Source organism: Vanacampus margaritifer, chromosome 12, assembly GCF_051991255.1.
Source record: "Vanacampus margaritifer isolate UIUO_Vmar chromosome 12, RoL_Vmar_1.0, whole genome shotgun sequence".
Taxonomy (NCBI): Eukaryota; Metazoa; Chordata; class Actinopteri; order Syngnathiformes; family Syngnathidae; genus Vanacampus; species Vanacampus margaritifer.
Genome location: NC_135443.1, coordinates 11,263,512 through 11,335,600, shown reverse-complemented (window position 1 = coordinate 11,335,600; position 72,089 = coordinate 11,263,512). Strand labels below are relative to the sequence as shown.

General features: G+C 37.5%; 1 protein-coding gene across 4 annotated transcripts; it reads left to right on the top strand.

Annotated features, from left to right (window-relative positions):
• The first annotated feature begins 16,142 nt into the window (after positions 1-16,142).
• rab11fip2 (RAB11 family interacting protein 2 (class I)) lies at positions 16,143-33,875 on the top strand. 4 transcript variants are annotated; one of them, XR_013296249.1, is made up of 8 exons: positions 16,143-16,305; positions 16,883-17,429; positions 20,278-20,678; positions 22,782-23,130; positions 23,759-23,831; positions 26,313-26,453; positions 31,904-32,058; positions 33,756-33,875. XR_013296249.1 is itself a non-coding variant. In XM_077582414.1 (7 exons), exons 2-7 carry the CDS (start codon positions 17,077-17,079, stop codon positions 33,783-33,785), a joined length of 1,347 nt encoding a protein of 448 aa, XP_077438540.1. In that variant the 5' UTR covers positions 16,143-16,305; positions 16,883-17,076; the 3' UTR covers positions 33,786-33,836. The 4 variants fall into 4 exon arrangements, 3 of the variants coding, with proteins under 3 accessions (XP_077438540.1, XP_077438539.1, XP_077438538.1); XM_077582414.1 differs by lacking the exon at positions 31,904-32,058 and having other exon boundaries at positions 33,756-33,836; XM_077582413.1 differs by lacking the exon at positions 33,756-33,875 and having other exon boundaries at positions 31,904-32,414.
• The last annotated feature ends 38,214 nt before the right edge of the window (positions 33,876-72,089 follow it).

The following is a 72,089-nucleotide window of genomic DNA, read 5'->3' as shown; positions in this document are numbered from 1 at the left end:
TGAGAAAAGCTTGGCCAAAATGCTGAAAAAAAAATCATGCCAATTTTTTGTTATCATTGCATTTATTAAAGTTAATTAAAATGATAATATTATTATCAAATATTTAGGCCTATTTAGCACTGGCATTTTAACAAAGCGCAATATAAATTGAAATGCGCAACGCAGGGTGAGCAACTGAGCATTTTAATATACAGTAGTTCGCACCGGCATTTTGGAGCGCTTCAAAATCGGCACATTCACATGTTCACCAACATTTAAAAATAAATAATTTTATTTCTTCGCAACCGGCTTTGGGAACGGACTGCAAAGTCACACACGGCTTCCTGTACAGGTCTGTAGTCACCCGGAGATAGTGGTAAGTGTTTACAACTGTTGATAGCAATAGTGCTAACATTAGCTAAAGAATTTAGCACGGCCACCAGAATGCAAGTGAAAAAGTGGAAGCGCTCAAGGGTTTCTTATCAAAGGTTAAAAAGGAGAAAGAGTGGCTCACCTGTAGTGCCTTTTTTGACATAGTTTACCAAGCGATGCACCTCTCCTTCTACGGTGTGCACAATGAAGCTGCCGGTGCCAGCGAGCAGCGAGGCGCACGCTCACCCCCGCGTTTGGTGTTTAATTCAAACAGACGCTTCCTTGCTTGCGCCACCACAACATCCTCTTTCGGCCATATTCTTTCAGCTTTAATTTTATTTTAGCTGAGAATTTTCAGTTGCCGAATATTCGGTGCATCACTAATGTGTATATATATATATATATATATATATATATTAGGGCCGGTAATGTGAATTGTTTTTTTGATGCATCATATGCATCAAATGAATGAATGAAATCAAAATGAACTTCTGTCATGTTCAAGACTTCACGCCAGTTTGCGGTTCAGAGTCGCGTCAGACGGCTTTTGTGGAGCTCGTCCGCTATTGGTCCAATGACACCCTTCCCTCCCTCGACTTCCATTGCTCTGTGACTCAGCTGGTTTCACTTAGAGAACATGGAGAGAGGAGGGTCACGGGGTCATACCATGACCTCATCAAATTAGCCCAAACGAGTGAGGTGTTTAGCACGAGTTAAAACAAGTAATCTGAATGGCATTAAATGCAAATGCGGCGACCATATGCTCACTTCAAACATGGACAGATCCCGTCTAGCAGAACACCCCCTACCTTGCATGCGCACAGCTTAACCATTCATTCACATGACTCAGAGTTGGGGAGGATGTTACGATGACAATGACTTTCTGTCATGCTGACCAGGTGTAAAACATTTCAACCAAGGTGTTTGATATCTGTTTGCAGATAATCTACAACAACTGTAATCGCTTTGCCTTTGAGCGCAGTTGCTCGACCTTACAGCGTCATGTGCATCCATATCACTTGCCATTTTGACCTTAAACTACAAACACGGGAACAAAACAAAAGATGCTTGGGAAGGTCCAACAGTTCAGCGAGAAGAAAAGGAATCACAAGGGTAATACCTTCTGCTCAAGCGCATAAATGCTCCGCCATGTGCCCTTGTTAGTGGGAGCGAGGGCTTGGTCAGGTTGTGAAGATTATGGGCCAAGACTGATTTTGCACCCTCGGGCGGCGGCTGAGCTGGGAACATGTGGCAGCTCATGTGTGCTAATAAGCACCTGTGGAGAAGAGTGGGGGGCGGTGGTAGCGGGGGCTGAAAACCCCCGGCGGGCTCTGCAACCATGCCACCTGCACAGACCTCCACTGTGCCTCTGACTCACTCACTGCTGGGAAACCTCAAGAACGTATCGCCAGATAGTCAAGTGAACATCATTTTCATTTTAGGAATCTGGCTGGAATTTCCTGTTATATTTGCAAATGATTAAAGTCCCAATTGATTTTAGGTTGAACTCTTGTTCTTCTTCTTTTTTTATTTCTTGACAATAATATGTTATATGTGACCTCACTAGTCTAAACATGAAATTATAATTAATATTACATTTGTGGAATATGAGTTATGAAGTAAAATACAGCTGTTTTTATCCATCTCAGTGGGCAGCCATTTTGCCACTTGCTGTCGACTGAAGATGACATCACAGTTGCTCAGGACTCAGGCAACAAGCAATCAGAGCTCACCTGTGTTCGGAAGCTGCGCTGTGATTGGTTGTTACCTGAGACCTGAGAAACATTGATATCATCTTAAGTTGACAGCAAGTGGCAAAATGGCCGCCCCCTGAGATGGATAAAAATGACTGGATTTTGCTGCTGAACTCATATTCCACTAACGCAATATTAACCAGAATACTAATACTAAAAATATTATTGTCAAATTTTTGTTGGGGGGGGGGGGAATCTACCCCAAAATGTTCTTTACAATAACCTATTTTGTATACACACCCACTAGTCTAAACACAGCATTTAAGTAGCAGAATCCACCATTTTTTATCCATCTCAGAGGGCGGCCATTTTGCCACTTGCTGCCAACTGAAAATTACGTCACAGAATCACACAAATCAAAGTTGTTTAGGTAACGGCCATTCATTACTCACCTGTGTTCTGAGTCTGGTCACATGACATTCGCAAGCTGAGCCATGATTGGTTGTTGAGCCATGAGCCACTGTGATGTCATTTTTAGTCGACATCAAGTAGCAAAATGGCCGTCGCCTGAGATGGGTGAAAAGGGGTAGACTTTGCTGCTTAACTCATCTTCCACAAACACAATATTGATCAGAATACCATGTTTAGACTACTGGCGCTGCATATAACAAATTATTGTAAAAAAAATAATAAAAATGTTGGGATTTACTTCTTTAACAAAAAACAAACATAACACTAATGAACAACTTCTGTGATTGCTTGTACACTCGCCTCATTTACACAACTCTCAGTGACACAAAATAACACTTCTGAAATATGTCATGAGTAGCACATTCAGGCCTGTATAAAAGTTCACCTTGTTTGAGTCAGCGTGCGCATGTGTGTGTGTGTGTGTAGTGGAGCAAGTTTTAGCCTTCATCTCATTCAAAACGCTGCACAGCTGCTGATGAGGAATGTGAGAGCAAAAAGAAGACATTGTGGGAGAAAGCGCTCCTGTCAATCAAAAGAATTCTTAATAAATTTGTTTAAGCTGTGAAAGCATTCTGACGGAAAGAAACAATGTTCCTCATGTGTGCTCCGTGACCACCAATTCTCCTCGACAAAACGTCCAATCAGACATGATGTGTTTTGTTCAAAATCAAGGTGGAAACGGTGTTACATTTATTTTTCTTCATCACAAATTCACATGAATAGATTTTTTTCCCCCCTTTTTTTTCATGACCAGTGATGGGAGGGAGGTTTTGGTTAGCAATAAATACAAATGTGGTCCTCATGTGCTCAGCCTGCAAGAGGCTGATGTAACTGAGAGAGCACATGCTGAAAGGGAAACAAATAATTAACTTCAACAGTTATGTTAATGAGTAGTGTCTGTATTCGCACTTGCTGTTTGCACACAGCATCAAATCACATTTCTAAAAAATACATAGGCCGGCCTATATATTTATAATTTATGCAAAAATGTAATCTTTACAAATCTGCTTTGAGTGATTTATATGCATCATCTGCAAGGAGTACTAATCGCCCTTTACTGATTTACTGTATTTCATAATTCTTACATCTGGAACATAAATACATAGGAACGCCTCTGCTTTCTTCATCACCGCAAATGCCCTTTTTGTGATTTAAGAGGAAGATGCCAAGAACTGTGGAGGGCTATTTGTGCGTGTGTGTATGTGTGTTCACAACATCAATTGACCCATTTTATTCAACTTAAAACTGCTACAAACAATATTCAGCTCATCAGGCAATTTCAGGAGCCCCACATATGCAAATGAACAATGTTTATATTCAGTATTAGCACTTGTAGCTTAGCTTTATCTTGGCTGACTCAATCTGACACTCCAAATACATTATTTCTCTCCTAAAAGTTAGCTGAAACATTAATAAGATTTTCAATTTAAATTTTAATTGAACTTCTACAACAGAGAGCCTAAACTAATTTCTTTAACAATTATTGACAATGTTTGATTTTGTATTTTTTATTTTTTTTGCCAGTGTCAGCAAGCGTTTTATCGCACATATTAAACGATTCTTTGCATTTGTCACTCTGCTTTTAACTTTCTCAGAAACATCATGAATACACTCGTCATTAATTAAACAAATTCACCTCATCTGCAAATTCCATTTGCAGTTCGTCCTTAATTGATAGTACAAGTTTGACTGTTCATTTTTCTTGCGTTCAAATCCACTTTTCTTATCTGGCAGTTTGTAGTCACTCCCCATGTCTCGCCTTGCACTGGCTTTGTCGAACAAATGATGTTTGCTGCCTGATGTAAAACTGTAGCACCTGGCAGCTACTAATGCAATTAACAGCTCGAAAAGTGTTTACCTTTTGTAGGAAACTGTGAGGAAAATATAACACGTTAAAGATGCATAGTACTGCTACTGCTTGCCCAAAAATTTCTAAGATTGATTATATAGATTACAAACATTATTGTTACATTTGTGACATATTTTGACCTAAACTGTGTTACGCTGATTATCCTACATTTTAAATAATTAAACTTAATTTTAATATTCCGAGAGAAAAAACTAGCAAATTTGCCACTTTATAAATTGCCAAATTTGGCACTTTATGAAGTGGCAAATTTGCAAGAAAAAAACTCTGAAATTTGCGAGTTTATAAACTGGCACATTTGTGACTTTATAAAGTGGAAAATTTGCCACTTTATAAAGTGGCAGATTTGCGAGAAAAAAACTCAGAAACTTACGAAAAATACACGTAGCGTAGCTATAGTCTAATGTTAGGATTCGTTGGTGGTTATATAAATAAAGATGACTTGACTTAACGGGACACTGTTTAGAAAATTAAAAGGCAGGATGGAATTTGATTCATTCTTAATTTAAACTTTACTCGTCATACACGGCAGCTAGAACGACAACACTTCCTGATCTTCTATCAGCTGACTAAACAATAACCAATCAGAAGCTAGCATACTTTAGGTGAGGAGAGCAGCAGATTTGACACATCAATTTAGCTACATTTACAAAAAAAATAAAAAATGTATGAATGTGTAAATGATAATTCTAGAAACATAAATGTACAAGTAAATATTTATTTTAACAAATTAACTTAAAAGCTTGATCCTCAGGGTTTGGACCTTCGGAAAGCGAGGCGTCTTTGTCGCTGGCAGTACCCAATGCTTAACATGATATGGTTAAAGCCACTACTATCTCCTTATTTGAAAACCTGGACGAAAAATATCGGCACGAACATCCGAGTAGTACGCTACGTGTAAGTTTCTGAGGGTTTTTTTTCGCAAATCTGCCACTTTATAAAGTGGCAATTTGCTCATTTTTTTTCTCAGAATATTGCCAACGCCCTCTAAAAAATATATATTTATACGTGTCCCTAATACACCGTTGTACTAAATGACCCCAAACAGTAACAATTTGTTTTCCAAATATGCCATGATTTAGCATTTTAGACTTTCAAGTAAGTTGTTCATTAGTTCACAAGATGAGACGTATCGCTCTGAGTCGGCGCCACCCACTGTTTTTGCAAAGGTCTTTGAATGAAAATAAGACCCGCACATCTCGAATCCCTTCAAGAAGCATGACGCCTTGATAGTGAGTACACGTTTGGAGTCGAGCCCTCCTTTTCCTAAAGAGCTTCAAAGGTAAGGGATCCCTGATCAGTGCTTGAAGTGAAGGAAGCATAGCAGGAGCATGAGATCAACCCCTGGATTATTGGGCCATTGTCCCAAAAGCAGCACTCTCCACTTATTGGAGCGGGTATAATACCGCAAGGAACACTATTCGGATTAAGTGGTGCCCCTTTCACATGTGCAACAAGTGACAAAGGAGGAGATTGGGCAACTAACCTGCTGTTTAGATAAAGGTACTCTATCAGCTCTAATAATTGCTAACCGCCTCTTCTGTCGCTCCATTGTCCGCTGACAAGTGCAGCTTAGCCGGTTTCTAATTGCTGACAGATTTGATTTTTCAGCAACAGCAAGCGTTCTGTTTGTGGCCTTTACATCAAGTCGTTATTTCATCCCTCTATCCAACTGCCACCTATTTTGTTTCCCAGATTTTCCCTAAATCTTCCTTTTCCTTGTCCTTTCCCACTCCCTCAAACATCTTCTAATCTACTCTTCTACAAGAATTCATTGAAATCCAAACAAGTTTTCATTTGCTGTTTGTGAGGAGGCCATGACATTTAATTCTATTTTGCTTTACATCAAATAATCACAAGCAGGTTAATTATTATAGTTACGCTTAATTGCGGATTGTGGTCAAATCTGATTCCTAAATTGGATTCCAGTCAAGAACACTTACTTGATGGTTGACATACTAATGAAAATCAAGTCTCTTTCAAGACTTAATCACACATTAAATGATTGTAATTATGCATGTTTTTGATATGACACTTTTTCATTTCTTTGTTCTTATTAGGGATGGGTAAGTACCGATACCAGATATTGCATTATTTCAAGGCATCGGGTACTCGCGGTGGCGGCTGATACCAACATCTGTTGGACGAAGTTGCACAACCAAATATTTCGGTTGGACTTTTTCTGGTTACTGGATTGTTTGTTTAATTGTATTTATCTGATTATTTATTTTAATAAAATTTATCATATTTTTTAAATCTTTTTTTCTGATTTATATTTATCAGACTTTTTTTTTTTCAATAGAAAATTGCCATTAATTTCATGCAATTTTAAGGGGAAAAAAATGCTTTATTGGGATATGGATATGTTTTTTTCTTCAACATTCTCTGTAATTGATTAAATTGAAATTTGATGTATCAAAAGTACTAGTAGTATCGGTACTAGTATCAGTATTGGTGACTACTCAAGAGCTGAATACTCATACTGACATTCTGAAAATAAGCCGTATTGAATATCCCTAGTTCTTACTGTTTTAAACTAAACGCTTATTAATTTGGTAAGTGTCAAAAAGATATTGAAGATAACAAGTGCAACCAAAAGTCACATAAATAGAAAGAGTCCTTCCTTGTTTTGCTTCACATTTTTATCAATGGTGGGTTGCCTACCTCGGTCAAGCAGGCTGCATTTATTAGGAGGGGAGCTAGAGGGCTCACTCCAAAAAGGAGCACGGCGGGGAGAGGCTTCGTCATCACCATCACCACATTAAAAAGCCAATTACGCCGCTAACAAAAGTACACTTTATTTTCACTTTAATGCAATTAGTCATTAACTGTGATTCTAAGTTCTACATTTATACAGGCTCCCTTTCTCTGCCAATTATTCATAGTTTCATGTTCATAAAGCATTCGCAGTTTCAAAGCAAACATATTTTCAGTGCTGGTGTCTGTGTTAATCATCCAACCCACACATTTCATGGATTAGTCATTCACATTGCATGAAATATGAGACGGGGTGCAGCTCTGCCAGGCGTATTTGTGCCCATTATCCACAATATTTCTACTGCAGACTTGGCAACTTTACAAGTGTGTGTGTGTATGAGTATATATATGTATATATATATATTTATATATATATATATATATATATATATATATATATATATATATATATATGGAGAGAGAAAGGAAACAATGAATTCTAATCCCATCAACAAGCAGCTGCGATAATTATGCATTTCATAAATGATTAGCAAAATACAGAAATATTTAATCCGTCTTTGCATTGATGTATTTTAAAAAAAGCTCTCGGGAACGCCGGGTCGTGTGATGAGCATCGAATTGGCATAGCATATTTCTGGCAAAAGTCACATTTGAGTATGAGTTTTTGCATACATCAGAAAAAAAGGTTATTAAAATTAACATAATTGAAAATTTCGTACTAAGTATTAATTGTGGAGTGTAAGTGTGAGGGATGCCACCAATCGTGTGAGTGGAACCCTGCAGCTGAAATACGCCAAGTTATGGGGCATATTAAATGTATCGTTTTACTATAAAGGCAGCTTTCGATCATGAAATCAATGTTTTTATGGTGTGTGTGTGTGTGTGTGCGTGTGTGTGTGCGTTATGAGCAGTGTTGCCACAGTTACACTGAAAAGCTGCAGTTACTTTATTGATTACTTTATTTTTTAAAAATAACTAAGTTAGACGACAAGTTGCTTTATTAGTTACTTTCTGCAGATGCCAACAATCTTACTTCACATAAAAATGACAACTGATTTTGCCAAAACTTTATTGGAAGTGCATATTTTACAGTATTGTGGATGAAGTTTTTTAATTAATGTTTTTTTTTTTTTTTTGCAAACATAAATAATGTTTTTTATATACCGTATATATATTTTTGGAAGTCTTTCTAGATTTCACTTAACCTAAATGGCATACTAGTTTTTAATTAAAAAATAAATTAATTAATTAATTTAAAAAACTAAAATAAAAAAGTCTTTCCAGACTTCACTCTGATCTGGCAATGTTTCTATCATTAACTGTTATTTTAATTTATAATGTATATTTTTTTATAATTTAATACATTTATTGTTAACAGGACACACTGGGGCAAATGTCCTCAGTCTGCATTAAATGTAAAGGTCGTGCCCTAGCAGTTCCGTAGGAGCTTTGCTAAGTTCTTTTTTTCACTTCCAACTCTGTACCTTGCCACCTTCTGATCCTCCCTTTTGTTTTCCCCAGCTCAGCTCCATGTTTTATATTATCCCTTTCCCACTTCCTCTTCCTTGGTTTTGCCTTCCTGGGTCAAGCTCAAATGAGCCCTTATTTTTCCACCATTGTAACTTTTTTTTTTTTTTTGCCACAGTGTCGTACCATGACGCTTTTGTGATTAAGAAGTAAGACATTTACATGAATAGAAAACTATCTGTTAGAAGATATTCTAAAAGAAGTTGTTTAATATCATCAGGAAGCAGCAACTGTACATCACAAAAGGTCATGAGCCTCAAATTGCCAATCAAACATGTCAGCTCTGCTTAATGTCATCTGGCTAACCTTTTGTGGTTGATATGACGCAAGAATGAAACTGTATTAGAGCATCTCGCCATCACTGGCCTAGACCTTTGTTGTCTCACTGAAATGATCTCGTGTCACCTATATGTCACCACCAAACAGATACTTACATCAATTAATTTATACATACATTTAAACTGTCCATAAAACCAATCAACCTGATTCTCAAAACACAAATTTAACTTTTTTTTGTTGCAACTTTTTTGTCACTCTAATTTATTAAATAACCTCTCTATGAATTGCAATACAAATGACCTATCAATCTTTTGAAACTGTACTGAAACTGCGTTTAACACGCTGTTGCTAAAATCAAAACATCTGGCAGACGCGCTAACTCATTTGAAGTTATCGTTTGCATGCAGAGGACAGCGTGTCTGTGATGTGCTTTGGCGTGGTAAGAAGAGCAAGAAGGATGTTGAAAGACCAACAAAGTATCTGACCTGACTGAGGAACCACTCTGGGGAACAATGACTACAGATACTTCAAGTTGATCCTGAGACATTTAAGGTGACTCATAGTAACACACACTAGTCATAATTCTTTACAAGCCTCTCAAATACAAGCGGAGATATTCCCTTGAGTCAACTGAGTGAGGATGTTATGTATACACCCTTATACTTAGAAGATTACAACAGGTATTATTTAATCATAATGCAGCCATTATCGTTTCAGACCACGTCACAAGCGGATGAAAAAGGCTTGTTGAAGTCAAAGCAGAGCAGCCAGCAGTTTGATATAATACTTCAAAATACACCAAAATAGTGTATTTAAACAATTTGGCTCAGTCTTTTTATTTAACCATTTATAACTAAAACATTTTCTAATTAGTAGATTAACACCTTAGATGTTCACGATAGTCTCTGGCCAATAATTTCCAGACTGGATTCGGGTTCGAATTTCTCGCCCTCTGTCCCCGGATGTGACATCATGTGCGCCTTGTGTACGTGAAGAAGGGTGCGTGTGTGTAGTTGCTTTGTCCATCAACAGGTGGCAGTAGTGAGTCTAAATTGAAGTTTCTGCGTTCAGTAGCTTTAATGCCCAATCAAGGAAACAGACGAACAGTTCATTTTTTTTTTTTCATGGTGTGTCAGGAAATATGTGACAGAGCTTTTTAAAGTTGAACCCTTTCGGATCCATCGATGATTGCAGTGGACATGGCATATTTGTGTGTCTAAACCAATAAAATCGCATAATTTAGATGATGTCAACACTTCTGGCTCATGATTGGATCAATCACAAGTTGATTTGCATGATGTTCATGTTAAAAATGTTACATATGAGCTTGGTAAGTTTACAACAAGTTACAGCCATACTGTCATGTCGTCCACTATAACAAATAAAAACATGAGAAATTGTCCATGTTATTATTATGGATGAAAAGAATTAAAATATTTTTATTTTTTTTAAATGCCCAGCAGAAAAAAAATGTGGGTCTGAAGGGGTAAATATCTAAATAAATAATTGACTTTTTTTCCAGTCATATCAATTTCTAAAAAATCCTCAGTACAAATAAATAAATATATATATATATATATATATATATATATATATATATGGAGAGAGAAAGAAAATTTTATTATTTTATTTTATTAACAAAAATTAATAAGCTTTATTCCGCTTTTCAACATATAAACTCTTTTCTTTTTTCCTATTCTTGTTTTCTTTTTTACTTCAATTTCTATTTTCGACTTGTAATGTGTTTTCTTTGTGTTTATATGTTTTGTGTTTATACCAAACCAATATACTTGACATTTATTTTATTTGTGTTGCTATTAATGCTATTAATCTCATTCTTATTGATGATCGTGTTATTGATATTGTTGGATATCTCTTTATAAAGAACTCACTCGTAGACCTATTTTTCATAAAGTGGGCCATAAAATGATACCAATTAACAATCTGGCAACATGTTAAAACAACAACAACAACAAAAAACATTTTCATGTTTATCAATATTTTCATCATGTTGAACAAAATATTGTTTGCATTTAAAGCAACTGACAAAACATATTTTAAAAAGTAAGAAAGAAATCCTGTTTTATGTGTCATTGCATCCACCCTGCGCTCTGAAATGAATAACTTGAGATGATATTTGAATAACTCGAGATTATATTTAATATCCTTGATGTTGGTTATGAGTTAAAAGCTTATATGAGTGAGAAGAAAATGTTAATTTGATATTTAATATAGGCAAATTGCTATAAAAGAGAACGAAATGAGTAGCTGTGTGGGATGCTTATAGCCTTGTAGAAATTGGTAATAAGCTGATTCCATTCTGCTTCTAGCAGCAAAAGCTTGTAAATATACTGATTCAGCCCACTCTGTTTTTTACTCTGTAGCACGAAGGTGTGTGTGTCTCTGCAAATTCAGATACACCATGATTTTATCGTATGCAAGAGTTATCCCGTTTATTATCTATGTACATGCTGATGTACTTAACATACCAATGGTTATAATAAGAAAGGCATTTGAATCACGATTTACATTCATTGCTGATGTTGTTCACTGAAACATTTAGCAGGGTGCTAAAAAAAATACTCAAATTTTCATTTTATTCCGGGTTGACAAGTTTCTATTTGTTCACAAACATGCTCTTTTTATTAGAGTGCCCCCCCCCCCCCCCCCAGCAGTTCTGATAAATGATATCACTGTTTCCGGGCTGACCTCGGGACGTACACATGTGGATAGATGGCAGGAGGGACACCTGTTTCCCTGCTCCACTAAACATGACCTGTGAATGTGCTGCTGACCCTAAACTGTGCATGAAGTGCATCTGCAGCAAGAAGAGAGTTTGTTCAGCATGCAAACATTTATTTCTATAATCTGTCTAATGCTTCACCTCTACTACAGTAGTAAGAAAACGTGCTTCCATTGACTTTTTGGGGGGGTTCAGGCAAGTATTTTGCAGAGTGTGAAAATGCACCTAAATATTTGTTTGCCTTGTTATCAGAATTATGTGATGTAACATACTGGATATCATAAAAAAATGGCAGTTAATCAGCATTTTTGCAAGAAGTTGGGTGATTTAAAAAACAACCATAATAACGAATAATAATAATAATAATAATATGAACTCATTCACTGCCATTGACGGCTATAGACGTCAAAAATTCATTTGAACTATTTCTATTAGTTTAACATTTTTTTTCCACTTTTGCTAACAAGAGTATGAAAACCTAGGAAAAAAATATTGTAAATTTAGAACAGATATAAAATTTGTGATAAGTAAAGTCATATGATTAATTACAATTAAAAAATGTAATCGCCTGACGGGACTAATTAAAAATAAAAATAAAGGGCGTTTAATGGTAATTAATCGCATTATAATTTGAAAAAAATCTGTTGTAAATGTACAATAAAAAAATCTATATTTTCATAAAAAAATGAAATGAAATGGAAAAAAATGTTAAACTAATAGAAATAGTTCACATGAATTTTTGACATTTATAGTCGTCAATGGCAGTGAATGAGTTAATACTACTACTACTACTACTAATAATAATAATAATAATAACAATAATATAATGTGTTCAATTAATTTATTTCAAAAATGATTTAAAAATTAATTTGAACTATTTCTATTAGTTTAACATTTTTTTCCACTTTTGCTAACAAGAGTATGAAAACCTAGGAAAAAAATATTGTAAATTTAGAACAGATATAAAATTTGTGATAAGTAAATTCATGTGATTAATTACAATTAAAAAATATAATCGCCTGACGGGACTAATTAAAAATAAAAATAAAGGGCCTTTAATGGTAATTAATCGCATTATAATTTGAAAAAAATCTGTTGTAAATGTACAATAAAAAAATCTATATTTTCATAAAAAAATTAAATGAAATGAAAAAAATGTTAAACTAATATAAATAGTTCACATGAATTTTTAACATCTATAGTCGTCAATGGCAGTGAATGAGTTAATACTACTACTACTACTAATAATAATAATAATAACAATAATAATAATGTGTTCAATTAATTTATTTCAAAAATGATTCATGGAGATTAATGCCCGCTGTTGTCATAATTATGCATAAAATACAATGGCGTGACCTTGCAGCTGCACGAGCATCAGGATACGTCAGCATTTCCACATGAGCCGTCAACGAAAATAGATTTCAAAGGACTCTTTTGCTGCAGCTCATTAAATAGCCATCTACTTCATTGTTTGGTTTGACTGTCCCGAGTTGTCCGTCTTTACAAGTTGCTTTTTCTTCACTGTAATACTGCAGTGATTGGTAAATCTTATATACAAAGCACATTGCGCATAAAGCATTGAAGTGAAAGTAATTTCAGCATTTTTACAGGATAAGATCAAACTATACAGTTGAAATTGGACTTGTTCCCATACTCTTTTTGGGGTTAAAAGGTGGAAGGGAAGACTATTAGGGAGTCACCAGGCTCCGGCTTAGTGGCCTGTGTTAGCTCTTCTCTTTGCACTGGAGTCGCACATCTGCATCCATATATCAATGAATTTCCACAAAAACATTCCTGAAAGCAAAAGCGGGGGTGATTTGTGTGCCTCTCTCCTTTTTTTCATTGAAATGTATTCAGGACCTAAACTGATCGCTGAACTAAAAGCTAAAGGCCTTTTAAATCAGTCGGCCCTGCAGAACTTGTACATCACCTTCACATTTGGAGCATAAATTTAGTAGCTCCCCAAAGCAGATGGACAATATGGTGGCTAGATATTACTTTAAAAATGTAATACAACAAATATGCTATACTGTTAAATAATGTGGTCTAAACCACAACCACATGCACAATAGAGGATGGCGGCCCTTAGGGCCCACATCTAATATGGTTGAGCATGTGGACGTGGACCCAAACTTTGCAAGCTTATACACTTACATGTTGGACAGTTTACGGCCTTGTGAGTGAGTTCATACCACGCTTGCCTAATTTATAGACTGATGTTTTATTTTCAAATGCAGCAATCTATTCTCTAGCAGTGGATGGTAATAAAAGGATACAGGTGATGTTGGAATTTCACGTTTTATCTCACAAAGGAGTGGTGCACTGATATTTTTGTTATATGGTATAGTATGAAAGTGTTTGACTTATTGTCAAGTCATGGCAGTGCATGTGGACCGTAAGCATGCATCTGGACATTGTTTCATATAATTCAACACAACACTTCCAAACACAACAGCTCATAAAATATTCCTAAAAAAAATTGTGTAGGTGATGATGAAACCGGTTGAATTATACTTGGGAGTCAAAAAGTAGCTCCTCAATGTGCTTTCTCATTGATTACTTTTTTTAATTTAATTTTAATTTTAATTTTTTATTTTTCCTGGAGAGCTCAGTATTGTTCATTCGGTAATTTTACCGATTTGACATGTCATCATCAGTGCTCTTTTTTTTTTTTTTTAATATATATATTTTTTATTAATTTTTATTTTGTATGTAGGTGAGTATGTGTATGTTCTCGTTGATTACTGAAAGAAAGGCATGTCACCACCTTGAAAGCAACATTTAGAAACTCGACGGGTGGCTAATCCTTTTTTTCCCTTTCAATAGAAAGTTGTGGTTTATTACATTTACATGACAAAAATGCCCTTTTTTTGTTGTTGTCAATTTTCTATGAAGAACTAATCAATTTAGCAAGAACCAGGAAGAAAGCACAATTTCTTTAGTGGGCCACATAATAAATAAAAAAACAAAAAAACAATCTATAGTACAATGTTTGATGGACGGCCTAACCAGCGCCTCAGCCTGGTTGTGTGTACAACGGTAGTGGAAGCAGCACCACGATAAAACTAACAGTCTGGTGTGTTTGGTTAAGATGCACTTGTCAAGTGGGCTGACAATCACATCTGTGCTCATTCAAGGGAACCTCTTATCTTTGCCTCCATGTCCCACTCAGGAGACATAAGCACTTACGATGTTTGTATGATTTAGCTCTCAAATAAAGTACAAGCAGTATGTCACACACTCATCTGTGCTCATGAACTCGGTCGGGATTATAGAGACAGAGGTGGTAAAATTACTCACAATCTTTTAATTTTTTGTTATTCTGATTAATATTGTGTTTGTGGAATATGAAGAAATAAGCAGCAAAATACACACGTTTTAATCCATCACAGGGGGCAGCCATTTTGCCACTTGCTGTCGACTAAAAATGACATCACAGGGCTCAGCTTGTGAACATCATGTGACCAAACCCATTGAAAATAGGTGAGCCATGATTAGTCGTTACTTGAGTGGGTGGGTAACACATTTTGGCGCAACCTCCCGGCCCTAGGCTCCACCTATTTTGTGGAGGAAACACAACTAGATCGGGCGTTTGCTTCTGTCGAGTGGACTTTGACATATGGTTTATACCAAGAAGATATATGTCAGGCTGGTAAAATAGTATTGGTGGTGTAGTATATTGGCACTTTGACATCAGTGCATATAGGCACACAAACAACAAAACAATTTGTGCACTGAAACAATGTAGGCTATAATTTTCATTCTAATGTGTAATGATTAAAATGTGATAATTTCCCCCTCTTTTCCGTGAAAATATTTAAATTATATGTTAGTTTAACACATTTGAATCATTTGTAACTTATGCTAACTAGTGCATGTTTGAATTTAGTACATTCAAAACATTTTTGTTTCTGTGTGAAAACATTCAACATAGTTTTCCTCTTTTATTAGCTTACATGGTGCCCATGCTGAGTAGAATAAATTAATATCACATCAACGTCTCAAGTAGATTTGATTGGCTCGTTTAAGAATTACAGTCCAACAAGTTTTATATCAAAACGTGTTCACAAAAAATGTTAAATGTGGTAATGACAACAGCTGGGGGTAAAAACACATGCATGCTGCTGCTCTCCCTGTTTTTATTTTATTTTTAAATTAAGACTCTAAGATGTAAATCAATCAAACCCGATCTTGATTATATAATATACACATTGATCAAACCGCAAAATAGTAAATAATAGGTTACTCTTTTGCTCAATGAATTTCAATTCAATCGATCATTTATTTCATTCAGTTGTAAAAGAAAAAAAGACAATATAAAACAATATTCTTCGATGTTGAATGAAAAGCAGAAAGACGACAAGTCTTCGGCTTCATTGTTATCGCATGCCAGGCGAATGTTTCTCGTGGGCGTGGGCTCGCTCTACTGTCACTGTACTGTACTTCCTCAATGTCTGACGGTGTAAGGAGGAAGTGACGTCAGACGAGGAAGTGGAGCTTGCTCGACAGCAGTTGTTAGCAAAGAAGAGCAGCAACTGCAGCCCCAACTAATATTATATTGCTGTCATCTGCGGTGAAACAACACAGCATCTGTGTATTAATGGAGCAAGATTATTTTGGGATGAAAGGCGGCTGCATATGACGATGGCGAGGTAAGAAAACTTTATAGAGCTCTGTGGAAGTGTTAGCGTGGCAGCTAGCCGCTTATAGCTAATGTTTTGTCCCCTGTTTTGATTAAAACAATGGCAAAATCCGTGAGAATCGTTGTTGGTTAGTGTGTGTTGATAGCGTTAATACATCAACTTCTTTGAATTGTTGGGCAAACATGGTGTTGTTCACTGTCAGTTTATATAGGTAGGGAAAGAAAATCGCACCGATTCACTACATGTACCGTACCAAGTTTTGGGAAACCGACCCTCTGCAAATACAATTTGTCAAGAAAAGGACTTGTCACAAAAGCTATATATATATATATATATATATATATATATATATATATATATATATATATATATATATATATATATATATATTATTGATATACCTAATTACTGTGCATATGTGTTTGTGTATGTTTATAATTGCACATTTATAAAGTATATTTATAAGAACAAGTGTGTCATAATCCCACATTAGTTCTTGTGATACTATTATTAAAAAAACAAACAAACATTTCTATTTCTGTTTATTTTGTGTGCTAATGGTGGATTTCTCCCCCCCTCTCTCCAGATGACTCAGCAGTCAGTGGCTTGGATATCTGGATTTGTGACTTTCTGAAATGTAGCTTACTCTCTTTATCATGTTTTATATAACTTTAGGAAGTTAAAAAATAACATGAATAACAAATTGTTTAATATGTTTTCGCACATGACACACTTATTTGTATAACAATATAAGAGCACCATTGAAAACCAGTACAGACAATGTCACTGGGTGAACAGTCTCAAAAGTGGTTTCCAACTCATGTCCAAGCCACTGTTCTTCAAGCTACTGGTTTACAGGCCAAGGGCAAAAATGGCACCAATGATGCATACACTATCATCCAGCTGGGCAAGGAAAAGTACTCGACATCAGTGGCAGAGAAGACACTCAACCCCGTCTGGAGAGAAGAAGCTTCCTTTGAACTACCTGGGTTACTTCTGGACGGCAACCCAGATGTCTATGAGCTGTGCTTCATTGTTATGCATCGGTCCTTGGTTGGGCTGGACAAGTTTCTGGGTCAGAGTTCCATCAACCTCAACGAAGTGTTTGACAACAAGCAGCGACAAAAAACTGAGTGAGTATAAGTAGTAGTGTGGCATGGGATTCCACTGTAAATCCTTATATCACTAATACCTTATTCCATATGTATGAATGTTTGCTCTCCTTCCTAATGTGCAAAAACATTACGCTTCAATTACTTTCCATCCATATTTTAAGTTCTTTATTATTCATTTAAAATGCTGCTTTTAATAATCACTGTATTTCACTGCACAGTCTTTCTTGGTACTGCTTCAGTATACAGTGTTAGGCTTGTACAAGTGTTAGGCTTGTACAAATTGAACAAACAGAAACCTGTTTTTGCACCACCTCAAAGGGATGTTTTTTCTCCCCTTTTCTTTAGTATGTGAAAAGCAATGTTTCCTTTTAGTACTGTACACGAGGAAGTGGAACATATTTGCAAAAGTTGCATCGACTAAATTTGCTTTTGACAGGAAGTGTTGTCATGTCATAAATTAAAATCATGGTGGTACACTTGATTATGATGGGCAGGAGATTAGTTAGTGCATGGAGAGTAATTATTAAAAAGTAGTCAAGAAAAAGGGAAAAGCAAAATTAAGTTAGTTTGCATCACAGTTGACACACCATGTCTAAAACACCAAATTATTACTTCTATTATTTTTCTGGCAAAATGGCACAAAGTTTTATTGCGCAGAAGCAAAACAAGTGGAATTGACTCCACCTTTAAGAGGCAGCTAGTTGTAGCAGGCCAACTATTGTGTAAGGCTTAGCAATGGCTCAACTTCTAAATATTATTGTTAACATGGTTACTAACATGGATTCTGCTAATTGGCCTATGAAGCCCCTGGCTAAAAGTTATGTGAGACACCCATCAACCGTATACATCCATATTCTTTGCCACTTATCCTCATTTGGGTCACGGGTTAGTTAGAGCCTATTCCATCTGACTGGCCAGGCGTACACCTTGAACTCGTCGTCAGCCAACAGCCGGGCACATTTGGAAAACCAAGCATTCCCGCTCACATTCACACCTAAAGACAATTTAGAGTATTCAATCAATGAATCTAACATTTTATTTTAGGATGTGGGAGGAAGCGTAGGGGAAAAAACATGCAAGTATGGGGAGAATATGCTAACTCCACACAATGGCTACCTTTACATGTAGTCAATAATAGCCTATTAAAATCTGAATATGCTCATGCCCCCCCCCCCCTTGAATAAGACCCCGAGAAACTTATTTTCTAACCCGAATGTTTGATCATAGACATGTATTGGAATAGCTCCATTGAAAGAAACCTAGTTTGTTTTCTGCACATTTTTGAAGTAAATGTTGATTATTCTGTTTCCTGACCTTACATTTGCATTGCCATTAATGGACTGTTGAAAGACTGACTAATGAACAACAGGGCACATACTGTTAAAAATAAAATAGCACAGTTTTCCAAAAGCCTAATTACAACTGTGTAATAATTGCAGAGTAAACTAAAAGATTAGGTTGATTTGACCCTTACGACACACATGCCGTTGCTTAACCCTGCATTAACAAATCAGGAACAGATCTAAACTAAATTGGATCTGGTGTTAATTAGCTCACCAACATGGAAATACATTAGCACTTCCTCTCTGCCCATCAGTTTAGAGAATTGCAATATGTTATAATCAGTGTGAAAGTGGTACTTTTTTTTTTTTTTTTTTGCCTGAGCTGATTCACTTCAAGGTTGTGGACCTTTTCAGCGTCAGAGTGTTGGTAATGAATATGGCCCATGTTGCCTGCTGGCCCATTCCCACACGGCAGGCAAGTCAGACAATGAGCCCATGACCCTAGATACTATGACCACATTTCACCGTCTGTATGCTGCATTTGCTCCGGCCCATTTGTGATGTTTTTAAACTGACATATTGGGGAGGAATGACTGTCTCGATATCTGAGCAGGCAGCCCATAATTATCGCACACCTGTGTTTGTTGATTATGAGGAGTTTCCCAGCGGTCCAGGGGCCAAGCAGGAGGATTGTGCTTCCAAGCACAGGGAGATTTACCTTGGCCTTGAGACACACTTGAGCTACAGTGGCGGCCTCATAGCAGGGGCATGCTGTGGCTGCTGATCTGACTGAGCATGGCGTGCAGCCTGGGAAATGGACCCTTCATGACTCGGCTACCGGGCCATGAGCTTGGCGGTTTAGAATAGCACTCAGCAGCTGCACTTCTTTAATGCCAATACCAATATTACTCGCATTGACAGATTCTACCCTCGTTAAAAGCAAATACTGTATTTAAAAATAATAATTTTATATTCAGTTTTTCGATTTTTTTTTAAAAAATTTTTTGCTTTTGTTTTCCGCTGCTGTCGCATTGTTCATTGATGACAAATGGTGAATTTATTTGCTTGTTTTATAAATAGTGGTTTCCTGAATTGTCTTTTGTACAGTCCTCATAACACAGAGGATATGACTGATTAGCATGCATGAAATGGCCAGTTACCCTGCGATTCTGTGTCCCAATTGCTTATCTTTGCAGTTGTGAACAAAGGCCAGATTTGTGCAAATGCCACTTTTATTTTGAATGCACAAATCCCATTACTTCCAGTTGAACACACAGGGAGGTTAAATGAATAGGGGCCCAAAAGGAAGCCTGAAATGCTCCTATTCAAGAACATCCCATTTCTTATATTCTGTTTTACCAAGAATGCTTGTCTTAAATGACAAATTCTCCATAAATCAAAGGATTTGGGCCTCTGAATTGCTGTCAAGATTTTGGATTAGTATGCTCAAATTAACCTTGTATCATATTCTTGAGTTCTGCTTAAGTGGATAATCAACATAGATAAATCCTGTTCCTTTTTTTCTTACATATATAAAAAATGTCCCCATTGATTATGCTAAGCTTTCTCCATTTTCATTTTAGCTGGTATACCTTGCAGTCCAAGCCATCAAAGAAGAATAAAAAGGAGCGAGGACGCATCCAAGTCAGCATCCAATTCATGCGGAATAATATGACAGCCAGCATGTTTGACCTCTCCATGAAGGAAAAGCCCCGCTCGCCTTTTTCGAAACTTAAGGTGAAAATGAAAGGTCGCAAACATGACGGTGACACGTCTTCAGCCATCCTACCTCGCTCCGCAGCACTCGACTCGGACCCTAATTATCATCCAACTGCCCCAGAACCCCGAGCCCAGCCCGAAACCAAAGCTAAGAGATCACTACTCTCTGGGGCCCAGAAACTCTCTGCAGCCCACTCCATGTCAGATCTCATTGGGACCCACTTTCGACCCAAATTGGACTCCATGAATTCCATAGAAGAAAGTGGTGAGTAGTCTAAATGTTTTGTGACATTTTTTTTTTAGTTTTGCTGTCGAAAAAACCTATAAGGTTTTAAAAGATTTTTTTTTAAACAAATATAAAACTGAAAAGGTGGACATGTGAAAATATACACACCCCCACTTTCCCAGCTGTAATGATTTTGGGGTACAAGTCTGTCAATTTTGCACATCGAGAGACTGAATTTTTTTGCCTATTCTTCCTTTCAGCTCCAGCTCAGGTAGATGAGAGAGAAAGCTTTTGTGAACAGAACTTTTCAGATCTTTCCACAGATTCTCAATTCTCAATTCAGGTCTCGACTTTGACTTGGCCATTCCTGAATAAGTTTTTGTTGGAACCTTTGTATTGTAGATTTTGATTTGTTTAGGTAGGATTGTTGTCCAGTAGTTGAAAAGTAAACCTCCATCCCACCCATAGGTCTTTTGCAGACCCCAGAAGGTTTTCATCCAAAATTGCACTGTATTTGGCTCCATCCATCAACTCCTCTTCCCTGTCCCTGCTGAAGAAAGACAGCCCCAGATTATGATGCTGCCACTACCACGTTTCAGTGGGGATGGTGTTTTCAGGGTGACATTCAGTTTCAGGTTGCAGTGTTAAGTGTTACTTTTAATTTATGCGAATCGTAACGTATTTCATTTTTAGCCCAAAAAGTTCAATTTTAGTCTCATCTGACCAGAGCACCTTCTCTCACATGTTTGTTGGGTATTCCAGGTAACATGTAGCAAACTGGACTTTTCATTGTTTACTTTGAGAACTTGTCACTCTTCAATGAAGGCCAGATTTGTTTAGTGTGTGCCAGATTTGTTTAGTGTGTGACAGACAGTGTGATTAATAGTTGTCTTATGGACCAATTCCCCCACCTTAGCTGCGGATCTTTGAAGTTCTTCCAGAGTGATCATGGGCCTCTTGGCTGCATCTTTGATCAGTGCCCTCCTTGTTTGGTCTGCAAGTTTAGAGGGACGGCCAGGTCTTGGTAGGTTTGCAGTAGTCTCTGATACTCCATTTCAATATGATTGATTGAACAGTGCTCCACAAAGTGCTTAAAGCTTGTGAAATCCACTTTTAACAGACTTCTGAGACCATCACAGAACATGTGCATTTATACTTGGACGAGTTAAAGTACAGATTATACCTCTATCTATCATCATCAGTAATTTAAGTCATTGGATCATTCAGAAATCTTCAATGAACTTCTGAATTCAGTTGGCTGCACTGAGAAAAGGTGGTAAATAATTTCACATGCCCAATTAAAAAAAAAAAGAAGTTTAAAACCGTATAAGTTCCGTTTATGTCCTGCTGTAATGTTCCTGACATTTGTTTTTATTTGAAAATTGGAGAATTTCTCTAGGTTGGCAGTTGTCTTCAATTTCTCAACAATTTTCCTCCTACGGCCATTTTCCGGGAGGTTGTCTTCAGTCCTGCGGATCTTAAATTTCTCAATATGTGCAACTGTAGTCACTGGAAATATCAAGCTGTTTGGACATGGTCTTAAAGCCTTTGCCTTTAACGTGCTTGTCTAAAATTTTCTCTCTACTTGCTTGAGACAACTTGCTCCTTTTCTTCCAGTGTTTTTTTTTTTTTGGGTGGTGCACACCATATCACCAAACAGTGCAGGGACTACCGGTACTTGTCAACCTCTAAATAGGTCGACTGACTGATTACAAGTTCAAACACACCCATGATGCTAATTAGAGGACACTCCTTGGTTAAAAATGTCCCAACAGTCAAATTATTTTCAATCTTTTCTTTGGGTGCTATCATTTCCCCCCCAGGCCTGTTTCATGAGTTTGTTTCTTTAAAATAATTCAGTTTAACCACAATTCAAAAGCAATCTCTGATTTTCTTTTGGTTAATTTTCATTACTTTTATGTCAACAAAAACCAAGACGAGCGTATGGAGTTTCTTTTCGACAAAGCCGTGGACACTGACCAGGAAATAAGTTTACTAATTACGAACCTACATAAGTTATTTTTGTTACCAATGTGGGTTTTTCATTAACAGAGGGGTACCAACAATTGTGTCCATTTATGTAATCTCTAAAGGCCTATAAACAATGATGAATCATGCAATGGCTTTGTTTCTTGGATCCAGGTACAGCTGGTCCTCACAGGCGTTCCCAGAGTGAGGTACCAGGCCTCCAAGACAACGAGGCACACAGTGACCCTTTTACTGATATCAGTGACACCCTGCCACAGAAGTATGCCACGCTCCCACGCAACCGTAACCCATTCGAGGGAGAGCAAGGGCAGCTGTGGGACAAGCCCAAGGAGAAAAAGGAGAAGATCAGCCTTTTGGAACGCATGACTGGAAAGAAAGATGGCCGCAAGACCAGCAATGGGGGTCGTTTGGGCAGTGCGGGCAGTTCTGGAGACCTGCGCTCCCCAAACCCTTTTAGTGGCGATTCACAAGTACACACTAACCCTTTCAACTACAAAGCAAGGTACATAAATCATGATAATATATGACGTACTGGCACAACGGTGCGTTATCGTTACTATGTTTTTCATGAAATGGAGATCTCGCTTTCCCATGACCATGAGACGGAACTCAGGTTGACAGCGTCCAATCTACAGGATGTTTACAGTATTCTCATTATCCTTAGAAAGCTTCTCTCATGCACTCCCTTCTTTGTCTCAGTCTGCTGTCAAGTGTTTTTGTACCCATTGAACCTGTTATGTCTTTTCCTGGCTTCCACAGAGAGTTGAGGAACACTGAGACTACATTGTGCTTTATCAGAATGGAAGGTGTCATTAGAGGCTCTTTAGAGAGCTTTGGCATGATAACAGAGCCCTCTTGAGTAATCATAATGAGATTCTTTAAAGTGATAGACAGACCAATTAACCACTTATCTTTACAGGGCCATCATTATAAATGGTCAGCCGTAATATAGTGCACTAATGCATCGAAGCGATTTAATGTGCATAATTAAATGTATTTCAAACATCACTGCTATACAGTAGTTTGTTTAGTACCTTTTGCCCGATTTGTTTTTCACAGGAAGTAAAAGTCAGAGCTTCCTAGCAGTTGTATGCATAATTTACCGATCTGTCTGTTTGTTTGATTTACAGTGACAAAATGCCACATGGAAATGAAGACCTGGGCCTGGGCCAAGGGAGCAGGGGCGTCTACGCCTTGAAAAACGTGAGCTCAACTTAGCATGTCAAACCATGATTCCTCATGCATTTTTTTGTCGCATGTTGTCACTTTTAAGTGAACTGATAATGCAAGAATGGACTTGTAAAATTTTGACACTTCGTAATGGAGAACAAGTCTCAAGTCTCATTTGACGCAGCAGCTGGTGACATTGATCCTTGTGTCCTCTAAAAATTCAGATGTGCTATTCAGCTAATTAGCAGCTGCACACTCATATCATCAAGTCTTCTCTGAATATGAAGTACTTTACTGTGAAATATTCATGACGTTAGTTCAATTCGTTGGCTTGTATTTGAATGTTCGAGTTGGGGAAAGTATGCGCAACGTACTTCAACATGAAATATTTATGTTCTTAATATTTACACAATACTTCTACGTAATTATCTTATTTAATGTGTCTGTTTTCAGAATCTTTAAAATGTGCGATCTACTACACAGCAAATTTGGTATCTACAACAGAGCAATATAGCTCAAGGATGCCTAAATGAGAATGGGGGGGATGCTGATAATGGCTTTCGTCACCTTTCTGTGCGGGTGTTGAGGTCTGTCATTATCCACACATGTGCCCCTTGCACATGCTGCACTGGCTTGCAGAAATGCCAGCTCCCATTTCCTCCTCTTCAAGGCCCTAATTAACCACATGCACGGGTAGGGGGGGGGATAACACACACATTTCAAAGGATGAAGCTTTTTAAATTCTCAAAGCTGAGCTCATTAGAAACGGTAATGACACAACTGGAGAATGGCAAATGGTACGCCTTATCTTCTCCTCAACTACTGATGGTAGAGAAATGGTCATCATTACTTTGCCAGTTCATGGTCAAATTTTGACCTTTAGCCCCAGCTACTGAAGCTCATTTTATTGTGAGAGAAAAATAATGTAGGCTCAAATAAACTACATGTAAATCCAAATGTATTCTCTTATTCTGTCGCAAATAGCCCAAGGGTTGTATCTTTTAATTAGATGCATTTCTCATCTCCAGTAGTCAAAATCTTTGAGAATTTCATTTTGGCCTGTGTGCCTCTCCTCCTAAGTAGCCTTTGTGCTCATGAAGTGATAAGACACCTGGCAAACAGTCTAACTCAGAACTGTTCTGCATTGTCTTTACTCTGCAGTGAGGCATGGGAGTGCAGGATGATAACGCTGGTATTTTAAACAGAGTCGAGCCTTTGCTGTGCTATCGATTTGGGGGAGGATGCCCGACATTACAGTGATAAAGTGCTCCCTCATTAAAAACGATTACAGCTCCTGTTCTCATAGAAGATCTGCCTAAAGAGGACCGCGGTGGGGTGGCAAAGACTTTCTGACTCTTTACATCCGCCAAGAAAAAGTGAAGCAGGAGATGTCACAATAGTTCCAGGACTGGTGTCAAAGAAGGTATATTTCAAATCCAGAGCAGTTATCAAACCATCTTGACGTCGTGAAAACAAGTCCCCTTGGTGACACCCTTGAACTCGGAAAATAGAGAGAAAAAAAAACGATCAGATCCAGTTCGAGTGTGTAGGGAGGTCGCTCCAGCACATTGATGTTCTTCTCCGCCAGGAACATTTCGGTGATCAGGACATTGGACCTCATTCACAAACAGTGTGTGCACACAGCTTTGTACTTAAAGGTTCATTGTGGAGTTTTTTGTTTTCAGTTTCCATCCCAATTGTGTCATACGCTAGCTAACACAGCTTGACCTCACCCTCCACCGCTCCCCGGCCCCAAGAAACTTGTGGAGTGCTTGCCCCGTGTCATGAGGCCAACGGTGATGTTATTGAACTTGTGCGCAGAGTATGAAAATTGCTACGCATTTATTAGTGAATGAGGCGCTTGTGAGCAGGCATGTTGTCTTTGTGAAACAGCCGCGAGTTTTCCTGCCACAACGCTTACCTCTTCTCATGCACTGAATGAAGCAGACACTGTAGAATCTCTTATGCGGGTCATCTGGCTAACATTGAAAGGCAAAAATTTGTCTGAAAATCGTGTGCAGTTTGGGTAGTTTGAAATGTACAATTTTGTGATACTGGTTTTGGAAATTTTCTGACACTAATTGTACACTCAACTTGCATTGGGCCCACTTGGGTCACTGACCCACCAGATCCAACAGATGTGATGGAAAAAGCTTTGTCTGTGAGCCTATCCTAATACATAGAACCGTATTTCTAAAACATGCTAACTTGTCAATTAAACAAATACGTTAGGATTGTTTGTTCTTGACACACTTTTTCATGCCATTGCAGTTCAGTTTTGTTTATTTTACTGCTTTATTTGAATGTCAACTCTTGGCAGGACAATAACATTTTTCCTAGTGTGTTTTAAAGGTTTGTAGGGCATGACCTCCACCGTTTATTAGTTGACGTGTCACTTCTAAATCTTAAACAGCTCTCAACTAGCCTTTATTAGCAAAAGATAAACATGATGCATATGTAATTCTTTCTGGGTTGTAATACAAGTTTGTATTGTGGTCTGTTTTCCATGTCCAGGAAGCAACACAGGAGAGTACGGCAGCCTATAGGAACGTGTCTTTTGAGGAAGTGGTTCAGCAACTCATCAAGCAGAAAGAAGTGGTGAAAAAGAAAGACGCCCACATCAGGGAGCTGGAGGACTACATCGATGACTTGCTGGTACGTGTCATGGAGGAAACACCAAGCATACTTCGGACACCCTATGAGCCCAAGAAGAAGGCAGGTAAACTCAATAAAAAGTAAAAAGCAGAGGCATCGACAACAGACGACAATAGATACGAGTGGGGCAGTAGTTTGCGCATCAATATCGGTAAATGAAGTGGAAGGAAAAGTTCATGATTTTTCAATATGAGTTTTTAGACAAACTTCTCCTTCAAGTCCATGAGTGCATATTTCAATTCATAAACAGTTAAAAGTGACCATTGCTGAGCATTTTAGGTACTTCAACAAAATTACATAATCTCATCATTGCATTTAAATCAAATGCAGGGATTTCGTACAGCTCTGTCTTTGCGTTTGCACTTGCAAGGCAACAGCACTGTTGTATACTCAGCTTCTATCATGTGCTTACTGTTGCAAGCTTGTCAGTTTAAAAACAGCCAAATTTATGTTTACGAGAAGCTGCGGGAGCAAACAAATGCTGTTTATTAAAAGGTGATTGTGATCAAACCATTTGTAACACTTATGTTTACACTTAAGCACACGTCTTAAGCCTGCCACATTTAGTCAGGCTGTTAATTCCAGAGCTGTCCTCATCTTGGCTCTCCTGGTTTGCTAATTAATGTTTTAAAATGAACAGTCTACATTCTTAATCTTAGTCCCGAAATTGTCCTTACTTTTGTTTTAATTGTGAAGACTATCATTTAAGGGTATTGGTGAAGGTTTCTTATCTGAGAATGATATTTTTACTTGAAGTGCAATAATCCTAATTTAAGCATTTTGCTTTATGTTATACTGGAATTGAATTACACTTTAAATATACCTTATTCTATCTCACCTTTAAATGATGTCAGGCTATGTTTTGTTTTTTTTGGTAATTTATTTACTAGCCTACTTCTCTTTCAATCCAAAGTGCTGGGGCGTATGTATTGATTGATGCTGACACAGCTCTGTTACATTTTAATACTAATGTATTTGTTTGGTACTTTATGTCGGATTGCTACTGTATCCCATTACCCTACCCATGACTTCTGTGGTCTTACACTGGTACACAAAAGGCTTGTATAATGGATTTGTCAAGTTATGTATAATGCTAATCCATTGAAGTATTTTTTTGTATGTATGTATTGTACCATGGTATATCACAGCACTTTTCTTTGTGTATCCTCTGAACAGTCCAAACACTATCATTATCATAATGTCTTCCCTACAAAGTCGGGTAAACACAACATTTTTTGACAGATACCTTAAACACATTTGACTCTGTTGTCATCACGTTCCAATTTTCAGTTTGCTACACTGCTGTTTCTAATAGGAACAATATGGTGACATCACCACATTTTTTTTGTGCTGAATATTAAAAAAAAAAAAAGAAAAAGAAAAGGTTCATACATACATCTTTAGGTTTACATTTGTATATTATTTTAAGAGAAAGCAGCTGCATATTGCACTGTATTAAAGCATGTGTTGTTTTGGCAGTATGGCAGTTTTACACCCAAAGTTACATTCGACAACTTCAATCACCTTCTCTTGTGGAGTAAATCATTCCTGCTGCATGTGTTCCAATGTTGCGCTTTATGATACCAATTCACAGCTGAGATTTTCAAAAATGTTTTGTTGTGGCAAGCAACATTATTACCAGCTGCCGTTAAAGTCGTTATTTTACCTGAATGTACTGTATATGGTTTTGTACAAAAAGCCAAACTCTTATTAGTGAATGTAGTTCATTTTAAATACAACATTGCATTATATGTAGATCAACAATGTCATTTAACCTTACTTGCCTTTCAATTATTTTGCAGTTTCAAATAGGCATTTCTGACGGTATGATAAATGTGAGGAAAAAAATCTGGCAGTATCACGGAATTAAAATTACAACTCTAAAATGTTTTCTTTAAAAAGGGGCTAACTAGTACCTGCTGGCACAATTATTTTTAAATAAGGACAATGCACATTGACATGGCAAAGAGGCATCCACAATTATGCTGGAGTTGGTGCAGGTGCTCTCTGTCGTCACTCTAAGTCATTCCTCTCCCTTCAGCTCTCTGTAACTGCTTACCCCTCCCCTCTCTGCTCAGCCAAGAAGGCTTTCTCGTCATTAACTTAAAAGAGGTGACTCGTTAAGTGATCTCTGCAAGCGACCAGTCATATTTGCAGCCAAAGACAAAAATGTTCATGTTCAGTTTTGACGGTCATCTAAACCTTGACTTTTTGAAACCACAGCTAGTTCAAAAGAAAACTTCCTATTTCATTTCGATACATGTATTTTGACTTCCACAACTCAATTATTGTACAAATATGTGTGAATTTAAAAAAAATAATTTTATTTTATTTTTTTACACAATTTGTGTGATGGTGGACTGGAAAGCTGTGTGATTTAGCGAATAGCCCATTTTAGCATGAATACTGTACTGTAAGTGTAGATAAGAACCAGTTTTCCATTTAGGAAAATCCCCTCACTGATTGCCTTCTAGTATGTGCTCTAGTGTGACCTCTAGTTACACACTCGTTACCTACTGCTTTAAGTGTGTATGCATAGTTAGCAAGTTGAAATGGACCTTACCTACGGGTTGTAATATTTCTATTGTACTTAATCTTTGTATTGTCACATTGCTTTTTTTTAGTTGACTTACTATTCATTTTGTTGTCATTTAAAATATTTGAAAATGCATCCAGTGTGGATTTACAAGTGCAGTTAAAAAAAAAATATATACCACCTGTTTTTCATTCAAACTAAACTTGACAGTGGCAAATCGTGAGATAGAATTCATTCTCAGGAATTTAAATTATTTTGCAACTCAAGCATTTTCATAACTAAAGATGATCCTACAAGCCAAATAAATCAATAGATTGCTATCAGCGTGATAGACAACAACATGTAATTTATGCTTATTCCCACCAGGTGCCTGCAGAGTAAAGGCACGCAGCAGCTATCTGTGCTACTCAAATGATGAAATATGAATACTAAGGATGAGATACATTAAACATTGAACACATTTGGACCCTGAAGGGGATTTAGTTCACATGAAAGAAAGTGATTGTGTTGAAATGAATTAATTTGGCCTGTCATATTTTTTTTTTGCCTTTTAGCTTGATTGCTACATTTGCTTTATGCTGTAATATAATTTGGTTCTTTGGTAGATGTCAGACTGTAACACGTAAATCTTAAATGAAGAGCATTTTCAAATCATTTTCGAGCTCAACACTCAAAGAGGGTGACTGTCATTATTATACTTGTTCTTAGCAGCCTCTTTGCATAATGTTTTTCATCAAGTCAATGCAGCCTTTTGAATATGCAAAACACTAAATATGCTTGGAGGAAATGTTTCCTATAAACCCCCCAACTCTTCTACACAGCAATCACAATAAGACACATGGCCATAACATGTCTGATTGATGTGTGGAATTGTTGTTGGGTGATAGCCTACTCCATAAAACATTGCAAAAGTTTTAATGATGCTGATGCACAACTAGTGCTGAGAATGATTTTCTTGTAGTCTTCTTGTCCTGCTTTGTCTCACAGTTTGACACAGTTTTAAAAAGAATGTATGACTTTGTTTGATCATACAACTCAGAATGTGATGATTTAACTTAGCCAACATGCCAATGAGGTTTAGCTTCTGAATGTGTCCCTGGTCTTCCAAATTATTCATCCACATGCCTTCTAGTATAGCTGATAAAGTATGAAGCCGTGTGTTTTGGTAATCATCTCACTAGAAAAAAAAATTTCCCCCCCATATTCCAGAAAACAACCATCCTGCTTGGACAGTGTGTAAAGTGTACCTTCCGTAAAGGTTGGTTGATACCGTAAACTGACATATATTACATTAATATTTGACTTCAGTGGCCAGTTTGAGGTTTTTAAACCAGCATGTTTGGAAACAAGATTGTATTAACAGTTTTGGTGTAGGGGGATTTAGAAACACAATTGTGGTTAAGGTTTAGACAGACTGTATGTCAAGTGCCAATTGTAAAATTACTCCTTCAAAAGAATGCTTGCTAATACTTAATGATTAAACAATTGCAGAAATCATTTTAAGCAACACTATTACTATTGCTGGAATTGAGTTCCAAAAGTACGCTGGATGTTTTGAAAGGCACAACAAGATTGCATTGTCCTTTTCAATAAAGTCACTCTGAAGAATGCTGAATCGCTGCTCTTGTGTTATTTTTGCAAGCTATAAAACAAACATGAAATGTGTACTGTGCGTGTATATGTGGGTCATTGACGGATACGTTAGTCCGTGATGCCCATTTTATGAATTATCATGTGGAGAGACCAAAATGAAACGAACAAATTTTTATTTTGAAATGCATTTCAAGACATGAGTTTGTATCATCTACATTTTACAAGGCAGTCAAGAAACCCATGGGAGCAGCTATCAGGTTTGTACTCTCACAACTATGTAATAAAATGTAAGCTTTAAGCAAATGTTATGTAGTGGTCTTATTTGGACATTTGGTATGACCTGAACAAAAAAAAATTTTTTTTACAACAAATATTTATTTTCATTATAATTTTACTTGTGTGGCTGACTAGCTTGTTTTGTTTCGATGGCTTCATGTTAGCCTCATAACTAATTTAAATTGAAAATATGCGACCAATGTTGAAAGCTTCCTATGATAGATAAATGTCCTAAATTATAGAGGTCCTAAATTGAAGATAATTGTAAATAATTATAATAAAGAGTAAATATTACATGTGTTTTTATGTCTGTCAATGACCCATGTACAGTAGTTTATGTCAATAATGTGGAATGCTAAACAAAGTACATTTCTGACATTAAATACTTGTCCTTTCATTGTTATGGAGAGTCATTATCTTCTGGCAATTAAACTTTTAATTATGCTGAGTTTTTTAAAAAACTTTCCCCTCCCTACCTCCCTAAAACAACTTTTCATTTTGTTAAGAAATTCCCACGCCTGCGTGGCTGAGGCCTCTCATTTGTTTAACAGGATTGTATGAAAACGTTAGTGACAAAAACTTGTGTTGTTTACTGCCTGACGCTCTTGTCGGTGCCTTAGCTTCCCCATCACAGGTTAAAAGCGCACCTTCATGGCAAATTCACCCTCTCACAATCCCTTTGGGCGACTTAGAATAAGGATTATCAGAGCTGATTAACTGACTAACATGTGTCATGATAAATTTTTTATACAGAGTGATAATTTATCATCTGCCTTGGAAGATACTAAACACAAATACGTTTGTAATTGGGCTTTATTTAGGTGTCACCTGTTCTATTCATAAACTAATTGGTAAACTCATCATTGTTGTCTTTAGGCATACATCACCAGATCAGATGACAATCGTGGCAGCTTGTGCGGCGCTGGCACGCGTCACCTGAGTGCCTCCTAAATTAAAGCCCATTAGCTCCATGTGCTTTATATCATATTGCTGTAATTTGAGGAAATATGCCACAAATGTGTAATGTAAGGTTCTGTGGATGCAGGAGAGCCCGGACGTGCCACCCACGGGTCACCTGCACGCCTTTTAAATATGGATGGGCGTCATAGGGGAGGATCGGTGTCACCCTGCACGCGTCTGTGGATGGGATGGCTTCAGGCACTCGTGGAGTTTTGCGGAGAAATTCAGCAGATGGATGAGGTGTTTGAAGAGAAAAGCAGACCTATGTGGGCAGCTGCCCTGAACTTGTTGTATGGGCCGAGGGACAGGTGTCAAGGTTAACCTCCTTCAACTCCCCAGAGTGTCGACTCCACCCTGTCCTCCAAGGCAGGACGCTTTTGTTGCATATAGTTAGCTCATCTAAAAAGCTCAGCTGGTGCTTGAGATAAATCAGGTGTCAAACGTGCCGTCGATCCTCATGTCGGCTATTGTTTTGAGGGCATTGTCTCTTTGATAGCTGCCACGCGTCTCGTATCGGGTGAACAAAGACAGATGACAACTAGAGGAAAGACACAATGTGTCAACACAAAATTGTATACTGGCCCCAACTCTTTTAGATCACAAAGCGTCCCTCAATCAAGAGTCGAATAAAAAAAACTCTGAACTACTAGAATAATTCTCAGTTTTCAATAAACCTGTCAGAAAATCATTTACAGTAGTTATAAAGTGTTCCCTCATTTTTCGCGGGTGTTACGTTCCAAAAATGACCCGCAATAATGGAAATCTGCGTTAATTAAATTTTTTTTCCCATTAATTACATATATTTTTGTTTTTTCGTTTTGGTATGATTTTTCGTTTATTATGAATGCTTTTTCATTCATCATATATGTTCTTTTTTCATTTACAGTCATTTTTTTCCCATTAAAGGCATTTTTTAATTGACTTATTATACAACACAGTATATATTTTTCGTTTATTCTAAATGTTTTTTCGTTCGTACTATATTTTTTGCATGCATTATATATGTTTTAAGGTTAACACCTCACCACACACTTTATACATGGCACTTTTCTTGATAGGCATTTTCTCACATACTGTCTCTCTTATTTAAATAATAATAATAATAATTAGTGTTCAAAACGCCTGGATTTTGCTTCATAACTCATATTCCACTAATGTAATATTACGTAATCAGAATGTCATGTTAAGACAAGTGAGAACATGACATATTATTGGCAAAGGTTCACCTCCCTTTTAATATAATTCATTAATTGTTCAATATTTATTAGGGGAGGTCCCACCATCTGACGTGAATATCAGAATAACGTACCCATTAGTGTTCGATAACTAATCATGTAGTCCACTGCATTAAAAATAAAAACGATACTGGTATATTGTAGTGATGAGGGTATATGGAATGAGTGAAAACTTCCAAAACAGCCTCAGTCTTTAAATAAATTATGCATTTTATTTATAGTATGTTGACAATTTTATCATTGACAATTTTGTTGTATCAGTCTGAGTAAAACTTCCAGACTGACCTCATAACTGTCTGGACAGCATGCAAGCACGCATGTTCATCTTAGAACCTTCTTAAAAAGAACTTAAAAAAACATATCTGCCATTATTTTGTGATGTCACAGATTGGCGATACAGTGCTCAAAGTTGGTTGAAAGCAGTGAGAAGGATTACAGAAACCTAAGTGTGTGTGAGAGTTAAAGCTGTTTCATTTTTAACTGTACTGTAGATAAAAGTCGTTTTTTTTCTGCTAAGTTCGAACTTTGATTTGTGGTCATCAGCAGGCTAACGGCATCAGACAGTTTGCTCGCTGCTTACGTGAAGTGCAGTTTACTTTGCAGTGGATAGATCCCATTAAAACTTTACTGCAATAGCTTGCTAAAGCCATGCTAAAACTAGAGTAATACAATCAATCAATCAGTCATCTCCTGACTTCACAGCACAGAGGAGCCCTGCAGGAATGCTGCTAAGCTGCAGATGTACCAGCCAAATTACTCCAGAGGGGGAATTACCAGGCCATAAATCCAGTCGTCATGAAGTCGACTGCAACCTATTTCACGGTAAGAAAAAAAAAAAAATCCACGCAACTTGTTTTCATTACCCCCATAAAAAGTGTGTTTCGTTGCGAGGAGCTCAAATGGCTCCGGACAGATCTTAACATGTTTGCATATAAACATACATGGCCTTGAATCATGTAGACCTCCACCATGTTGTGGCAAGCCTTTTAAAATGAATGATCTATGACATAGGCGTCAAACTCAAGACTGGGGGTGGGGTGCCAGATCCAACTCGTCACATAATTTATTAAAGCTAACGAAAGCGAACAAATTGTGTCTACTTTTTTTCTTTTTTTTTCTCAAAATGGATTTGTTCTTTTTAGTTTGGCAGACAATCTTGCTGTTTTTCCTTCACTGTTCACACGTATATTATCCATCACAACAGCTGCTTGTCCAATTAAGCACTATTAAGGTGTTATATATTCAAACGAACTGTCAATGGTTCTTGTGAAAATATGAATTGATGATTGTGTACTTTTGAGATTAGTGTTGTGGCGATTTAATCTTTCATGGTTGTTAGTGTCTCTAAGCGAAATAGGCAGATAGATTTGTGTTTAAATTGGGTCGTCATAAAATCGGCTTCTTATTTTACCTGAAAAACACACAATTTTCTTGACCTAATTTGGCCTTGGCTTCTGTTCATGTTCTGTTACGCAGTCGTGCAGGTGCTCTTAAGCAATGTCTGCCATCTAGTGGTGAATGCTAAAAGAGCAACAAAAATTACCAACTTAGTCCCTTGCTTGTTCTAACCTCAGTAAATTCAGATATTACACTGAGTACCGTAACATTTTTAAAGGTGTATTCAAGGATCTTTTGTGGTTGCGTCTTCCGAGTGGATCATCCTAACGATTGGTTCTCAATCCCGCCAATCAATCTGACATAACGACGCACTTCCAGTGTTTATAGCATGTAGCCGATGAGCTTTGGACTCAGCCATTCATCATTGCAGCTCCACCGATCCCACCACATACTGAGAAAATGGCTGAGAGCTGCAACAGGACATCCGGTGGGGGGGGGGATAAATAAAATATTGGCGCATTCACAGTCGACACATTCAGACGTTTAGGATTTTCGCCGTCATTGTATGTAAGTGGCTAGCAGCAAGCCGTTAGCATTACCAACGAGTGTCTGGCTGGTAACTGTAGCTAAGTGAGTTTGACATCTGGTACTTCGCTTATTTGAATTATTTGTCAATGTTCTAGACCAAGGCTACTTTGTAATTCACTCTCTATGTTTAAAGGAAGGGAATGTGCCTTAAATTAAACTTTGAGGTCTTTTCATTATAAAAAAGAAAAAGATAAATAGAACTTTGTCTTCATTTATTTTGTACATAACTTTTGCCCATTAAAAAAGAACATTTAACTCAAAATGTCAAACAGCCATTTTGATTTTAGGAACACAACTTTATACCATTAATACCTTATTTTACACATGGGCCATGTAAAAAATAAGAATGTTTCTGCCTCATATTGTACTTAAAGTTGTGTTCCTAAATCCTAAATATTTTACTATTAGACATTTTGAAATCATTTTTTTAAATTTAATGGAAAAAAGTGTTTTACAAAATAAATGAAGGCAAAGTATTTATTATCTTTTTTTTGCTTATCCGATCAGTGACTCAGCGGCACGGTGGCTGACTGGTTAGCACGTCCACCTCCCAGTCCAGGGGACGTGAGATCGAGTCCGGGCTTCGGCCTTCCTTGGCCTGGTTGGAGTTTGCATGTTCTCCCCGTGCTTGCGTGGGTTTTCTCCGGGTGCGCCGGTTTCCCCCCACATTTCCAAAGACATGCATGGCAGGTTAATTGAACACTCTAAATTGTCCATAGGTGTGATTGTGAGTGTGGATTGTTGTTCGTCTCTGTGTGCCCTGCGATTGGCTGGCAACCAGTTCAGGGTGTACCCCGCCTACTGCCCAAAGCCAGCTGGGATAGGCTCCAGCACCCCCTGTGACCCTTGTGAGGACAAGCGGTGAAGAAAATGTCCAAAATATATATTTTTTTTTTATAAAAAATGAAAATAAAAAAAGAGAGCGCAATGATGATGACATGTCAAATCGGTAAAATTACCGAATGAACAATACTGAGCTCTCCAGAGAAAGCAAAAAAGAAAAAAAAGAAAATGGATGGACGATCAGTGAGTCAAATCCGTGATACGGGTCCGAACCGTGACTTTTGTGATCTGTTGCATCACTAGTTGGAAAAGGGAAACCTCCAAAGCCTGCAGGACTGCGGCCCTCGAGCCCCCCCAGTCATCAAAAAGTGACAACGAACATTTGTTTCTACTTTTTGAGAAAATCCTTGAATGCTCATTATCATTATCTTTACAGTGAAAAATGTTCTGTAAAATGTTCTGCGCAGTTAAAACAGCTTTTATGACTTCTAATGTGAGTCGTCTGGAAGAAATTACTGCTATTTAGGTTATTTTCTGTAAAGGCTAATTCTGAACAAATTTGGGGTCAAGTGTGTCAGAAACTGATTGTGTTTCGCGGCAGGCTGTGTTTTACCTAACCACAATATCCTTTTGCCCATTTTAGTCAAACCATTTTCATGGAAGTAGCAGGTAAACAGAAAGAGAGTCTAGTCAACACAACCACTGGCATGAGACAGCTGGCACCAAGTGGGCATCATTATTACTAATTAAGATGTATGAATATGTTGTCTGGCCCTTGACTTGCCATTTGGAATAGGAATTTTTTTCCGTCAAGCTCGTGACGTGCCAAGGTAGACGAGGTGAGGGCATGGGTGCGGGTTGTGCTGCCGCATTGTGTACCTACAGGCGCACTTTAGCTCAGCTGGCATACATGGAAGTGACGCCTTTGGGTGCCAGCAGCTAAACAAGCCCAGGCTTGAGTGGAGAGTTTCGCATGTTTGGGCTGTGATCAAGCAAAATGTGGCCAATGTCTTTGAGTGGCAGGTTTCGTTGGTGCGCCTTTACACAGCTGCAATTTTCGGGTGCATCATGCATGAGGGCAATAGACAGTTTACAGTTACACTCACTGCCCAAAAAAACGCTTGACAGCTCAGTCTTCTAAAATAAATGACTGTAGTACAAAGGGGCCTACTGCTGCTGACTTGAATTTGGATCGTCTTTATCCTGTTTTGTCAGTGATTCATCATCTATATAAGGGAAGTTTTATACCATTTTTTCCCCCCAGACCAATACCAGTACGAGTACTCAAGTCTTAACTAGTCGCCCATACCGATACCAAGTACCGATACCACTAGTCCTTTTGATAGATACAATTTTCCCCAAATAACAATGACATAATTTTAAAGAAAAGTATATATCCCAATATAGCAGTTTTCCTTAAAACGGCATGAAATAAATTTTCTATTCTTCTAATTCACTGTCATGACTATGATACCTTAAAATAAGGTCGGGTATTGGCCTGATACCGATACTTGGGATCAGTACTCGCTAGGGATAAGCGAGCACCGATACCAGGCCTTATTTCAAGGTATTGGTACTCGTGATGTCGGCCAACCAAATGTGGTTGTTTGAAATTAGAAATATGAAATTGCCATTCATTTCATGCAATTTTAAGGAAAGGTGCTATATTTGGATACGTAGGTATTTGTTTAAAATGAGCTGTTATTTTTTGGGGAGGAGAGGCGAGGGGGGATTTTATGCATCAAAAGCAGCAGTGGTATTGTTACTTTGCATCGGTATTGTTGAGTACTCGTACTGGTATTTCACTGGTACTGGTCTGAAAAAACTGGTATCGAACATCCCGAATATGATTTTATTGTTGCATGAATTTCGTGCAACATTTGGTGTCTCTAACGGAACTGAAAATAAGACGGTGACAATAAAGAATAAAATACGTTTGTTTTATTTATTTATTTATTTTTTTAAATGACACCATGCTATTTTGACGACGTATCAATTAATCACTTGGCACCAAAAAGCTTGAAAACAAAAAAATTCTATGCTTATAAACAAGGTAAGAAGTCATGTGAAAACTTTATGCTAACACTGAAGAGCAATGCAGGTTTTGTCACTTATGCATTTTTATGTTTTGTAATTTCACTACCATTAAGCTTTCGCTGCTATTTTAAAGTTATCTTTCCATGCTTGATCTTTATCTAATATGTAGGTAGCCGTTTGTTGGCGTCTCTGCACTAACATACATTTTTGTAATACAGCAATATATTTCAAACGAAATGGCTCTAAATGATTAGCGTGGGCTGCTTCCTCGCTGCTCACCTTTGCAGCACCTGCCAGTGTGGCTCTCATGATACATTCATCATTCCTATTGGTGCATGTCCTGTGACCTCACGTAATGCCTCGCATCCCATCTTCAGTCCGAGCAGAGGTCTAATCACTCAGGATAAGTGAAAACACTTGTGGAGATTGCGCAACTTCGCTCTTGTTCCACGAGCCACTTGCACCGCTTAAAACTTCCCGGATATTAATATGGGTCAAGCTTCTTCTTTTTTAAATTGTTTCACGTGGTATGATTTTATTTGAAAACGGCATATCTTTAAAAGTTATTTTAGTCATCTTGTTTTTGGGTTTAATATTACATTTCAGTTGGATGAAGTAGTGACTTTTGTTGATCAACACAAATTATGTAATAATAATGGTAATAGGTGTTATTATTTCTATAATAAAACTAAAAAAATAATCATGTTGATGACTGATGGTGTAGCAGTTCCCTTGCCTGATGTGTATGCAGGTAGCATGGCTTCGTCTCCCACTAAGTGAAACTAATAATCTCATATACAATTGGGAAATGAGACAATTTCATTTGTTTAATCTACTGACTAGAAAAAAATATATCTATAAATCTATACTCAGCCAGCTAAATTTAACATTATATAAATCAATCATTATAATTAGTGCTGTCAAAGTTAAAGCGTTAACTGATTCATTAATCACAAAAAAGTATCGCAATAATCATGAATTAACGCAGATTAATCGCACTATTAATCTTGATCATAGATGATCTTTTAGCGTGACAGTGAACAGCTACGTTTAAGGTAGCACAGGTTGTGTATGAGCAATAAACATAATTACATGCTTTAAAGTAAAGCATTTAATAAATGTTTGCATATCACGTTTAGAATATTTGTTCATTTCAAATTATCATGGTCATTTTTTTTCCATTTAAAATTATGCAAATAATGAATTTATTAGAAAAAGAGGAGGATAAGCGTGTGCAGTGGATCAAAACATGTTGAAGATGTCCTCAAAACATTAAATGTCAAAAGAATTTACACATAACCTGGTGCTTTTTAAATTTGGCGGGGAAAAAACGATTAAAAAAAACTTTTTTGTTAAGCGATTAATCATGATTAATCAAAAAAAACGTCTTTGTTCAGCGATTAATCGTGATTAATCAAAATTCTAAAATGCGATTAATCTGATTAAAACATTTTATCGTTTGACAGCTCTAATTATAATCTACCCATCTTGGTTTTTGTGAGCCCACTGGATTTGTTTTTCAAATGTATGCTCACCGAAGATAATTGTGCTGCACTTTCCCAAACAGCTCACAGTTTGAGTGACGTGCTGCTTTTGGGCCATATGGGCTGTCATCATCAGGAATTTGCATGCTCTTTTTCCTGCCTCCAACATTATTGACGGCATCCACTGTTTTGAAAGTATCACATTGCCGCGTGAAGACCTATCACGCCTGGACTTGGATAGCAAGCCTGCTTCGTAGAAGGCTAGAACGCTTACAATTTGCAAGTGAGATGAGTTGTCAGGCTTTGGAGACTTGCGCAGGTGGCGCAATTTGTCTCCCTGTTTTGATAAAAGCTGAAGCACTGAATATTGGCAAAGTGTTGGTAAAGCTCAACGTGTCTGTGAGTTCAGCGAGTGCTGCAATTAATTACGTCGCCCCCAAGTTTTGACGCACATAATATTATGCTGTCACTCTCATAGGCCTGATGTCTTCATCCCTTGGACGTCTGTTAGTCGTGTACACACGGGTTGGAAAGACTGATAGTCTGCATGATTCCATTTATGAATAGTATTTAATAAATAAATAAAAATCCATCGCAAAAGTAGTTTGAACATTGAAATGTCTTTAAACAAGCAAGCATGTAAAATTTTGGAAAAGATGGACATTCAAATATTATTTCATAACGTATAATAGAAAGGAATTTATTGTTTGAAGTCCTCTAACTCGCCACCTGTTTCTCAACCTTTTTTGAGTCACGGCACACTTTTTTAAAAGACATCTCGAGGCACACCACCTATAGAAAATGTAAAGAACAAAAAAAAAAGTTTTTTAAAATAAATAATAATAAGAATTAAATACATTTAAATTGCTATAACGTTACATTTTTTAACATTAATATAACATATTTTATAATTCATTAATGATATCATTGTTTCACATAACTTGGAAAAGCGCAAATAATTTCTTAAATCAAAAGTGCATATATTCTTACAGGTGCATTATGCACATTTAAATCAAAGTATATAAAAGAAATTGCCAATGCTAAGAAATATGCAGTGCTTTAATTCTATCATGGCTGCAACTACTACTCCATTTCCTCCTCAAAATCATCAGCTTCCACTTGATCTCTCTGAAAAACATACTTTTGTACACTTTCAATTAAGCGTGTATGCTGATATATCGTCAGTTTAGAATCCTACACATTTTTAGACATGTTTGATGATTGATTTACGTCAAAAAACTGCCCAACTCTATACTTAACATGCGTCAGTCACAATTTCACATACAAATGTTATATCACTGCGCACCATTTCTCACCTTAATCCGTCCGTTGCTCCCGACAGACCTCAACTCCATCGCCTCCTGTAAGTGTGATTTGCCGAGACTGCGTATTTCTTTCGACACTTTTCACATGTTTAGCGCTCGTGAAACGCTTGCCGAAGGATGACTTTATAGTTCACCACGGCACGACGTTTAATTTGCCGTGATTCCATCCATCCATTTTACAAACCATTTATCCTCACCAGGGTCCGAGCTTTTAGGTTACTTGAAAACGACACACTATTTGCGGATAATTTATTTTTTTTTCTCATGGAAATATGGCACCGCTACATACCAGTAAAACTGCCGCATTCTGTCTCTCTTACTCCCTCGCCCTCTCACATTCTCAACTTCCAATTGTTCCTCTGTTCCGTTGTAAATGGCACAGACACAAAAAAAATTGTGATTCATAAAACTTTACAAATGAAAGCAGACAAAGTAAGATTTCCTTGATTTACAGAATTGCTCTTTTCAGGTCATGTTTGTAAAACACCAACAAAACAAGTAAATTTATAAAAATGTAATTGCACATAAAATCACTTCTTTGCATTCAATATTTAATGCATATTTAATGCAGAAGCCTGGCTTTACAATTGAAGAATATTTTTCAGCTGTAAACCACATATCCACTAATTGGTATCTAGCGTTCCCTCATTTTCCGCTGGGGTTAGGTTCCAAAAAATGCCCTCAATAAATGAAATCCGCGGAGTAGTTAGCTTTATGTTTTGCATTTATTATAAACGTTTTAAGGCTCTAAAACCCCTCACCACAGTTTATACACTTTTCTCATCGAAGCATTTGCATTTTCTCACATTTCTCTCTTGTTTCAACATTCCCATTGTTCAAACCTTCATCGTTTTTTTTTTTAAAACGCGTACATTGCTGTAAAAACAAATGCATGCAAAATTGCAAAAAATCAAATAAAATTGCGAGACTGCGAAGAGCGAACCGCTTTATAATGAGAGAACACTTCAGATCCCACTAAGTCACAGGTGTCAAACTCAAGGCCCGAGGGCTAGATCCAACCTGCCACATCATTTTATGTGGCCTGCCAAAGTCATGTGTAATAAATAATAATGTTGGGATTTTACCTTTAAAAAAAAATATATATATATTTTTTTGAACAGTAATTTAAACAATAATTGAGCAAACTATTACCCTTGGCATCTGATATCAAAACTAGTAATCCATCCATTTGTTGTGCCAATAAGACGATTAAACATTTTTTTATATAAAACCAGCTCAGTGGACGAGCGGTTAGAGTGTCCACCCTGAGACTAGGAGGTCGTGGGTTCAATCCCCGGCCGGGTCATACCAAAGACTATAAAAATGGGACCGATTGCCACTCTGCTTGACACTCAGCATTAATGGTTGGAATTGGGAGGTTAGATCACCACATGATTCCCGAGCGCGGCGCTGCTGCTGCTCACCGCTCCCACAGGGGATGGGTCAAATGCGGAGAACAAATTTCGCCCCACTTAGATGGGTGTGACAATCAGTGGATCTTATCTTATCTTATTTGGTTTCACCGTCATGACAGCCCAGTGAGGGAAGCCCTAAATACAAAAGTGGCCCACGCCAAAAATTTGTTTGACACGCCTGCCTTGCGTAATCCTTGAATAGCGACGAAAATAGTGTGTACATTTACACAGACACCATTGCAATGTATATAGTGTAATACAATTACTGTAAATGGGGGGGGGGACCTGACAGAAAAAACAAAACAAGAATTAGCCAATATTTTTTTTTTGCCTTTTTATTGTATAAAAGCTAATATTGATTGTGGAAAGACACAATTTGTGTCTTTTGTTGACCAATCAATGATCTTTTGCCAATAAGTGTTGTGGATCCGTTTTTTGGTAGCTTCTTCACACCTTTTGGCTCTGGAAACTGAAAATTGGAGTCTAATGTACAAAACTCAAGCAACCTATACAGAAAATTTTTTATCACATTACACAACAATTATTTCCTTCGCAGAGCATTTATAATTGCGGACATTTATCCTCAGCGGCCATTTTTCACCGGATCAGCATTCCGAGGAAGCAGCAGTGGCAGGCGAGCGGTTCGACTCCGCGGCGGTTTGTCTAAGGGGCTCGTTTGAAACACGCAGTCCCCTCTCTTCAAGCGGTGAAGCAAAACCAAGTGGAGTGAGCTCGGCAGGCCACAAGAGCGCCATTGTTCTTCGTATTAATCAAACTGAAGAACGGCAGGTAGCGTTTCTCGAGCTCTCCCCACGCACACACCCTGCCAGGCCTTCATGAATGGAGTGCTTTTTTAGCTGGCAGCGATTGGCCATCGGAGCTCCGCGAGGATGTGCGTCTGTTTAATTAGTGTGATGAGCTCAGCAGAGTTTATGTGCAGTGTCAGACACCAGGTATTAACCCCTAGAGTTTGACCCCGCGAGGGGGGCGGCCAACCTCAATCTTGACATCTCTTTCTTTCCTGTGTTCTCACTTTCTTCCTCTTCATTAGAAAATGACAGATTTTGTAGGAAAAATAGGCTTTGAGTTCAGTCTATTTTTTATATCAGCCTCTCCTCCTGAAGAAATTAATACTATTTGATCTATTGCTGTTTATGTTAAGATGCTGTGTTACAGTAGAAATTCAAAAACAATCTGATCCCGGACACTGGATTGACCTCATTTCATTTGTTTTTAATGCAAATCTGGTCACATTTTGTCCATGTTTAACTCATTCACTGCAATTGATGGCTATAGGTGTCCAAAATTAATTTGAACTATTTCTATTAGTTTAACATTTTTTTCCCCCCACTTTTGTTAACAAGAGTATGAAAAACCTAGAAGAAAATTATTGTACATTTAGAACAGATATAAAATTAGTGATTTATCGTGAGTTAACTATTGAAGTCATGCGATTAATTACAATTACAAATTTTAATCGCCTGACGCCCCTAATTTTTAATAATCTTTTCTTAAAAATAAATAAAATATTATTTTTTTTTAAAAATGTCTAGGTTTTCATACTCTTGTTAACAAAAGTGGGAAAAAAAAGTTGAAGCAATAGAAATAGTTAAAATGAATTTTTGACGTTTATAGCCGTCAATGGTAGTGAATGAGTTAACGATTCTACTCACTGAATTACTACATGCCTTCACAAGTATCCCAACTAGATAACACTTGATCTAAACCATCCAAAAGTTTTTGAAAGAGCCTTTAAGACATTGAAGAGTCACATTCAAAGATGATGGTTAGCATTGTGGCTTTCTTTGGTTTGTACCATAAACAACCTTCTAAACGGCTCATAGATCATCCATTGGCAGATGACTCTAGACGAGTGTTAACATCACCCACAGGCGCTCTCTTTTAATGCATTTAACCACAGCAGTGTTTTCCTTTAACAACTTCAGCTGGCTCTTAAAAACCATGAACAGATCGGAAAATGTCCTACCATGTACTTTCCACAATGGTAACAACCGCTAGGGCAAAACGTCGCATATTGATCTTTGCACTGCAGCACACAAGAGGAATTACTTAAGCTTTAAATACCTCCTTTACTTATGAAGCATTATAAACAATACTAATTACAGCTAACAAGCCACAAAATGTGACATGGCTAATGCTGTGACACACATTTTAAAGTTGGAGGGTACATAGAGGACACTTTCCACTGATGAATTATGGTAATGATTTAGGAAACTCGTTTGGATTAACTCCATAAATGGTTAATTTGTTAAACCATCTGGAAATTATTTCAATACTTATGTGGCTGAACCCGGGCAGGGATTTTTTATGAGGACACCATAAGAATATTCCTTTTTGTAAGCACGTGCAGATACAGTTACTGCTTTGTACAATTTTTATGTGACAACAGGGGAAGTTCTTTTTTTTTTTTTTTTTTTCTAAAGTTCTAAACTAGGGCTGAACGACCATGATACAAGCCTTACACTAAAATTAAATTAAAAAAAAAATTGGGATTAATGTGTTTGTTTATATCAATTAGAGTTGTTCACTTTACTAAACACTTTCACTTGCAATTTTGTGTTTACTTCAAAAACTTCACAAAATTCAGCAAACAAGTGTAGAATAAACACAAGTCAGATTACAACAGGAATGCTAACAAATCTGTGACTTTATCACTTTAACTTTTCATGTTTCATGTAAAGATGTGAACTGCACTGTTATTATTATTATTACCTTATGTATACATCATATAATAAATAAATAAATAAGATGTATATAATATACATAAAATAGAATATTTTTGCCCCCCGCAAAATTGCAGCCTTCACAAATTGAAAACTGGTTTCAATTAATTGTTAAGCCTCATTTCTAAACACATACAAACACAAAACACGAAATTCAATAGATGCTTTTGAATGTCCTTCAAGGACAAGAAATGGGTGCACAGGCTCATTGTGAAAACTATTTTACTAGGTTGATGACGTATAAACATACCTCGAGAGAAATTCTTTTTTTTTAAAAAAGGCATCTTCTCATCATGACTCATTCTTTATATTTTAGCGGAAGCGCCAAAAAGTAATTGGAAGAGTGATTCAGGTCCCGCTCGGATTTCCTAATATCACGGTTGCCACAAAGGGAAGTGAGTAACAAAGAAGTGGAGTCACAGCATGTCAGCTTTCTACAAGGCAGTGTTTGCTGCACACCCTCGGAAAACACTTTTATTAATTGGATTTAGATATTTGCAAAATGATCTATTTAATGGGATTACCGCCGGTATAATGATCTTATTTATAAGGGAAGCAATCCAAGCTTTGGGGCGGGCTGATAATACATTTCCAGCTCTTTGGCAGTTAATGTTGTGTTACAAGGGGAGATAAAGTTGAAGTCCCGTTGTAAGTGAGTAGGCAAGGTTAGTACGGTGAAATGGAGCCGGCACGGTGGCAGGTCAGACGGGGCTTGAGTGGCCGCAGTCGCATTCCAGAGGTCTGTCTGGTCTGCACGTTCAAACCTGCTGAACTTCTTACAAGTTCAAGAAAGACATAAAGAGGGATAGAGAGAGAGAGATAGAAGCCCCCCCCCCACCAAACCACTTCAGCAGCATAATGGCCCTTTCTTACATCTTTATCCCCTTCAATATCTCAATGAAGCTTTTACAGGCCATGTTTCCACGTTAATGCGGGGATGTAATGTCTTACCTGCGCCGCTTAGCTTTGCTAACTGAAAACATGATACCATCAGAAGCGCTACATGTATGGCTCTTGTGTTCATCAAATTACCAAAAAAATTGCAAGAATACTTTGGTATTCTTTTGAAGTGGATGCTTCATATTTGCCAAGATGTCTTCCTTTATAAGGATTTTAGCTTCAACTTGTATCTTCATGTTGGTGTAGTGTCACTAATTTAAAAAGTATGTAAATGCGCACTCCCTTTTCCGCATAGCATGCAGACTTTAAAACATTACCATTTCAATGTAAGGTTTGATTTATGTGTTTAAAAAATAGGTTATAATCTTTCACTTTAAAAGGATGTATTCTCAAATGGGATTATGCTAATAGACTGCAATTTGCATAAAACGGGTGGAAATATTAAACCAGATTAAAAAATGTTGAATATTTAAGGGTTTTATCCATGCTGTTAGTCAACAAATATATTCATTCTCCCCGAGAATATTAGAGCCTAAATGTGACACAAATACTCGGGCTGTGTTGCAGTAGCAATGATATTATTCTTAAAATAAGTGCATCTAACTACATATGTCAAATGTTTATCAGACCCGTGGAGGAAAGGAAAATTTCTTTTGGCCACTGGTGCTGCTCAGTCCCACAAGATTTGAAGGTCCTGTGAGCATTTTTTGTCTCAAGCAGTGGCGTGCGTGCTTTTCGGACGTGGGCCTTCAGTGGACTCCTAAGTGACCTATTGGGTCCCCAACCACTGGTCTGCGGCCCGATGCCATTTGGTATCGGTCTGCAAACAGAGAACAAAATAACGAAACAAAAAATGTAATTTGAAATTGATTTTTGCCTTTCTAGGCAACATGTCTTTACTACAATCATCATCATTACATGATATTTGGTGTTTGCTAGGAGTAATATCGGTATGGTCGCGATAACAAGTGAATTTAAAGGGCAGATCAACCCTAAACTTTTCTTGACTATAATATATTATATGCCACCTCCACTAGTCTATAAATGGCATTCTGACATTATTTGTGCAATACGGATAAAGCATCAAAATCCACTCGTATTTATCCAGCTTAGAGGGCGGCCATTTTGCCACTTCTTGTCGACTGAAAATGACATCACAGTTGCTCAGGGCTCATGTAACGAACAATCATGGCTATTGCGGCTAATTAGAGCGGCTCGCAAGAACTACCTGGAGCTGCTAACTAGAGCGGCCAGCGGGAGAACCGAGCAAAAGCTAGCGAGAGCAAACCAGAGGAAGACAAGCGGCTGGAGCCCGAATACTAAATTTGCAAAGTTCTTCGCCTTTGTATTGGTATTTGTAGCAGAAGCCAATGTAATATAATTAGCGATTAGTCGACCTATGATTATTTATATATATATATTAGCGCTGTCAAACGACTACATTAATTAATTACATTTTTTACATTTTTACACAGTGTTTCTTGCCTCATTTGAAGTCATGTCTTCTTTTGTCAACTGTGGCTATCACTTTAAGATCGTGCACTACTCGCACGCACACTATGAATGAGCCTGACACAGATGCTGCAGTTACGCTTTGGGCCAGAGGTGGCAGTCACGAGTAAAAAAAAAAGAAAAAAAAGTGACAAACTGCACAAAGATCCTTTAATGTCTGTAGTTATGTTTATTGCTCAAACACAACCTGTGCTGCCTTTAACGTAACCATACGCTGTCAATCATGAGGATCATCTGCGGTCCAAATTAATAATATGATGAATCTGTGTTAATACATGTTAAATGCGATACTTTTTTGTGATTAATTAATTGACGCATTAACTTTGACAGCATTAATAGTTAAGTTATTTATTTTAGATATAATCAAATTATTTAGCTATTGTAATTAAATTAATCAATGAAAGAATTAATTATAAGCTTACCAATTGATGGCGCTAATGCACACTGTTTTTATTAAATTAAATTAGTTTTGTTAATTTATTTATTTATTATATATAATGTATTATATATAATATATATTTATTTATTTTATGTATAATTAAATTGTATATATTTTTTTTTTATTCACATACTTATTGTTATTAATTTATTGATGTAAACTTTATCTACTTGTAACGTTTGCTTTGTTGTTCTTGTTTTATCTTTACTGCATGACCGATTTATGTTCCATGTACAGCACTTTTGTATACAGCATACATGCTAGTTTTAAAGTGCTTTATAAATAAAGTTGAGTTAAGTTGAGTCCCTTTAAGTACATTACAATGATTTAATAAGCAAACATATTTAATGTAAAATATTGACTTAAAAAAAAGTAGACACAGTTCATCCGTGAAATGCATCAATTTTGCCAACAGTAAACTGTACAGTTTTGTTTATTGGTCCACTTGAATAGCTTAGTTATTGTGGGTTTTCCTCCTCTACAGTCGATATTCCGACCCAAAAAAAGTGTTTGTAAGTTTAGAGTCCGGAGTATCGTCATAACACATGAATCTTCCCCATAATAGTTGAGTTTGAAATAGCCAGCTATAAATTTGTGTGCAAACTTGACATCTCTCCTCCCCGCTCATTATACTTTAGTGAGGCTTTAATCAGTTGCAAATGTCTGTCTTTTCTTCTTTATCAAGCAGTTATAACTCTCTAAATAAATGTTCAAGAGGTTACACTTGATGCTTTTGCTTTGACCTGTACTCAATTTCTGTATCTAAAGAAACAGTATTTGACATATTTGCCTTATTATGTGTTTTGTGGCTTTCCAATTTTGTTGATATTGATTTATGAAGTGCCAGCAAACTGTGGTCACTGCCCTATTGGAGATTTACGAAATGGCCATGAGGCGCTATTATTCAAACTTAATAAGGCTTTGCTCGTGGAACAATAGCCCATAAGTCTGATCAAATGGATCTCTTGTTTCCAGATTAGGAAGTTAAGTCTTTAAAGATGATTCCAGGTCATCCACAGTGCCTCCGTTGTTGCATTTTTTCAACCGAGTCATCAGGAAGCTAATTTGGGCTTTTGACTCTTTTAATTACCTCCTCTTAACGTTCCCACTGACTCACTATATGCCGATGATATTTCTCCCTTTACTTCAAAACCCCAAAGCCTCCTTTATTTTTTAATGATACAGCCTCCAGACTGAATGACTTGTGTAAGTGCTTTGTTCAGACATACTCTTGGCAGTAGTTTTATTGAACAGAAATAAGAACATCCACACGATGGATCATATTTATCCCGTGAAGCCAAAATAATCGCAGTCAATGTTAAAAGTGCGTAAAGGGAGCCGAAGTTATCGTCTCGAGGTGATGGAGGTCGTGCAAGGTGTAAACGATCAATTTTCTTATCGCTCACGTAGGCTCATAATGCCGTTTTTCCTTCAGTGTGAGCGGTGGGCGTAAGTGTTGTGTTCTGGTGGGCAGAGACAGTTAATGTCCCAGATCTACAGTATGAATAAAGTCATATTGTGAAGTGTGTGGGCTGATGTGCTTGGCAGTCAACCCTGACAAGTAGATTAGCTCTTAGTGGGCCACCTCCTGAATGGCGTGCACACGACTCAAGCGTTTCCAGTCACAAAGCTGCATAGCAAACATCGAATGCCCGTAAACATAGATGAAAGCGCATCAAAACACGGGAAATAGGAAGGAACACTGTATGTTATGTGGCATCTCTGTTGCTGTATTGGTTAACAGGAGTCAAAAATTGGCATGTCTAAAATGTGGGATAATGATTATAAATGTGACAGGCTGAAAAGTAATTACAATTGTCTCACTGTGTTTTCCAATAATGCCTCAAACATTTCTATAAAACTCATTTAAATCTTTCGCAAGTCCAAATTTCAGTCTCCAAAGCCATTTGGCACATTTTTCTCCAGTTTACATTTAGAGGGGATTAGCTCAAGAGCTGAAAATAATCATGCCAGCTGTCTGCTACAGCAAGAAACCTGCCTCGCCGTTGGGCTTTTGACTTTATTGAGTTCTTATCACTGAAGTGAATGCAATCGTTCAAAGTCCTCGTAGAGGCTCTGTCTGCTCTTCTGCTTTTATGTATACAAACTGAATTACATGTCATCTTTTTTTCAAAAACAGTAAGCAAACAAACGCGCTGTTAGCTTGTTTGAAAGTACGGCAACGGGAAGGTCAAATAGTTACACAACACGAAACTAGGCAGACTGGTGGTACTAACAAAGAAGACAAATGAGGTAAATGCTTGATGAGCGATTCAATCCAATTCAAATTAACATCTCATCGGCATGCGATTTTCAAATCGATCGCAAAGGCTTTACTTCATTTTGTCGAGTAGGCTTCATTTGATATCACTACGAGTATTAAACTCTTGCGTAGTCACCGATACTAAGTACCGATACCACTAGTACTTTTGACACATGTAATTCTCCCAAAAAACAATCACATCTAATTTTTAAGAATGACCTATATATCTCAATATAGCATTTTTTTCTTTAAAAGTGCATGAAATTAATGGCAATTTTCGGTTCGTCTTATTTCTCATTTCAAGATCGGGATTGTATAACGGCCACAAAAAGGCGGCCGGTACTGGTATTTGAAGTGATAAAGCCCACAGACTCATTTTTCATGGCGCCAATATTGGGCATTTTGACGAATATCGGTATCGGCCTTTTTTTAAAAAAAAAAAATCTGACGACTGATAAAAAGTCAATCTAAAATCATTTTAATCTCAGGGAGCTATTTATTTTTTTTATTTATTTTTTGCTTAACTTTATAAGAGATGCTGCTGACCTTGGGAACCATTTGTTTTTGTTCGACATTAAAACAAATGTGAAAGTTTATGGTTTCAGGTATTTAAATTTTCAGGGAATAAATTTACTGTAGAAAACTATAGAGAGCTATGGTATTTATTTGTTTAATTTTCCATTTACCGGTAACTTTTTAAGATGTACTGTTAACCTTGGGAGCTCCCTGAACATTGTGTTAAAGTGATGCCTATTGTCTAAGATTTTAAAAAAAACAAAACATTTTGACAAGTCAGAAAATGTGTTCAGTAAACATGCTTTAAGACATTACAACAAAGTCAAGATTGGCATTTGTATTTTATTTGATTTTTTAATGACAATTAACAAGACTAAATTAAACTGCCTTTCATATTTAGTCGCAGTTTATTTTTTCCTTATTACCCATAAGACAAAAATATTTCTGTCTGAGGCGAAAGTTAAAGCGTTAACTAATTAATTAATCGCCCCAAAAAAAAAAAGCGCATAAATCATGTGTTAACGCAGAATAATCACACTATTTTAATAAATCTTTGCGTATGACATTCAGAATATTTGTTCACGTCAAATTATTGGGCTCTTTTCAAATTATGCAATTATGAACTGATTAGAAAAACAGAAGGATGAGCGTGTGCAGTGGCTAATTTTTTTTGAAGACGTCCTCATAACATTACATGTAAAAAAAAAAAATTACGCATAACAGGTGTGCTTTAAATTTGGCGGGCAAAGAATATTGATAAAAAAAAGTGATTAATCGTGATTAATCAAAATTCTAAAATGTGATTAATCTGATTAAAATTGTAATTGTTTGACAGCTCAAATTTAATTGCAATCACAATATTAAGGAAAGAAAATTGCCATTAGATTATTTTTCAAAATCATTTGGCTTTAATATATACGTACATATTTTAAGAGTCTTTTAAAGTGACAATAAGTACCGTACATATTATAGAAATAGAAAGTTTGGCCACTTGGAGTTTTGACAAGATAATTGTACTTTGTATGTACGTATATTGGTGTGTACATCATTTGCTTGAGAAGTGATTTAACTCGCATGTGCATGTTGACACAGACTACAACAATAACAATGTTAAACATTTGAACTCAACCAGTTTTCAAGAGACTTTTGAATCGTCAGGCAACAAAAAGCCATTGTCATGTAATCTAATGGCCCAAACGTGTTTTTCCCCCAATTAAAAATGTGTCATTGGCTGGTTTACAGTTCTTGGAATTGATACAGTCTAATGATGAGTTGATGTTGAGAAATAATGAATCAATAAATGAACATGGGTTGTGGCAGGCATCAGCTGTCATGACCTGTTGTGCATATTTCATGTTGCTTGTTTGAGCCTGGGGGTAGTGTTTGTTGGATTTGTTTTTCAGCTTTAATGAGCTCCGCTGGAATGCGGTGTCTCCCACATGTCTTTGGAAGGGCAGGGCCATCTTATTGCTGCCACATGTTGGGCTGCTCGTGACTCTTCCAGGCTTGTGTGGTCAGCCGGTTCAAAGAGCCCGAGCTCATTTGTTATACAACTTTATGCGAGAGCGATTCGATGCTTCAGCGTTGTCCTGACCTGCTCTGACCTCGCACACTTTGAGATCGTCACCAAGCACTTTCGGGGTGGATAAGATGGCAAATTACTGTACGTCACTTATTTGAGTCTGTTCATTGTTTGAACTCCTAACAGTAAAGCCTGTTGGATGTTCTGGTGATAGCTCGCAGTTGATCACTGTCAGATCCCGGAGTGGTGCGCCGTGCTACATATGGCAACAATCTGATATGGTAATCCTCAACTGAGGTTATGAGTGACTAGGTGTGGGCTCCATGGATCAGGCCAACTCCATAAATTCTTCTGTTCGCTTTTTCGCTGCAACAGTCGAGCCCCTCCTGGTGCTTGACAAGACATATCAGCGGGAGGCCGAACCCAGGCCTTCAAAAGTAACCTGTGTCTGACTAAAAAGGGAGGAGACATTTTTTGACGACGCTGCATTTCAATGTAGATATTTGCCATATTTAGTTTAACTCATTTGCTCCCCAAAATGTATAAAAAAGTTCTATTTTAAACATTGCCATGGTCCCAAAAACGTTTTTATATTGTTTTTTTAATGCTAGAGCATACAGAAGGCTTTGATGAAGCCTCTGAACTGAAGAGAACGCTTAAAGCAATGGTAGTTATTACAAAAACGGCCAGCAGGTGTCAGCAGAGTATAAGAGATCAACCAGGGCCATGTTGCAAAAAGGCTCTTTCCCCCCACTGTTTTAAACAAGTTTGTGAATAATGATGTAACTTAGCTATATTTTAATGCTAATTGCTGCAAAACGGAAACAGCTAGAAAAATACTTGAAAGAATGTTTTTATAGCAATAGAACACAATATTCAGTGGGCCTTGCAAAATCAGTCAAAATCCAGTAAAACAGCCGGGAGCGAAGGGGGTTGCTTCAATCTTCTTTTTTACCATCTTAGGCGTCTTTATGAAAAATACACACTTGCTGCAAATAAGCTGTTTCTCCTTCCCCACGTCATCAGCGCCCCGGGTGTTTTCCTGTCTCATCAGACCGCGGAGTCTTCCGGGACCGGGTCCACTGCATGTGCTGGCTAGCAGGCCATTTGCAATAATCTCCTTTTTACTGTTTAGAGGCTAATTATGTAACATTACACCTGCCTCCATGAGCCTGGCTCTGGCATGGCGTAGGCTGAGTCCCCCACCCCACCGGCACCCCTACCCCAACACACACGCCACCGCTCCACTAGGGGTGGTTAGAGTTTCTTAATGAGATTATCCTAAAGCTAAAATCTGCTTTGTGTCCCTTGCTATATGGCAAGATACTGGATCAGCAGAATCAAAGCTGAGAGGGGGGAATCATTGGAAGATGGAGGCAGCCGACCTCGTTTCTGTCTCCTCCAACAACCCCCCCCCCCCCCCCCCCCCCCCCCGTCCACCCCCCTTCCCCCAAGTGTGACTTGGACCGGATTCGTTGCTATCACACATGACATTGTGTGCAAGCTTTGCATAGGAAATATCTTTGTCTCACTCTGATGTTTGCTTGCCTCTACGTTTTCGTGCTTTTCTTTTATCTTGCCGTCCAGTTTCTATTTGCTTTTGGATGGAACTTCTCAGTAGACACTTTAGGAATTGAGGACAGATGGGTTGAATATTGAACATTAGAGAAGAAAAAATGGTTCTGTCTGTCTGGAATAAGAACTCGTCTGGCTGGACTGTTATTTTTTGTTTGTTTTTTATTGTGTCAAATTAGGCTGCATTTTACTAGAACCAAATCTATTAATCTTAACCACAATTTATAGTGACAGAACACCACCCATTGCGACACATCTTCCTCCAATTTACTGGGACCCTTATGTCCTTCTTACTTTCAAGTCACACACAGATGAAAAACCAACAGAAGAAGACTGGGTCGAAAAAAACAAACAGACACTAACACTTGTGTTCACTGTACATGCATGCATGCACATTTTCTTGCAACGTATGCAAGCAAGCACACAAATGACTTTTTTTCAAGACGAATTCTCACTGACCGCTGAGAGAGATAACATGTCAATATTTTGCCCACTTGCTCAGAATATGATGTTGATTAAGAGAGTAAAGGTTAAGGTTAGGGAAAGGGCAAGGATTAGTACTATAGGCTGCATCTTGGGTTACCATAACAGCCAGACTGCTGGGACTAGTAATAACAACAGAAGTAATAATAATCACAGACTAATTGATTGAACCCTGTGGGTTCCTTGCAAGAGTCATATTTGTAAAGCCTAATACCTTCACTATTCTAACTGAAGTAATGCATCAGTTATCAGTTTTACTTTAACGGAAGTTATTTTGACTTTTTTTTTTTATACCAGTTAATATGATAGCTAGTTGTAAAAATCAGAAGTTAGGGGAGTATTAGGGATGATTGATACCACTTTTTATTTTTTAGACCAGTACAAGTACTCAACTCCTTAGTAGTCACTGTACCGATACAAAGTACAGATACCACCCCCCAAAAAAAAAATCACACTTCACACATCATTTCTAAAGAAAAACCTATAAAGCCCAATATGGTCATTTTTCCTTCAAATGTCATGAAAGTAACGGCAATTTTCTATTTTTCTAATTTGTAATGTTTTAATATAATTTTTTAAAAATTATACATAAATAAATTTAATTCAGTTTAATTCTGTAGTTTAGCAAGAATCATATTCCATTTTTCATTTTCTTTAAGCAGCTAAGCCCCCTAAAGGTTAAAGCCTAGATCCCCCTCCGGTTAGCGGTAATAGGGATGATATCAAAGCAATCTCATTGGATGCTTAGAAGTACAGTATTATGATCTTCCTACAATGCCATGACATCATTGTTTTCCCGCACTTGCTCATCTCTAATCTCGCCTTTGAACCTCATGTGGCAAAGTACAACATTTCAGAACCGATAAAATAACAGTTCTACTTTCCTGGCAAATCACCAGTTTAGTTTTTTGACTGAATATAATGTTGATGTTATTACATGTTAAATATTATTGGGTTGCAGGAAAACATAAGTGTGAATGCTGATAATTATGAATTACCAATACTTAAAAATAGTGACCGATACCAGTCAGATACTCAACTCTTGAGTAGTCATCGATACCGATACCAAGTAGTGATACCACAAGTACTTCTGATACATAAAATTTCCTCCCCAAAAAATAATTACATATAATTTAAATAAAGACTTCTATATCCCACTATAGCATTTTCCTTAAAATTACATGAAATGAATGGCAATTTTCTTTTCTTCTAATTTCTACTTCCTGATTGGAATACTGTAAAAGTGAGCAGTGTCGGCCGCCATCAAAAGTACCGATACCTTTAAATAAGGCTGTATATCGATCCAGTACTGACACGTGATATCCGTACTCGCCGATCCCTACTTTAAAAAAGTCGGAAAATGTTGATAAAAGTAATTTAATGGATTTTAAATGTCTCTTCAATGTCATTGAATGTATTCATGTGTAACGTCAGTGCCAAGCAGAGCTTGCACAAGATCCTATCATCGCATTGTAGTTTGTTGCATTTCCAAAGAAGCCCAGGAGCCCTCAAGCTATATACTGCTACAGAGAGCTATTTGCTCTGCGTCAGCGGAGTATCCTGTCATGGAGAGAAAATCCCGTTTGAAGTATGGCCCCCGTCTTTCACACTGACGATAATGCTACTGGCTTTATCGTGTCCTCCGTGCAAAGCCCATGTCTTCTCTTTTGTCCGTCTCTCTCTCCCCCACTCCTGCACACCCCCTGGCTTTCCTCTTTTGTGTCACTCTCTGTCACCGTGCACTGTGAAGAGAAGCGGTCCAAACCTTATCCCCCTGAGGCATGCTGGGAAGTGTAGTAGAGTTTATGTTATGGGGATTGTTTGTTTAGTTTTGGGGACTTTGAGGGCTGAGCCTATAACAAAGACATGGACGTTGATTTTTTATTTTTTTTTCAGGTGGTAAAAAATGTAATACATGTTATGTTTAGTTTGACTCTCGTTCTAATTAGACAGCCAAAATGTGTTTTTTTTTATTTTTTATGATTGAATCAATTCGAAGGTAAATACTTTGCATTTTAAATTAGACACTCTATTAGTATTCATTCTGCACGAGCTCTTCCTAAATCCACAGCTTAAATGCAAATGCAGTGCAGTCTTTCCATCCGTGGCTTTGTTGGCCTCTCAGAACCTTAAGCCGCTATCTTAAATAGGGCCTCTCATGGCATATGCATGCGCACTATTTTATCGGGCGAATATCACAATCATTCTCTGTGATATCAAATATTTAGACAGACCATACAAACAAGAGGCAGGAGAGCGGGCATTAAACAAGCCTTTTGTCCGCTTTGTGTGAAAACAATAAATTGGCTACCAGCCCTCAATATTTTCATATTCAATGACTCGGTAAGATCAGCATGATCCCAACATAAAGAGGGTCTGTGAACCCTCTCTCTTAAACTGTAGCAGGCATATATTACCAGGCTTAGAGCTTGGCAAGCGCTGTATCCCAAAATAGATTTCAACCATTCTCTATGAGGATGCATTAAATAAATCTCTGCTCGGCTAATCCATGGAACAGTTCATATTTTTGTGAGAGACACTCCGCTAGGACAAAAGCGCCGCTCTCCTCACCGTGCCGCCATCTGGAGACAGACACACATAAAGAGAGATATTTAGAGAGAGGGGGGCATGCATGGGGAGGGTTAGAAAAATCCTCCACTAATATGACAGAATAAAATATAAATGAATAAATATTTTATACATATATAATCTTTGTGTGCTCGTGCATGGCAAAGCAGATTCTGTATCACTATACTTTTCCTTTTATTCCACTGAGTGCAATAACTTAATCTGCCAGCTAAAATGTGGGCATGAGGGCCATTTCAAAACATGTTGTAGATAAATGTTAATCATATTAGCATTTCCCAGACTTCCGCAAATCTCCATAAATAGCATGGTGAGGTTGATCCCTCTTTTTTTGCCCATTGAGGCAAAATGATGAATTGCTTTTGCCATGCGTGTAGGCTAATGAAAGCTTTGCTCCTGGGCCTTACTTCACAAAGGCTCATGATGTTTCCACTTTTGACTAAAATAAGAACCTGTTCCACTTTTAATTAATAGTTTTAACCTCCTCTATGCAGGAGTACACGCTTAGTTTTTCCCAAATTAATTTTTTAGGTGAGACCTGGTTATTAATATTGAAGAAACAAGCCCTTTGTATTGAAGTAGCAGGGAGGGAGTATTAGCCTGCAGCTTTACAACAGTTTCCTCTCATGTCACAGAAAAGAACAGATGACACAGCTAAAGCTTTTCGCACCAGGTGGCTATTTCCTTCACTTCATGCTACACTTGTTCAATGAGTGACACGAGGACTCAAAAGGCAGTGTCAACATAATCTCCTTCAATGTGCATATGGTCATATTCAGATGTTAAACACAGCGATATGACTCGCTTCTTATACGTGGCGCAGTCGTCATTTAGTCATAAACATGCTGTGATTATCCTTCAAAATGATTGCCTTTCTTGCTAAAAGTAAGAATGCAATTGGGTGACCGTCTAATCACACTCGTCACACTAGTTTTAAAATATGTGAAATGTTGTACCCCATGTACAGTGTATCCTCTCCTGCTTACTCATTCTTACAAATCTAACATGGCCGCTGTTAGATTTGTGATTAGATGGAGCGTACACCTTCACGCACACAACACAGCCTTCCACGGAAATTCGGTTAAGCATATCACTACAGTCTGATGTTTTTTTGTTTTTTTTTGCCATGGTTTCGGCATAGTTAGCAATTTGTTGTTTCAATTAAAGAGATGGTACAATCCAATAAATATCATACATTCTCTCGATAAGGGGTCACCAATGTGGTGCCTGTTCTAAAAATAGCTCACGAGTGATGGGGTATTGTGATTTTCAAGGAATGTTGTAAAAGTTACAGAAAATTACAAATCCCCATCCCAGTGATATGTCTCATGTGTACAATAAATGTATCATGTATTAATAATGATTGATATATTCACATTCAGGCGTATCCTACTAAAAATTTTATTTGACACGGCCCACAAGACTAGTTAAAAAAAAAAAAAGAGGGATGAAGTTGGGCAGAGTGAGAAGGGAGTGTGTCGGGGGAAAAAATAGGTGCCACTACTACTAATAAATTGATTTATATACTGTAGAACTTTTCTTTCCGGGGATGGCTATAGTCAGGCGGGATAGCAGACAAAGGCCACCCTAAAATCTAGAAAATCCGAAACTATTTGCCTTATCACCTTAAAAAAAAAAAAGCGGGATGGAGCAGTTTTTCAAAAATAACAAAAAAATAAAAAAAACTATAATTAATTGCTTGCTTGCTTATTTCAGTGTGTTAAAATTAAAGTCAAAGAAATTCAAAGTGGCCCTTGGATCTGTCCATTTTTCTGTATGCGGCCCTCAAATGAAAAAGTTTGATATACAGTGTTGTTGTTGTTTTGTTATTGAATCTGTATCTTCTATTTGTAATTTCCAGGTAAAGATATCCATTCTGTAATCACTTAACTGTAAGACACCCAAGGGGGGCAATAGTCAAGGCAGTTTTAGGTTTGAATTTCGTAGCTGTTGAAAAGAATCATCTCTGATGGTGAGCAGATACTGCAAACCAAAGTGGTACTTAAGCACTTTTCTGTGATTTCATACCAATTAGTGCAAATCGTGGAGTACTTAAGATTATTGCCCAGCGAGTTTAACGACACCCTGAATCTGACCCCTCTTGAGTATATGTTTCCCCGTGGAGTTTGACTCTCTATGTGGTCTGTTAACATGATTTATCCTGAGAATGTTCTTTCCCGCATCCTTTTTTTTTTTTTTTTTTTAATAGATATGTTTGCCATTGACAACTCTTCCACACGATTTCAAATCCACCTCATTTTAAGGAGCGAAAGGGTGGCTGAGCTGGGGACAAACAAACAACTCCTATCTGTTGCCTCCCTCATCTTGGGGCTTTGGCCGAGCTGCTCTGGCATAAAGTACAAACCACCGTCTCCATAGTAACGAGTCACTACAGCCCCAACCAGCTTTAGCCACCATTCTTGTTAAATAAACAACATTAAAAATGTATCGAAAATATACTCCGTATTGTGTCAGATGGCAAAAAAAACAACAAGCGAAACACGCACCGGCTGCTTCAGGGGGAAAATGGCTTGAATGTGAGTTAAATAGCTGCTCTGCTGGTGAGAAGCTAATGGGGGGAGTCTTTGGCAGACTGAGAAGGCCAAGAGAGAGGAAGAAGCCATCCCAGAGGTATGGATGGGGCTGATGTGATAGTTGTGAACTCTCCCAGCATTTATGTGTCAGCCAACAGCCTCCAGAAGGAGACTTGAGATGTATTCTCCACCGTCTTGCAGACAAGGACGGCCTCCCTCAATTAAATGGGCTAATTCAAAACCATAAGCTTGTCTTTAATTAAGAAGAGCTTAGACATCTCCTGAAATGAAATGAAATGAAATGAGCTATATTGACGACATATGATGTTGCATTCCCCATCCTCCATCACTCCATATACAGGACTTGCAAGAAATTGATATGCCAAAAGGGAGTCTGAACCTTAGCAAAGTGTATCATTTTAAAGCAATGCTCAAAGTCGATCTAAAGTTGGCCACCACTGCATCTGCAGCGCCGTATTTCCCCCCGCCCCCTCCCCGCATGTTGCACCCTGGCGTCACAGAGGAGGAGGAGAGGGAGAGCGATTGCGGCATTAAGTAAATAATTTGTATGATAATTCATTACAGAGCCGTCTTTTTCAACTTTAATTGGTCTAAATGAAGAGACATTTCACACCATTTAGATAAAAAAGAAAAAGGAGGCCAGCGTAATGAAAAGGGGCCTGCCTATCGGACTTCAGAGGTTTGCTCTAAATGAAAATGTAATTGCAGGCGGAATGGTACAAGAGGAGAGACCCGCGCCGCAGATCCGGGGGTATCTTCAGACAGCCGAGCAAAAAGCTAATGACTGAGCAATTTGGAACATTTACTCACCCCAAAGACTCTCATTAAGTCAATCACAGGCTTAGCCGAGACCCACTCGCTGCGATGGTGCCGGCCCGAGCGTTTATTCCAACATCAATCAGGAGGGGCTGGCTGTCTTCTGCTTCTTTCAGAAGGCACCAAAAAAAAAAAAACGCCCAAGTAATTTATTCGGGATCTTTGAGAGGATAATGGCCAATTATTTGTTTATAACACTGGTTAAATTTTCATTAGGCAGATTAATGGAATATCATGTACTGTCAACACTGGACTGAGGGGTGGTGTGTCAGAGATAAACGGCCAAACAGATGATGTCGCTTAGTTAGTAAATTGGTTTTTCTGCACCCCCCCCCCCCCCCTTTTCCACTCTATAAAAATGTAAAGGTGGTCAACGCATAAGAGGGGGGGGGGGGGCATCTGCCAAGAACAGGAAGAGAAACCATTATGTGGCGTATACTGTACTGTCAATTCCAGTAGACAGATATTGTTGTGTTTTTTTGCTCTACATTTAATAATAATAATAATAATAATGCATCGGATTGATATAGCGCTTTTCTATCTAATCAGATACTCAAAGACGTTTTACAATGGAACGGATACATTATTCATGCACTTACGCATCCACACTGTGGTGGGGGGGGAATAAGCTAGCCACGGCTGCCCTGGGCCAGGCTGACAGAAGCGTGGCTGCCAGTGTGCGCCTACGACCCGCCACCAAACATTCGCACCTTCCATACACCAGTGTATGATTAGCACTGGAGGAAATGTGTGTGGAGTGCCTTGCCCAAGGACACGACGACACATGACTCGGGGAGAGCGGGGATCGAACAGCCGACCTTCTGGTTTACTGAACGACCGTCTCTACACACCCTGAGTCACAGCCGCCACAAAATTGACATCCTCTTAACCCTGGAGAACCCACGGGGTCAAATTTGGTCCCTATAAATTCTGCTACTCAAATAACAAAGACCTTTTTTTTTTTTTTTTTTTTTTTTTACATATTTAACTTCCAGAGTGCCACTTCTGACCCCTGCATGGGGCCATCTAGTGGATGAATATTGCACTTACATGAGCCAAAGTGGTGGTGACAAGATGGCTAAAATGCAACAAATAAAACAAAAACATTATATTGCTCAATGTAGCTGTGTATTTGATTGATTATTTTCTTAAATTCTAAATAGTTAACTGACAGTTTTTGTTATTCAGATTTTTCGAAATGATACCCCTAAATCCCAAAGGGTCAAATTTCGCCCTAATCCTAAATTAGGGAATAAAGGGTTAATATTGAAAAAAACATATATTTTGGTGTTCAGTGAATTTATAGCAGTCATTTAATGTATAATTTATAATTTTCCAAAGAAGAAAAGGGTTCTTGAGTTCTCCAGGGTTAAACGCCCCAGTTTTAGCAGCCAATTGTTATAATTAACTTTTACTCTTTAGCGATACAAACAGAAGCATTTTTCTTGGCAATGTGCCTGATGGCTTAATCGGACATTATGCATTATTATAACTTGGTAGCTGTAAGTGACAGTTAAGATGGAGTGACACCTGCAAGCCAGGCCAGGCCAGGCCGGCTTGAGATCTGCTGACATCACATGATGCTCAAAGTTGATAACACGCAGTTTGAACCCTTAAGTTGTGCCTTCACAGCCGCCACCTAAGACCGGTCTGGGAATTTTTATTTTCAGTGTTGCATATTAAGGCTTCAAATAAACCTCTTTCTATCCAAGTGCAGGTTCCTGGCAATTGAGATAAAACACGGCATATCAAATTCTAATTTAAACGCTTCAATCTGTAGCGTGCAAATGATGCATCGTGGGCTCACATATTTGGATGTAGAATTTTGAACAAATCTTCCTGTGAAACTAAAACTTTTCTATAGGATTGCATTCATTTACATTACATTTAAAATGTCAGTAATGTTATACCAATATCAATCCCAGTAACATGTGTTACAATGTATTTTTTTTAACCTTAGTCCGGTCAAGAGATATTTTTCCTCCTAACATTCCAAAATGTGGACCTATAAAAAAAAGCCCCGCTGGGAATTAGAATTATAATCAAGTCTATTACATAAATTCAGTTGATACATATTGTTTCTGATTTGTTGTGACTTGGGTTTCTCACAGAGGCACTTGACCCAGCATGTTGGGTCAAGATTTTGGTCCAACAAGGAGTTAAAAACTTCCCATACTGGTGAGTTAAAAAGATACCACGAAATTGGTTACCAGATTATTGTGGTAGAATTTTTTTTTTTTATTGACAACATTTTCTAAGAAGAAGGAAAAGACACTCTCCCCAGTCAGGGGTTGCCACAGCAACTCACTCACACGATACACTCTGAAAAATGATTGGTCAAAAAAATGGACCGACCCGCTACTTGAGCCAATTTGACCCAACTTTCTGGGTTGTTTTGTACAAACGAAAACTTTTTATTTTATTTTATTTTTTTATTTTTTGATAAAACCAAAAACTCAGTAAGGGTTTTTTTTTTTTTTTAACAAACCCCCCCAAAGTTGGGTTGTTTTGTACAAACAAAACCAATTTTTTTATTATAATTTTTTAATAAAACCTAAAACCTAATTTGTACAAACAAAGTTAGGTCAAATTGACTCAAAGTAGCAGATCTTTCCAATCATTTTTGACCCAACAGTCTCAAGGGTGCATGATACACTCTGAAAAATACTTGGTCAAAAATAACCCAATTGTGGTCAAAAATTGGACCGACACACTACATGGGTCAATTTTACCCAACGTTGGGTTGTTTTGTATCAAAGCAACCTCATTTTGGGGGTTGTTTTATACAAAATTGGGTTCTTTTGTACAAAACAACCCAGAAAGTGTAGTCAATTTGACCCAAGTAGTGAGTCAGTGTGATTTTTGCCCAATATTGGGTTATATTAATATTGGAAATGATGACTGACTTCTGCTATTCAGCCCACCCAAATCCAATCTTCAACCCTGTCTTGCTGGCTCAAAATAATTAATCCAACCTTGGGTAAGAGTAACAGCTACCCGGCAAGTGGGTTAGTTTTTTTTGTTTTTTTTTGTGAAATACATTTTCTTATAAGACAGGATTCACTTGCTCAAGGGCACGTCAACATAATTAGACGGCAGACATGTCTCAAACAACACCTTGCCATTTTTTGTGGTTATAGTGGCCCTGGTTACCAGTACCGTATTACATTTTGGAAGTAATGTCCCAACACTAGCAGCTTTTAATGTTGCAAAATTGTACTGAAGATCTCATAGTTTATAGAAACTAATGCATCTGTAATACCCACATTACATTATCATTACCAAGATTTCAGAGAGTTGATCCCATCATTTCCACCTGTAAAACCAACATCTAAGAGATGAGTTAATTTGAACTCCTGGATCACAATCTGCCAACCTCGGGGCACCACTTGCTCCCCTATCCAAACAGTCATCAGCTGGAGGAGGTTATCGTTGGGCCTGACTATCTGTCACCCGGCCATGGGCAGCCAGCAGGACACAAGGGCCATTTAATTAGGCCTACTGCTCCTCTGTGGTGTGAAAAACTCTCGGGCCCCTTTGATTCCCCGTTGCTCTCGCAGCAGGAAGTGGTTGGTGATAATTGACACAGGATTTCCTTGTTAACCAGCAGCAGACTCTGTGGATTAAAGTGACAGAGATCTCCAGAAGAAAGTGGGGTGTAGATAAGGGGAGGGGGGGAGGTGCAGTGGGCGAGAGGGTGGGTGGGGGTTAGCAACTATTTACCACTCTTAAGAAACCAGAGAGGAAATAGCAATATCAGACTGGTGCGCGGTCCTGCTGAGAGATGTAGCCCCCCACTTATCTTCGCCATTTCAGCTTGGCTGATCAAAGATTGGCCTTCCTTTAAAAAAAAAAACTAAAAAATAACTGGGCCCAAGGTTGACTACATGCTCACATGCCAAGTTTTTTTTTTTTGTGCAAATTGTCTACCTTGACTGGCAAAATAATCTCTCATTTGTACAATTACACTCTGTCATGAAATAAAAGCAAATTTGCAAATGACGTAATCCCCCACTTGACAATGACATTACAATGCAGATGGGAGTGCTGCCCAGTTGACTGTGACTTGAGGACAGAGATGGTGCTTTCAGAGGACATAATCAACTTTATTTATCACTATTTTCCTTTCTGCTTCTCCAACGCATGTCCCCTTTGGAATGTTTTGGAAGTCGCTATCAAGCTAATTTCATTCATGGGATAATTGACATTTGATTTATTTATTTTATTATACTTTGTAAACCCACCAATAATTTCATTGAAAGCATATCTTCATTCTTACTCTTAAGTCCTGAGCATTCATATATCAATTCTATAGCCATTTTTGGTCCAGCGCAATAAATGAATCTTCATGAACTTGAGTGCTTGACATATTTACTCGTACACCTGCCAAAACTCAACTGTGCTGAAATGGCCAACCTGCCCAGAATGACCCAAATGTGGAGTAAAACTTCATCTGGTCACTTCCAAAGTGTTTACTGAATGGGGTGATGGCAAGCAGCCAGCAGTAGGCCGGGTCACCAGCAGGTCTATCATATAAATCAAATGAGAAATTCCATTCTCTACTATCCCCTAAGCCCATTCATTTATGCAGCTGTAGATCTGTGTGCGAGGAAGGGGGGGGGAAAAAGGAAGATGTGCTTTATTGTAACAGAATCGCTTGGGAGCGTGGACATAAATGATATGGTTTATTATTATCTCTCATAATAGTTTTCACTTTAAAATGTTGAAAAGCTACATTGATCAATTGTAGAATAACAACGGTTCATGTAACAGATCTTTATGTTAACCTTTAATTATGAAAGAGTTGTGTTGATATCAACTTACAGTATACAGTAGTAAGAAATGTTGACTGGCCCAAAAAAAGTTGAAACCACAGCCATACTGTCCTAACAGCTACTCGTTGTTGTAAATATGTTATAATGTGGTTAATTGGAATTGAGCCGATACCAGGCCTTGTTTTAAGTTATCAATAGTCGCAATGGTGGCCGATACCAGAGGTTACTCTGTTGTGGCTGTTTTACAATTAAAAACTAGAAATTGGAATAATAGAACATTGCCATTAATGTCATGCAATTTTATGGGAAAATTCTATATTTGGAAACATAAGTCTTTATTTACTAGTAGTATCGGTACTTGGAACCAGCGATTACTCAATACTTGAGTACTCATGCTGGTTATCTGAGGGGGAAAAAAGTGCTATTCCTCATTTAAATTAAAAATGTAATGTTTATTTTGAAATACCATCAAATGGTCATTGTATAATTAGATAGCATTATGCAAATTTTGAACATATTGAATGAGAGAACGTGAATTAATGGACACTTCGTAACGTTACGACCATTTAAGCATAGAAAAAAGATATGGATTTTATTTTATTAAAAAAAAAATATATTTAATCCAGTGACTTCATGCTATCACCAAAACGGGTCAACATATAGTACTATATATATATATATATATATATATATATATATATATATATATATATATAAATAAATAAAATTTATTTTCTTTTAAATCTTACTTTTTGGTGCATCCTAAGTCCAATGTGGAGTCCAGAAATGAGTCATTCCAGTGTTTAGATATTTTATTACATAAAAATGCTGGCCAGGCTTCCTTATCCGTGCACCCTTATAGGTAGTGTATCTCTCTAAGACTTCAATATGTGAGCATTAACACGCTTCAAGGTCCTTGATTTCTCTACACGAATTACTCTGTTGCAACCAGGAGGCGAAGCTGGAGATTTGTTCCTAAGTAAACAGGAGAGAAGTGCAAGCAATCACAAAACCCGCACGCGCACCACTATCATGAAAACACAGGAGTTGAGAGGAAGATTTTTGTCATTGGCTGTTTACTTTCATCTACAAGCACGTAAACTCTAACCTCAGACATCCCCTCATCATGGCTTTGTGTTTAACTAAATTGAACTGAATTAATGTCTTTCTAAACATGTTAACCACTTTAATAAATTATTTTTGAAAACAATATAATCTGTCCTTGTGGGCAAATGATACCTGAGTATTGAAGTGACACCTGAAAGTGTGGCTTTCAGTTATAGCACAGTGGATTTGCTCTTTCTTTTTTTTTATCTTGGAGAGCTCAGTATTGTTCATTCGGTAATTTCACCGATTTGACATGTCATCATCATTGCACTCTTTTTTTATTTTTTTTTATTTTTTTTATTTTGTACGTGGGTGAGTACATGTATGTGCATGTGCGTGTGAGTGTGTATTCATTAGTTCACCTAAAACCTATTAAAAAATCCCATACCGTTCACCTAAACCGAACACTTCCGAACCCAGCCAGAGCCGTGAGGCCGTCAGGAGACCCGAGGAAGGACCAAAGAAAGGAAAGTGAAATCCAGATTTGCTCATTAAATAAAAAAAAGTCTATCCATTATTACTACTTTTTATGATAAGTATGACCCTTAGTATGGAGTGAGAGTGAGTGGGTGACTTGTTTGTCAAAAAAAAAAAGTGCCATTAAATGTTTTTTAGTTTTTTTTGTTACGTCAAATTGTATGTATGTGTATTTACAATACATATTGTTCAACACAACAATCAGCTTAAAGGGGAAGTCAACCCAAAAATGTTCTTGGCAATAATATGTTCTATGCAGCCCCACTAGTGGAATATGCATTAAGCAGCAAAATGCACCAGTTTTTATCCACCTCCCGGAGGCGGCCATTTTGCCACCTGCTGTCGACTGAAAATGACATCATTGTTGCTCAGGGCTCAGGTAACAACCAACCACGGCTCAGCTTGCGATCGTACAGGACTAAACTCAGAAAATAGGTGACCCGTGAGTGGCAAAATGGCCGCCCGCGGAGATGGGGGGTAAAAAAGTGGTGGTTTTTGCTGCTTAATTCATGTTATATAAATACAATATTAATCTACGGGGGGGTCTATAGAACATACAACATTGGTTGCAATTGACTATTTAATTTCCTGTACTTACAATTCCATAAATGTTTGTATTATTCTATTTGATAATAAATGACCTGCCTTCATGATCATAGCTCAGCAAACATTTTACCATGCCGACAAACGTATTTCAATACGGACTAAAACATTTTGCAAGTAAGGAAAGCGAGGCATATCCTTCAGATCTCAGTAAGGAAACGAGTTGAAGGGAGGAGAAAGTCATGACCTCTCTTGGCCACGCCAGCTTGGCCAAAGGATTAACCAAACAGCGGCCACTGACAAACGTTTAGGAAATCAGAACCATATGCTTGAAGGGAGGTACACTGAGGCGATTATTTGTTTTTGGTAAATTAATGAGGGCTAATTGTTAATGTCATTACGTCACGGGAAGGGCACTAGGAAGGGCAAGAGAGAAAAAAAAAGGAAAAAAGACAAATCAAGGAATGCTACCCATCAATCGTCTTTGAATACCACAGATGTTGGGCTCACTCCCTGCAGAAGATTAAGATATGCTCACTTAACCAGGAGCAGACCAAACACTCGGACTATTATAGAATTGTGGCAAGGTCACAGCAGTATACTGTAGAAGCCACACAGGCATAGTTGAGATACTCAGAGTGACATATTGTAACAACAAATAGATAGAACAGAAGTTAAAAATATTATACTGGATTCGTAATCATCAGCTGTCTTTTCTGTGACCGAACAAGTGTAGTCGCAGGCCGGAGAGAAGAAGATGGTTGCTCAAGCGCTTCACAAGTGATTTAAGAGACAGCAAAGAAGCTTTCGGGAAGGAAAACAAGTTCATTACGCTTTCGGTACTCGCTTATCGCTCCCCAAAGACGCGTCCGCCAAGCCGGCGAAGTCAAATAGCAGGCCTCATCCTTCCTGCAAAAAAAAAAAAAAAGTTATGCCACAAAGCCCTCGGGTGAACGTGTCATTTACATTTCTTAAACGGAGACCCCTTGACCTCAAAGTCTCTGGGGTCACTACTTCATTTTCAAAGTGTTTGTGTTACTCGGGTGCTCTGCAAGGCACAAGTTTCATGCTTTCCCTCCAAATAGCGTAAGCCGCTTGTGTACGTGTGTATGCGTGTAGGTTGCGAGGGGTTGTTGTGATGGCAAATGATTACAAATGTCTCCGTTCTAGCATAATTGGATCAAGCTGACTCAGAGCTTATTGAACAAGATCTCGGTTGTCTCAAAGCAGATGGATTAACAATTAAATGTGTTTGGTAATTCCGTGGAATACACCTTGAAAAGACAATAAGGCGCATTAACTTGAATAAATTACATTCTTTCCACAGGGAATATCATTAGCGGGGAATTTGTACTTAAAGGCTCCCAAAAGACTTTGTCAAACGTTTCATCTTTGAAATAAAAGAAAACGACTGCATTACACTAATATTTACTGACAATTTGAATGGGAGTTTGAGTTTGTATTTGCATTTCGTTCATCTGTTTTGTGCTAGTGTTACATGTAGAATGTTTTATGAAAGCTGTTCATTATATCTTTGTGACAAAAATGTCTGCAAGATATTGACCTGGATGTCACTATTTTGCACACAATTTAAAAGTCACGGTTTGTTTAATAAAAAAAATAAAAATAAAAACATAGTGCAAGATAAATCAAACAAATGTGTTAAATGCCGCTAACATAAACACAAATATGAGAAGGATTAATGCCAATGTGACTTCATTAATACACAATGCATTCTGGGAACGGAAAAGTTTTTTTTTTTTTTAACAATATATTTACAGTTGACCCCCGTCCTTTGCAAGGATTAGGGACAAGAATAGCGAAAATCTGCATATAATTGACACCCATTGAAATGCATTTGAGGGAGGTGGGAAAAAAATATGCATTATGTATTTTTAAAATTAATCTTCCGACACGAGTAATCAGTATTTTTTGCTGCCAAAAATCAGTATCAACAATCGGCATTAAAAAAATCCATATCGGTCTAGCCCTAAGTGAATTTGTACAAAATTATACATATACATACATATACATATATACATATATATAGTTATAGTAAGTCCTAAACTCAATAAAAATCACATAAAAACAAATCTTTTAAGTCAAAAAAAAGAAAATGTAATTGTTCCATAACGCCAAATGTGTCCACCAATTCCATTTGATGTGGATCTGAATTGTCAATTTAGTTTGTTTTATTTATCATTGTAAAAAGTATAAACGGCTTCTTTAAACTATAGAATTTAAAAAAAAAATTGCACTGGAACTTTGTCATGTCAATACTGCTTTTCTGGCTATTTGTTCTATTATGCGTCTTTTCCTAATCTAAATAGTGATATTTTTTTCAATGCGGATTTTATTAATTGTAGGAATGTACATTTTCTTGGAAAAGTACTTTTGACCTTTTTGTTTAAAGAAATAATTTTGTCATTAGTAGTTAAATATATGTCAGTAATATGGCGACAAAGTCAGTATTTTAGTACGTCTTAATTTATCCTGAAAGTTAACTTAAACAAATGATAACAGTACGCAGTAAGCAGTAAGCGCTAAGCTTGGCGAGAGAAATGCGACTGTAGTCTTGTATTTTGGCAGAGGTCTGTGTTCTATTTAGTTTAATTTAAGTCTAGGAACGGTTTCAAAGAAACATCACAATACCGAAGAATGTGTACTGTATATGTTTATGTCGTGGGCGGATATTATAAATATATGCATGACTTCAGCTGAAGGTACCAGCAATACAATTCCCATTAAAATATCGACTGTCAGGCTTTTAAAATAGTGCCGAGTCTCCCGACTTCCACCACAAACGTGAAACCTGGCTTTTGCACAGCCGAGCTTGCAGGTAGCATATTAGCTTGACAGAGGAAAATATCATTTGTCCAAATCTTATTTTTAAAGCACAATGAATGTCATCTTGTGTTGCAGCTCTTAAAGTGAAAGGTAGTTGGCCTGGCTTGTTAATATATGGGCACACATGGTGCTGCTTGAATGTTTTATGATGATGGCAACCAAGCACCTGGTTAATATTAGCATCCCCCTTATTGTATATTTGACATTCCTCACATCGCTTTCCATTTAATTCACAGTAGATATGAAAATCCACTTTTTAGCTTTATCATATCTAAGATTTAGGGATAAGTGGAATGAGATAAATGCATGCTATATATTATGAATAATGCTGCAAGGTCATATTATAGATAACAGCGCATATTGCAATAATGTTGCGGTCATGATTTACAGCAACCCTCATGAGGTTTGTCATCTGTATATGATTCAGGCGGAGGGACGAACCCATTTCATGTGGCCAAGCTCGTCCGAGAACTTTATTTGTAAAGGCTGGTTGGAAGTCAAACAGCTGCAGCAGCGGAAGTAATTCATATTGTGTGTTGGACTCTTGTCATCCAAATGTCTTAGTTAAGCTTGTTATCTCGGTATCTAAAAGTAACATTTAGAAAAGTAATTCATCCCTCAAGGTGGATATACGCTGCGGACTGCAACAACACTCATCAAATCATTTGATTGTCTTATTCGACGGTACAAAAGTAAAGGGCGATCATACAAAAAGGCATTGAAATGAGTTTGCCTCACTTTCCTTTCCTTTCTTTGGTCCTTCCTCGGGTCTCCTGACAACCTCACGACTCTGGCTGGAAGTGTTCGGTTTAGGTGAACGGTATGGGATTTTTTAATCGGTTTTAGGTGAACTAATGAATACACACACACTCGCACGCACTCACCCACATACAAAAAATAAAATAAAATAAAAAAAAATTTAAAAAAAAAAGGAGCAATGATGATGACATGTCAAATCGGTAAAATTACCGAATGAACAATACTGAGCTCTCCAGGAAAAAAAAAAAAAAAGAGTTTGCCCTGATCCCTCTTTGTGACCCTTGTCACAACCGCGCGCTCCCGAACTGGCCTGTGCGCATTTTAGTCCTCGATAATAAACCGACAGCTGTAGAACTTACAAACGCTTTAGCAGAGTTAATTGAGTAAATTGAAGCAAGATGCAGAGCAGTACTGATCTACGATCCCCTGTTGAGGGCCCAGAAGGGAGACAACAGATTTACTACGAGGACAGTGGGCGGCCTTTTGTTGGGGCCCTGGTTCACGGGAAGTTTGAGGTCAATCAGGATTAAAATGTTTTAGGGAACAAATGAAGTAATTTGAGCACAATATGAGGAGTGCTCAGCCAGCATTTACCAGGGATCCAGGTGAGATTTATTTGATTTTAAGCCCCATGTCCTCTTTTCATCTTTGCATGTGCCCCTTCCCTATTATTTGGGATTTATATAACATGAGGAGTAGACCTTTTTAACAAGCTCTTTAGTTCTGGTTGACATAACTGAGCAAGAACAATGAACACAAACGGATACTAAGGAGGAAAAATCTCCTCTTTCTCTTGGGGAACTTTTGAAGTTTTTCTTTGAATGGAGATTTGGGTAGACTGCAGACATAGATCCTCACTCCGTTCTTTATTTTGGATGATGAATCAAAAGTCTTGTATACAGTTAACACTCATTGTTTGCTTTTCACCAAACTCTGTGTCACTTCCAATCAGGGTTGGGAACTGTTACTTTATAAAATTAGTTATCGTTACTCATGACTTGCTCAAAAAAGTAACTGAGTTAGTAATTGAATTACTTCATAATATAACTCATTACCAGGCAAAGTAACTATTTTCATTACTTAAAAAAAAAGAAAGTTTTATACCAAATAATTTGTTCTTAATATTATTATTTTTATTATTATCATTTTAATTAAACCTTCTGTAAGCTTATTTTGGGACTTGAAACTAATAAATCAATTGTAACTTAACGAACAGAATAGTACATTTTATTGATTCTAGTAAGAATGTGCTTACAATTTAGATGTCACAAAAGTATTTAATGTAATTGATGCATTTATTAATGCCCACAAATAGCAGAGTTTTTTTTATATATACATAAATCAAGGCAAGCTCTTTTAAAGTATTTAAGCCACTCACATCAAACTTGTTTTGACTTTCATCGGCATCCAATAATTTAAGACCTTTGTTGTAGACATAGTTTGGCTAAAGATCAAATTGGTCCCAGTACATATATAAACTACAAAATGTAGAGAACACACTTTGTCAGTAATCTGATTAATTTTTGCATGTAAACATAGTGAATGACATACAGTACATGTAAGCATGTTTGAACATGACAGATCCGACATACTGTACATTACCTTGTCAATGAGAGCCTGACTGAAGAGTATCCAAACAACATTCCC

What these genes read in the sequence shown, in the direction of transcription:
- rab11fip2 (XM_077582412.1), top strand. Translation starts at nt 17,077, where the DNA reads ATGTCACTGGGTGAACAGTCTCAAAAGTGGTTTCCAACTCATGTCCAA. An exon ending in GAATTCCATAGAAGAAAGTG is followed by an intron (nt 20,679 to 22,781) that starts GTGAGTAGTCTA and finishes TCTTGGATCCAG; the next exon opens with GTACAGCTGGTCCTCACAGG. An exon ending in CCTTTCAACTACAAAGCAAG is followed by an intron (nt 23,131 to 23,758) that starts GTACATAAATCA and finishes TTTGATTTACAG; the next exon opens with TGACAAAATGCCACATGGAA.